The sequence below is a fragment of the Pistacia vera genome, unplaced genomic scaffold (assembly GCF_008641045.1).
Source record: "Pistacia vera cultivar Batoury unplaced genomic scaffold, PisVer_v2 Contig96, whole genome shotgun sequence".
In the NCBI taxonomy this organism is placed as follows: domain Eukaryota; kingdom Viridiplantae; phylum Streptophyta; class Magnoliopsida; order Sapindales; family Anacardiaceae; genus Pistacia; species Pistacia vera.
In genome coordinates, this window is record NW_022196845.1 from 7,363 (window position 1) to 79,451 (window position 72,089).

General features: G+C 37.0%; 2 protein-coding genes and 1 non-coding gene across 3 annotated transcripts; 1 reads left to right on the forward strand and 2 right to left on the reverse strand.

Moving 5' to 3' along the window:
* Positions 1–1,602: 1,602 nt before the first annotated feature.
* Positions 1,603–2,340, forward strand: LOC116121070 (transcription factor bHLH167-like). Its single transcript, XM_031407015.1, has 3 exons — positions 1,603–1,728; positions 1,825–2,175; positions 2,272–2,340. Exons 1-3 carry the CDS (start codon positions 1,603–1,605, stop codon positions 2,338–2,340), a joined length of 546 nt encoding a protein of 181 aa, XP_031262875.1.
* A 26,992-nt stretch (positions 2,341–29,332) lies between these two features.
* Positions 29,333–30,289, reverse strand: LOC116121072 (transcription factor bHLH168-like). The gene is made up of 3 exons (XM_031407017.1): positions 30,024–30,289; positions 29,595–29,930; positions 29,333–29,502 (listed from the first exon to the last, which is right to left on the reverse strand). Exons 1-3 carry the CDS (start codon positions 30,141–30,143, stop codon positions 29,434–29,436), a joined length of 525 nt encoding a protein of 174 aa, XP_031262877.1. The 5' UTR covers positions 30,144–30,289; the 3' UTR covers positions 29,333–29,433.
* Positions 30,290–39,090: 8,801 nt separating this feature from the next.
* On the reverse strand, positions 39,091–39,197 carry LOC116121073. Its single transcript, XR_004126654.1, has one exon. It is a non-coding gene; the product is annotated as a small nucleolar RNA R71 (small nucleolar RNA).
* Positions 39,198–72,089: the final 32,892 nt, after the last annotated feature.

Sequence of the window (72,089 nt, forward strand, 5' to 3'; positions counted from 1 at the left end):
TATTCGTACAAATCTTCCTTTACGTCCCATTGCCCACCTTCCAGAGTGATTTACGTGATTTGGTGCAGGAATTTGGACATGTGGAAGCTTTCCAGCTCCTGGCTGGTCTGGCGCGCACCCACTACACTGACAGGAGCATGCTGCTCCTTTCCTCACGAGACTCGGCTGCGGGTATAGCCATGCTCTGACTTTTGCACGTTGACTGGACCTTACGTCAACCCTGCATTCTTTAGGCATAACAGATACAACGGGCCAAATCAATGAATTGTTGAAATTATTGATTATTTACAACACTAGTACTCTTTTGTGACTTATGGGGAAAAAAAAAATCATTATAAATTCCCTATAATTCACAGTTAATTTCCCTTAAAATGGGTAAAGCAGCTTTTCCTTTTTTGGTAGATGTTACATATAAATACTGTGAAGTTTTAAGAAAAAGAAATTCAATTTTTAAAAGGCAGAATCGATGAGAAAACTTAATTGGTTTGGTTAACAAGGACTTGAATAATTATGACTTTTAAAGATCTTTCTATTTAGGATTTCCCTTCATGTAGTCTACAGTATCTTTAATTATTCATAACTTAGGTAAAAGAATTGATATTAATGCCATTTATGTTTTTTCTCACATGGTATAGAGCTCCAATTCAATATATATATTTGATAACCGGGGTGTCTAGGTTAGCTTACGCGTACCTCAACTAATCATCCGAGACCCTAGAATTACCGATTGGGTAAGAGCTCTAGTGACTACTCTTATTAGCAACTAAAAAATGATTCAAACTCAAAACCTCTTGAGTAATACATCCAAGAACTCTTATCGAATCACTCGACTACCCAAAGATAGTTGCTTCAATTCAAATTCTCACATGGAGTTAGAATTCTATATGCCTAATAATTTCAAGTTCGTGTTTTCAACTACCAAATCAATCAAAATTCTTAGATAAGATTTTTCATCGGTCAATTAGTCTTAAGTGAAGTTTTTTCTTTCGCCTGTCAAGTTTATTCTATCAACCTCATTAATATTCTCAAAAGTAAATAAAAAAAGGAAGAAAAAAGGAAACCTAGCTGCAGGATTACAAACATAACAACAAAAAAATAATAATTAAATTAGATAAATTGTTTCAAACATTATTTAAGCCGGACATTTTATAAACATCATTATAATTTTTTATACTGTAGAAAATAATTAAATTAAGTGGTTAAAACGATATTTATTTTCTCTTTCATTCTCTTATTTGTTTTTGTTTTTTTAAATTTTGAATTATAATTTATTTTGTTATACTTTTTTATACGATATTTATTTAATAATTACGATATTTATATGTGGTTGGAATTTATTTCCTTTCATATTAATCATCATCCGCAAAGTAATTACTTTAGATTTTCAATAGAAGTCATACTCCAGAGAGTCTTTCTCCACTCTCCACTCTCCAACTCTACAAATGTTTCTGACGAACTGCTTTTGATATCAACAAATAATTCTTAATTTACATCCATCGATCATTCTCTTTAGACCTGCAAAGGGTTCTTTATATCATTACCCTTCATTTCATTTTAAGTTCCTATACTTGTTTTCTGTTTCCGTGTGAATTTAAGAAAATTATGGCCAGCCGCAACAACTCATCATCAAGAATTCAGCGAAATATCAAGGAGAAAAGTCGAAGAATGTACATGAAAGATCAGCTTTCCCGGCTTGCTTTTCTCATTCCTCCTCAAACCACCTCTAAGGTTCTCTTTAGAAAGAATATGATTCAAATTCTCCATTCATATTCTTATGTATATTTCGATCTAATGTGAAACAATGCTGTCAATATATGCTTGTAGTTGTCAGTGCCTGGGATATTGAATCAAGCAACAAGTTATATAAAGCAGTTGCACGAGAATGTAGAACGTCTTAAAAAAAGGAAAGAACAATTGAAAGGAGAAGAGATCACAACATGTAATACTAGTACTGATGACAGGACACGAAGCTCATTACGTACTATAATGAGCATCAAACATTTTGATTCTACTATGGAAGTGAATATGATTTGTGGGTTGGATAAAAAAATCATGTTCTATGAAATTATAAGTGTACTTCAGGAAGAAGCAGCTGAAGTTATAGAAGCTTCACAGCTTCATGCTGATGATAAACTCATCTTCATAATTAAGTCCAAGTTCATAATTAAGTCCAAGGTATGTATTAATTCTTTATGTTAATTTATTTATTAAGTTTGATTTGTAACAAACTTCCGGGTTATGCTCAAACAGTCTTCAATATTATCACTGCAGCCCACCAGTCCTAGAATTGGCATTGAAGCATCAAAAATTGAAGAGAAACTCAAGGAACTAGTTCTCTGAATGAATCCACAATAACTGAACTTTTGTTTATGGGTGTAAAAAAATCTATCGATTTATATATATATATACACGCATTATCCACTACAATAATTTCATCATGTACTCTACTTCTCATATCATTGTATGTAAATTAATTAAGAATATAAAATACATTTTTCCGGTTCCAATGTTCAGTCTTTTCTCTCATTAGAATAGAGATGATGAAACCTCAATATTATAGACTTGGAGAAAGAAAAAAAGATTTATGTAATTTTTATAAATCTTTTTCTTCCGGACAATCCTCAAATTATCTTTCTACTTTTGTGTAAGTTGGGTTCAATATTTCGATCAAATGAACCTGACCTTGGACAAAAGTAACTTCTTGTATTATTAACTGTCCTACTTCTCTATAGGGATTGACTAAAAGATCCTATGCCATTAGAGGTAAACATGATGGAAACAAGGTGAAAATTGGTGTAACATGAAGTAAGGTTCATATGGCATGTATTTATACAAAATTAGGGTGGATTTGTTACTTTTTTGTTGATGCTTGGTTTCGACACCAACTATTCACACGTGAAAAATGCTAAGTGAGCTTAGAAGTCACACGTGGTTATGGAAGTATTTAGTTGAATAAAGGATGAAGAACAATGTTCAAAGTGGTTTGGATGCTCACAAGGCGAATCCTACGTCCACTGATATTGTATTAATGAGTAAAGTCAGGTCGCATTCAGCGAGCTGAGTTACAGCTTAGGGAATACAAGAGAGAGAGTGTGTATATGCTATTCCAGAGTGAAATTAGCCAATCCCATAAATGGGAGAGAAGACCTCTATTTGTAGTGGGATGAATCGAGGTAATGATTACTAAATCTGCGAGTGGGGTGGATGCGGTGCAAATCCTTCTCTACGTCCCATTGCTCACCTACCTAATTGATTTCCTCGAATTGTGCAGGGATTGGACACATGGACCATTTCCAACCATTTGCCAACCTTGTGTACACCCACTACATTGGCAGGAGCATGCCACTCACGTCATCAAGCGACGTGGCTGCATCTGAGTGGTCGTAGAAACTTCTTAAGTTCTGACCACCCATGCTAACAAGACCCTACGTCAGCCCTACTTTTCCAGGCATAACAAAAGTCCCCTAGTTTTTAAGGTTTGAGAATCGAGCCTTAAGAACTTCACAATTATGCCTTGATTTGATATGTTCCAAATGACACCCGATCGATTCAACCTAGCTACAAGGAGGTCACAAGACATTTCCATAAGGGTGACCTGAAGTGGTCTCCTTTGCAAGGCCTACGACCTGGACAATACCTTATTTAGTGCCGTATTGATGCGCCTCTTATTTTGATCGAGGTCTGCAACCTAGTTATACTTAGCGTATTTTTGCTGAAGGCAAAGAGTCACATTGTTTTGTAATTGACCGTCGCATCGTTTCACAACTTACATGCGATGAAGAGTATTTTATCTAATGACCTCTTCAGATGTTATCCATTGCGCTTTGACAGCTAATCCATTAATGAAATACCTTTTTCTTTCATAGACATATCCCATGCGCAATAAATGCCAGCCATGCACATTAAATGTAAGTCATACTGAAACGACATTCCTTTTCAGGGCATTAAATGTAGATGAGAGCGCATTTAATGTGGAGGAGGGAACGAGTCGTCGCTCAATTATTTCAACGGAGGGAAGCGACGATTTGATTTCTTGAAGCATGATGGTTACTCTGTAATGACTTCTTTCTACAAATATGCACATAAAATATACTTAATAACAATACATGTAGAATTAAGAGAAAGTAGATGGGCCCAAATTTTTCTTTACTTAATATATACATTCTTTACATAGTACAAAATAACGTGTACAAAAACTATCAAAATGGTGGATAGTGTAGCCATTTCTCTCTGCTTGTCAACGTCCATCCGACTGCATCCTCACCTATTTCCTGCAAAATCATAGAAAACAACGGGGTGAGCACAAAAATGCTCAGTAAGTAAATCCTCTACACCGCTATCCCCGTGTATCACTCTTTCGTTCTTTCCTTGCTCTACTCTTTTCTTCTTGTTCTTTCTCTCTTGTTCTTTCTATTTTCTTCTTTGCTTCTAATTCTCACGGTACTTCTCTACTAATTCTCTCTCTATTCTTTCTTTCTTTCCATTTCTTTCTTTCTCTCTTATTCTTACAAATCATGTTAGAAGTCATGATAACAATGCCTGAATGAAATGCACATGTAGTAATGCATAGGAATGCATTCTCTTTCTTCTCTTCTGTTTTTCTTATTTTGTTTTCTCATTTCTTTCTCAGTCTTATTCTTTCTTATGTTTTCTTATTCTATGCCGATCAGACTCAGTTGATGCATGGATTCGGAACCCTTGGCCATGTGAGTGTATTCTCTCTCTCGGGTATAGCCCTCATCTACATGCATTCTCACGGGCTATACCAATTCTTCTCTCATTCTCAGGCCGCTCACTGAAGGTGGCGTACATACGGGGATATTCTGCTCATCACTCACGGGTTCCCCATCGCACAACCTATTCTTTTCTCTTCTTTAGCACTTTTCTTTCTTTTATTCTCTAGTGCTTATTCTTTCTTTCTCTTTATTCTTAGAGTGCTTTATTCTCACAATTCATGATTCTTTCGTAAGTTATTACACACATATAAATATATGCATATGGATGGCTCATGCTTAGAATTCTTCCTTAAATGCACTCATGAATTGCAAATATGCAATGTTGCATAAAATTAAGGTTCTCTACTCATCCTCATGCTTCTCTTAGGCATTTCATCGAACAATAAACATGCATACATAAACACTACTTTAACTATAATTCTACTTCTTTCTTAAACCATCCAAAAGTGGAGTAAAACTCCCTTGAATCGTCACAAATCCTGCCAAGGAATCACACTCCAAATACTCTTCTCAACTTCTTTCTAAATCCATCCAAACTTCCATCAAATTCTATCAACACAACCAACCCTTTTCATGGTGGAAAATCCAACCATGAACCATCATAAAACTTAATAACAACTTCATCTACTCATCTCAAACATAGAGAATTCATGCAAGATTCATATAACAATCTCTACACAGCATTCCATCACTTAAATCTTAACTTAGATGGATTTAATTACCTTATGCTTGAGTAGTTTCCACTAAAGCCCTCTACTCTTGTTGGGCTCAAGCTTCCTCTTGAACCCTAAGCATAAACTTAATAGGGATTCAACTCTTACATAAATAAAACTCATATTTAGAGCAAAGATTCTTACCTCTTGTTGCTTAGGATCAACTCCTTACCAATTTCTAACCAAAAGCCCTCAAAATCCTTGGAAGATTGAGTGAAAAGTTGAGAGAAAATGAAGGATAGAAGTGGTGGTGGAAGAAGAGAAATGAGGGGGTTTACAAGACTAAACCCTTAATATCTCATATTATAAGCACTCTTTCCCATTTTACCCTTACACGTTCTTAGAAATTCCAACTTTGCCTTTTAATTCTTTGCAATCACAACCCCAACTCTAATGTATTCTCCATGAAATTCTCTTACATTTCACTCCCCACTTTTCCTGCTAATTAGGGGCAGAATGGTCACTTTGCCCCTAAGGAAAATTCTCTAGAACTTTCAAGAAGAATTTCAGCCGACTCTTCACTGCGGCGAAGAATTACAGAACCTACGTCGCCGCGACGAAGATTCTTCTTCACCCCAGCGAAGTCTGTAACTCCAATTTTCGCCAAGTCTTCACCAATTCCAGGACAACCACTCAACCAAACCAACATATCACTTCAATTAAGGGCCAAACAAGCAATATTAACAACATATAAGCTTAACTAAGGGCAACCAATGAACATTAAGGGCAAAATAAACATACATAAGCTATGTACCTTAAGTGGCCATTACATACTCCTTCCCGTTGATTGACGACACGTGGTCGCAATCAACGGCGAGAGATGATTTTTGTCCAAACGTCGCTTGGCTTCGGGAAAACCAATCACCATTTCCTTCACTATAAAATCCTAGGCTCACCTCAAGCAATGCCACAACACTCATTTTTTCAAAAAGAGCAAGAAGCTTCCGTGAGACCAGACTTTCCATCTTTCAGATTGGTGTGCATTTGACATTCACAACAGGTAGTTCAATCTTCACACTCAAGAGGTAAGGATGATTCTTTCATTAATTTCCTTTTTCTGTTTTGACAAAAACCATGTGATAACGATAGGCGTTTGCAAGTGGTTGATTGGAAAATAGGCTTTTCTCTAGGGTTTGAGTCTTTGGGGGTGTTCCCCAAGGTTTCTTAAGGTTTTTCTAGGATTAAGAAAGACAATGTTTATCTTTTCTTCCACATCATCGTACAAAACTTTGTACAACGACTGAGTAATTCCTATATGTCCCTCTTTTTCAGACCGCAGAAGAAATGGACCCTTTAGCGACCAGAACAGATGAGGGAATGAGCTCGTCGGTGCAAGATGCCCAGCAGGTCCCTCACAGGAAATCCTATCAATAGCCACAACAGAGGAAATTCAAAAAGCAATAGACTAATACGCAATTAGCGTAGATGTCTGCCAGCATAGGACTTATACAGCTTGGAGTCCGCCAGAGGGAATGACTGCGATCTCCGAGAACATATTCAAATGTGGAGCATTGATTCCCTTCCACCCTTTTATAATGTCGATCCTCGATCACTTCGAGGTCGCACCGTTACAACTGACACCAAATGCGTATATGATAGCAGTGGCTATGTATATCGCATGCGGGGAGAACGGTCTTGGCGAGTTGACCGCGCTAGAGCTCGGCTGCTCGTATTACTTAAAGAAGAGTAAAGACAAGGACTCTTTTTACCTCTCAAAGCGATCTACGATTGAAAGAGGGATACACAATTACCCCAGTAACGTCGGAGCGTATGAGACGAAATTTTTCTTTTTCCATTACAATGGCATTTGCCACTTTAGGGAGCTGAATAGGTATTCCTTTCTTTTACTTGGCGAATTTTATTTCTTTTAATCTTTGCTAATGAACTTTTTTGTTTCTTCACAGTAAACAAGGCGACCAGGTTTTTGGCTCTCGTTAACTTCAACAGAATAACCACTTTTGGTCTTCTGCCCAAACAGAGTCGCGACGCGAGGCAGCTCATGACAACTGTAAACTTGCAAAAATACAGCTTCTTCAACCCTGAAGCGACCTTGGAATCCTTATCAAGTAAGTATTTGTATTCTTAGCTAACTTTGCTATTTGCATGTAGCAAACTGTTTTGCTAATGATGTTCATATGCAGCGGCCATGCCACCCAAAGTGCCTAAGTCATTGAGAGCTAGAGAGTTCACCTTCCCTCAGGTTGGTGCCACAGGACCAACCGGGGCGGCCCCTAGCGGTCTCCCCGTTAGAGGGATGCCAACAGGGGCTCTAGCTCGACCAATGGATGCTCCCCAGCCTATGGCTGCTCATCTTAAGCAAAAGACAGTGGCCCAGAAATCCAAGAAAAGGAAGTAGCTTAGGGTCGAGGAGTCAGAGGCCGAGCCGAAGGGCTTGGGCATTCAATCCGAGAGGTAGCAGCCTTACCAGCCCTTTTGATCGAGAGGGCCCCCTAGGGGCACGACCGACATTAGCATTGCCCTTGAGGGTTCGCGCATGGGGTAAAGGGAGGTCGCGGATCTTGGGAAGAGAGTAGGCAAGGAACCAGCGAGCGAGGTGCCACCTGTCGTGGGAACGGGCACTCCCGTGTTGGACTCTATGGGGCAACTCCCGGAGCATTTGCAGTCGGTGATGTTTACCCTATTAGAGTGCCAGCTCGCAGAGGCATTTGAGCAATTCATGGCCTTTAACCCCATGGACCTGATAACCATAGCATTTCAGCTGCAGAGCCAGGTAAAAGGGTTTGTCCTTGTCGAGGACTTTCTTACATTTCCTTACTTTTTTAATGAAAAGGAATTTAACCACTGCTCTCTTCGCTATGTAGTCCTTGCTCGCTATGCACCTGGCCCAGCAGAAGACTCAATTGGGGGTCACTGAAGGCTTATTGAGTTGAGAGAAGAGAACGTGCGGTTGAAACGAGACTTAAAAGCCATACAGACAGAGAAGAACCTATCCACCATTCAGACGAACCAATATATGTCAGAGAGGAACGCTGCGCTTCACACGGTGGATTTTCAGATGGTCGAGCTAGAGAAGAGGGGAAAGGAAGTTAAGGAGCTCCAAAGGACAGTGGCCAGACTTACCAAGGAGGCTAGCGAGAAAGAACTGGAGCTACGAGAGAACTCCAAGTGGGCCTTGCGAGCAGAGCAGGATAGAGCGCAACTGTGGGAAACCCGATGTGTTGAAATTACAACATGCAATGTGTAGCAAGTGCACTAGTCGCAAAAAGTAATAAAGTGATAAGAAGAGTATCGTTCCCATAAGGATTAATTGTTAAGCATTGATTTTCCTAGTTGTTTATCAAGTTGGAGAAATCGAAAGATGTTTGGATTTGCGGGAGAATTTTAAGCTAAAGTGAAAACAAAAATTACTACGTACTTAAAAACTAATTAAAGACAGTAAAACTAATTTAGAGAAAATATCAATTAAAACAAATGGTTAGGGTTTTGACTTCACTAGGATTTTATGAATTAATCTACGAATTATGCTACTTCTACACTCACATGCACAGATTATAAATCGGATTCCCTAATGTGTAAAACATACCTTCTCAAGCTATGTTTTCCTACTTTTCCCTATTAAGCTTCCACACCCAACAAATTGAAGGTTAATAGTTCCAAATTCATTAAGCTAAATGGTATTCTAAATTGATTTCATTGATTCTCAAACCTATCTCTAGCATTCAATACAATAATGGCAATTACCCTAAGAAGCTAAAACATGACTCACTTCTCAGTCTCATCATGTTTAACAAATAATTTCAACAAAAACAAGAGTAATCGCACAACTCATGCAATAGAATTTATAAGCAACATTAATTTATTGATTAAACATAAAAACCCCAATTACATCAAAACCCTAACCCAAAACGAGTTACTTCATACTAAAATTAACACAAATAGAAATAAAAACAGTAAACAATGCATTCAACATGTTGGAATTAAGAAAAGAGAACAAAATCTTCCCTATTTGATGAATCCAAAGAGTTCAATCTTCAATCTTCTCTTCTTTTCCCCCAAAAATGTCGAACTCCCTAATGAAAAGACTAAGTTTTCTTTATATAGTCGGTCCAAAACAAATCTAAAACATTCGCCTAAATTAAAATGCATAGTTTTGAAAAACTAAATCTTGTAGACTTCGCCGTGGCAACGAGTTGGTTTAAAATTGTTAATATGTCCCGAGAGTTTATCGCTGTGGCGAAGTCTTCTGAACAATTCTGAAATTATGGGAGTGCCCTCCGCTTGCTTCCTTGCTTGAATCTTCAATCTTTAGTGCTCTCTAATAGGAACAAGCTTGATAGTGCTTCAAATCCGCTTTAGAACTTCCCCGAATCCTGAGATTCGCTTGGTTCTGGGTCCAGAAACTCAATTCTGCTTATTATTTTCTCTAACTGCACATTTTGGCCTGAAACATAAAATATATGCAATTAATTTGGAATTCAGGCACAAATGAAATAAGAAGTATCCAAAATCCGGCCAAAAAGCCTAGATAAATTAGTATAATCCTAGGATTATCAAAACCTCCGAGAAGTAGAGGTGGGCACTTGAGGTAGAACTCCAGTTGTCCCAGGGATGCGTCGCTTCGTTAACCGAAGAGATGAAGTGACAAGAGCTGGAAATTGAGAGGAGAGCTGCCAACTGGTCGATCCAATCCATTTATACCCTACGACCAAAGAATCTGAATATAGACCTCACCGACCTCCCGAACGACTACCAGAGGATCCTCGCTTCCATGGCGTAGGCCGATGACGAGGAGGAAGGTCAAAGGCCTGATTCGGAGGATGAGCATCCAGAGGAGTACATCCCGGGAGAATCGATGGTCAACTAGGTGATCGGCGACCAACATGGAGATACTGAGGTCGCGCCTTCGGGGCTTAGGAACGAAGGCTAGTGATGGCTTCTGCTTATGCTTTCTATAACTATTCTTCTGCTTATGCTTTCTATAACTATTCTTCTGCTCGCAAATTTGTACTTGCCTTTTTTAATTTTCCATAAATAAAGAGACTATTTCCTTAATCATTTGTGAGTACTTGTAATTTTTCGTACCTTACAAACGTTACACATATGGACACGAGGTCGCTTTCTAACTATTTGCAATAGTATTTGTACAAATGATATATATGCGAACAAAAAAGAACACATGTGAGAAACAATATTACATAAGAGCTTATCTTATTTACAAGGATTAAAAGAGTAAGGCTTTACAAGAAAATTAGGAAATGAGTTCAGAATTACTGATAGTAGGGGCAAAGATGTTCAGCATTCCAGGCTCACGATACTTTGAAACCGTTCAGCCTTTTAAGGTGATAAGTCCTTGGTCTTATCACTTTACCGATGCGGTATGGGTCTTCCCAATTTGGCCCAAATACTCCCGCACTTGGTTCTCTTGTATCGAGAGGACTTCTTTCAGAACAAGGTCGTTGACCTAGAAGTCTCTTCTTCTATCCTTAGAGTCGAAGAACCTTTTCATGTACTGTTGGTAGGCTACAATCCTCAGCTGAGCCTTGCTACGGTGTTCTTCAACTAAATCTAGACTTGCGCACATAAGCGCTTCATTATCTGTTTCATTGAACAGGTCTCTCCGAAGTGAACCAGTTCCTACCTCCACAAGGATCATCGCCTTGCAGCCATATGCTAGCGAGAAAAGTGTTTCTGAAGTAGAGGTTCTCAGAGTTGTCCTGTATGCCCATAAGACTTCAGGGAGGTCGTCGGCCCAATTACCCTTGGCAGTGCCAAGTTTGACTTTCAAAGTATACTTGATGGTCTTGATGATAGCTTCAACCTGGCCATTTGCTTGTGGTCTTGTGATTGAGGCGAACTTTTTATGGATTCCCAGCTCATCGCAAAACTGGTTGAATTCCTTGTTATCGAACTGCTTCCCATTATCAGAGATGAGGGTATGAGGAATTCCATAGCTGCACACTATGTTTTTGAAGACGAAGTCCTTGAGCTTTTTGGTAGTGATCGTAGCCAAGGGTTCGGCCTCTGCCCATTTGCTGAAGTAATCCCCTACGACCATCACATACTTAACTCATCCCCTACCAACTGGCATGGATCCAATAAGATCGATTCCTCACATGGAGAATGGCCAGGGGCTGGTCATGGTTATCAGTTGGTGGGAAGAAGCTCGCGGTATGTTCGCGAGCCATTGGCACTTGTCACACTTTTTCACAAAGTTGAAGGTATCCTCTTGGAGTAGGGTCTAGTAATACCCTTGACGAACAACTTTGTTGGCGAGGGATCGCGCAACAGTGTCATTACCGCAGATCCCTTCATGTATCTCCCTCATGATATAGTCTACTTCCTCATCGGTTACACATTAGAGAAAAAGGGTGCTAAACCCTCGCTTGTACAGTTGATCTCCTATAGTGTAACGGGCAGCTCTAGTTCACATGGTTCTTGCCTCAATCTTTTTCTTGGGCAAGGTCCCGTCTCAGAGACACTGAATAATTAGGGTTATCCAGGAAATTGACTCAGTCACATTCATGACCTGTTCAGGCAAGCTTATACTAGGGATCTCTATGAACCGAATAGGAATACTTTCTGATGCATCTGAGTCCAGCGACGAGGCTCTCTTTGCCAAGGCATCCGCGACATAATTACTATCTTTGGGGATCTGCGTGATAGTGAAGTACTTGAACAGCTCGAGCGTGACCTTAACTTTCTTTAGATAACTGATCATATTTTCTTCATTGGCCTAATATTCCCTCAAGATCTGGTTAACAACCAGCATGGAGTAGCTATGAATGCTGATCGCGATTGATCCCATTTCTCTTGCCAACCACAAACCAGTGAGTAGAGCTTCATACTTAGCCTCGTTGTTGGTTGCTTTAAACCTAAATCAAAGAATGCCATGGATGCGAATCCCTTTAGGACTAAGGAGGAGAAGGTCTGCCCCATCCCTTTTCCTGTTAAAGGATCCATCGACATAGAGGCTCCAGGTCGATAGATTCTGAATAGTTTCATGGGTGACTTCGCTGGCCAGTTGCTCAGATTCCTTAACCGGTTGATATGAGAATTTCAAAATGAAATCGGCAATAGCCTACCCTTTAATGGTTGCTTTTGGTCTGTATTGCAGATTAAACTGATTTAGTTCCATAGCCCATTTGAGCAATTTACCCAAAGCCTCTGGTTTCTGGAGGACTTGCTTAAGCGGATAGTTGGTTAATACATGGATTGTATGGGCGTGGAAATAAGGTCGCAACTTCCTAGAGGCGATCAACAAGGCATAAGCTAATCGCTCCATTTCTAGATATCGCATTTCGGTGTCCAACAGACGCTTGCTCGAGTAATATACTAGGCACTGGACCCTATCTTCTTCCCAAATTAGAGCTGTACTAACCACATACTGAGAGATGGATAGAGATACAGAAGAAGAATTTCCTGAGAGAGAGGCTTGGATAGAAGGGGTGGCTTTCCGAGGTGCTCTTTTATGCTCTGGAACACATGTTCGCACTTGGGAGTCCATTTGAACTTCTTGTTGGCCTTGAGTATATTAAAGAATGGCAAGCAATGATTTGCTGCCCTTGATATGAAGCGACTGAGAGCCGTTATTCGCCCATTGAGACTCTGAACCTATATTCGATTGATCGGGCTTTTCATATCAAGGAGAGCTTGGCTCTTTTCGGGGTTGATTTCTATTCCCCTTTGGTTAACCATATACCCCAAGCATTTTCTTGAGGATACTCCAAATGAACACTTGAGAGGATTGAGTTTCATTCTATACCTTTGGAGTATACCGAACATCTCAGCGAGATGCGCTATGTGATCTGAAGCGACATGCGATTTGACCAGCATGTCATCAACATAGACTTCCATTAATTTCCCGATCTGCTTGAAAAACATTTGGTTAACCAGTCATTGGTAAGTCGCCCCAGCGTTCTTTAGGTCGAAGGGCATAACCTTGTAACAATACAGCCCCTGATTTGTCACAAAAGAGGTATGCTCTTCGTCTGGCACGTACATCAAAATCTAATTGTATCTCGAGTAGGTGTCCATAAAACTTAGCAGCTCATGCCCGGAGGTGGCATCAACGAGCTGATCGATTCTTGGCAAAGGAAAGTTGTCCTTTGGACAAGCTTTGTTGAGGTTGGTGAAGTCGATGTAGGTCCGCCATTTGCCATTAGGCTTCTTTACCAAAACCAGGTTGGCAACCCAGCTTAGGTAGAATGCCTAGGAGGAGATTATCTACCTCAACTTTCAAGGTAGCATATCGCTCCGGATCCATTGCTCTTCTCTTCTGGCAGACCAGCCTGACCTCACTATCGATATTTAGAGCATGGCATATGATATTCAAACTAATCCCGACCATGTCAACATGAGTCCATGCAAACACGTTGATATTTTTCCTGAGGAAGCTGGTTATGTCGTTGGCGAGTTGGGGGTTGAGATTACTTCCAATTCTCAACACTCGACTCGTTTGCTCTGATCAACCAATACTTTAGATAGGTCTTCAACCAGCCCACTGCAAGGGCATTCCCGAATACGAGGGTCTATGTTATCCTCAAGTGGGCCAAGCTGTGGCCCGATCCTATTGATCGCCATTGCCTATTCAAGGATGCCTAATGGAGTGCCTCTTCCCTTGTATGCCATTTGCACTGCCTTTACATTGCAGTCGCGATATGAGCGTTGAGATCCGCTTACTTCCCCTATCCCCATCGGGGTGGGGAACTTCATCTTTAGATGGTAGATCGAGGTGACTTCTTTGAAGCTTCGTAGTAGAGGTTGTCCCAAGATGCCATTAAAAGCAGATGGACAGTCCACTACCAGGAACTCAGTCATTTTGGTCATTTTGTCGGTATCACCCAACGTAACCGGGAGCGAGATCATCCCCTTGGGAATTAGATGATCCCTAGTGAAACTGTACAGAGGGATGGAGGTAGGCTTCAGATCGACCTCATCTAGATTCATCCTTTCAAAAGCTCGCTGGAACAAGATGTTCACGGTGCTCCCATTGTCCACCAACATTCTATGGACCTGACACCGCCCTATTTCAGGCATGATGACGAGAGCATCATCGTGGGGATGATGCAATCGTACAGCGTCTTTCTTAGATAAGGTGATTTCCTCCTTTCTGCAAACCTTAGCTGGTCGCGGCATCGTGCTCATCATACTTATAGGGTCATGATGGGCTACACGGGCATATCTTTCATGGGCACCTCGCGAATTCCCTGTAAGATGTGGTCCCCCAAAAATGATCCCTACACTATAGAGATCTTTGCAACCATGACGCTTCTTTCCTGGTTCCTCTTGATTTTTCTCCCGAACGGGAACAGAGTCATCAACGTACTCTTTGAAATGCCCCTGCTTAATAAGGTCCTCAATTGCTTGCTTGAGGGTCTGACACTCATCGGTGTGGTGCCCATTATCCCAATGATAGCGACAGTACTTTTTATTGTTTCTAGCTGAAGAGAGATTTTTCATGGGCTCGAGCTCTCCGAGCAAGCCGGCCTCCTCTGACTTATCCAGAATAGCTAATACTGAGGCATTTAGAAGGGTGTATTGACTCTTGTCGCGATTGCTACGAGGAACTGGGGCGTAGGATTTCTTGGGCTCATATCGCTGCTTCTTTCCTTTTTATTGATCATCATTAGCCCTTCTGCGATCAACCTTCTTGTTCTCCCCTCGATCGAGAGCACTGCTCGAAGGACCGAGGTCATGGCGGTTGAGTGCAGCCACGGAGTTTTTAATACGGAGGTACTTTTTCGTAAGGTTGTAGAAGTGGGTGAGGGAAACATCGTCCATAAATTGCAACTCCTTCCACAAATCTGTCTGTGGGTGAACTCCTACGATAATGAGAGTCCGAACGGACTCTTTAGGAGTGTGAGCTACCTTGTGGAGCTCCATGTGGAACCTGTCAATATAAGATTGGAGGGGCTCACCCCTCTCATGCCTTATATTGCTTAGCGGCATCGAGAACTTCCTGGTCGTCTGGAAGTGTCTCAAAAATCTCGAGCTCATTTGAGGCCACGAGCTAACTGATCCCTCTAGGAGCCACCTGAACCATCGCTTGGCATGGGAGGTAAGGGTTACCCCCAAGTAGCGGCATTTTGCCAAGTTAGAGACTTGATGGAGTTCCATAAGGTCGTGAACTCATACAGATGATCCTACGGATCGAAATTCCCATCGAATGCTAGCATATTGGGCATGCTAAATCTTGACGGGAGGGGAGCAACTAACACTGTCGGAGAAAAGGGGGACGTCTCTACGACCTGCCCTTGCTCAGTTCGCTGAGCCTTAAGCTGATCTAGATTTCTCTGTAGCTCCTCAATCTGAGGCGGCTGAGCTATTTGGGAATCACTTTTTGCAACATGGGTTCGACCTTCATGGTTACGATTGAGGAAAGACCATAGGTCGGATTCCTCCTCACCTCGACTGGAAGTTTCGATCAATCTCGACACACACTGGCTAGAGTCGTGTGATGGCATTGAGTGATTCGGGGAATCTTTTTTACCTCTGCAGTGGTACGAACCGACCTACTGACGGTGGGAATCCCCTATACGATGACGATCAAAGTTGTCGTTTTGGGGATAATAGGGATCTCCCCGCCTTGCACTTTGGTGGGAGTGCTCGTGCAATGTGGCATGAACGGCTCTAGCCGCGACATGTACCGAGTCGTAATGCCATTAGTATTCTACCCTGGGCACTATTGGTGTTCGATGGTCCATCAGAGCCTTTGGGTCCACTACGCGCCACTTGCTTTCCCTTTCTTTGACGTGCTGTAGTGCGCGTAGTATGGGCTTTTGTCCTTTTTCACGCTTTCACGCGACCTGCAGGCGTTTTTGGTGGTGGTACTGTCTCATTTGATTCGGGTGGTACGACCCTAAATCGGTCTAGCCTTTGGCTGAACGTTTGAGGCTGAACGTTTGGAGAGTATTGTTAAACCTCTCTAGGTAACTCATGACTACTGGACCAAGCCGTGAGCTTGAAGGGATATCCTTCATGATATTTTGCTGAGCTGGGAGTGCTTCGGGAGAAGTGTCCTCCTGTACTTGGGGGATTTCTTCATTGCCATAATTGGTTCGCTTAGATTCAAAACTGCGAGCCGTTTGCTATAGTGGGACCGATTAGTCAGAGATTCTCCTGATGAAGAACAGGTACTAAATCAAGCCCCTCCTTCTAGCGCCACACTATTGATGCTTGATTTCCACACAAACTATTTGCACGTGAGAAATGCTAAGCAGGCTTAGAAATTACACGTGGTTATGGAAGTATTTAGTTGAATAAAGGGTGAAGAACAATGTTTAAAGTGGTTTGGATGCTCACAAGGCGAATCCTACATCCACTAATATTGTATTAATGAGTAAAGTTAGGTCGCATTTAGTGAGCTAAGTGATAGCTTAGGGAATACGAGAGAGAGAGAGAGAGAGAGAGAGAGAGAGAGAGAGAGAGTATACTATTCCAAAGTGAAATTAGCCAATCTCACAAATGAGAAAGAATACCTCTATTTATAGTGGGATGAATCGAGGTAATGATTACTAAATCTGCGAGTGAGGTGGATGCCGTGCAAATCCTTCTCTACATCCCATTGCTCACCTGCTTGAGTGATTTCCTCGACTTGTGCAGGGATTAGACACGTGGACCATTTCCAACCATTTGCCAACTTGGTGTATACCCACTACACTGGCAGGAGCATGCCACTCACATCATCACGCAACGTGGCCACATCTGAGCAGTCGTAGAATCTTCTTAAGTTCTGACCACCCATGCTGACAAGACTCTGCATCAGCCCTACTTTTTCAAGCATAACATTTTTAAAGCTTTACAACACTTGAAGCTTTGATTGGAGATGAAAGACCTTCAAAATCTATGAAGAATCCTGAAAGTGTATCCACCCCAAGTTGAAGAAGAGAGAGCCAACCTTGAGCTTGAGAGTGAGATATTTTTCAATTGAAAAATTAGGTTAAATTTGGGGATAAACATATAATTATATACAAGGACCATTTTGCAATAATTTGAAATTGTTCTCAAGTCCTTCGAACTAACTTGAAACCTGTATTAACCCTTAATATAAATTCAACATTATTTTCAAGCCCTTGAATCAATTTCAAATTTAATATTAACACCTTAATATTAAATCATTATTGTTCTATGTCCTTGAAGTAATTTTAATTTAATATTAAATCCTTGCTTTGAACAAATTTCTAATCAAGGAATATATTATCCCATTTAATATATTTAACCTATTATTGAATCCAATTCAATAATATATAAGTCTATTATTGAATCTAATCCAATAATGACTAAATTACCTTATTACCCTTGGCAAGTGCTAGCTTTCCATGAGCAATCCTGCAAAAAATCCTGACCCTAAGACCCATCCCTAGAATCCTTTCCTAGTTTCATAAAAGGCTAGACCCAATCAGTTTGCCCACCTTCTGCAAAAAACCCTAACCATAAGACCTAGAGGGCCATCAGCAACGGCGATGGCTAGAGATCGAAGACGGTGCAGCAAAATGGAGAAAACTACTTTCTCATTTGAAAGTTTTAAATCTTTATCAAGTTGGTAAAACTTAAGCGGAATGGGTTAACTTGTTCATTTGTGCTTTATGTTTTGGTTTAACCATCATCAAAATAAACAAAACATCCATGGCAACAAATAAAGAACACAACACATTTTTACATGGTTCGGCAGCTTGCTTACATCCATGGGACCAAGTCCAGAAGAAGCTAATTTACTATGAAAAACTCTTGTGTTCAGATACAAAGTTAAAGACAAGCACAAGTTGCAAAACACTCCCTATTTATGACAACACTTCAATCTTCACTCTTTAGTTGAATATCTAGCCATCACAGCAAGCTTCACACCTAAGACCACCTAATTGCACTTGAGCTCCTCTCAAGGTTCATCACCGAAGTCACACTTCATCTCCAGCCGCTTGAACCACTCCAAGCAAGCAAAAAATGGAACCATGTTCCACAACCAAACTCAAACAAGTAAGAGTAAAACAAGGTATTTCAAGCCGACCTATGCATAATGAAGCTTGAATGAAAACAAATGAAACCTCAAAGAATATGCAAAGGTTTATCAGAGGTACATTAAGGCTTAAGAGAAATCCATTGAATAAGACAAATAAATAGAAAACTTGCTCACTAATGCAAAGAGACAACCAGGCAACAAGATGCTTGTGTTTAGTTATTTCGGGAAAGTTTTCACCAAACTTTCATAGGACCACAAACAAAGCAAAATGAATTTTTCCAGTACCCATATGGGCTAATGACAAGTGTACATGGACCACTTTAACAAATCTAAGATAAGGATAATATCCTAGCAACTAATGGAGACACAACAAGTGTATATAAATATTTGGGTAGGATGAAGGATTTTAAGAGTAGACAATTATTTGTTGAAAATGACTTTATTAATGTTTTATTTTTTATATTAAAATTTTTCTTTTGATGTCATATTATCTACTTAATATAAAAATATTGCTATAAATTTGTAATTATTACTAAATTTATTAATTATAGCAATATTTGTTACAATTAATTTTAATCAAAGCAATAAATTATAAATTCTTGATATAAATTATTTGTTCCATTGCAAATAATTATGATATTTAGCTACAAATTAGAAGAATTCATAGCAAGTAATTTCAATATTTAGCGGTCCATAGCCATGGATTCACTATATATGTGGCAAATAATCTTTTTATTTAGTTACAAATTTAGTGGTCACATATCTAAATGTTAATATATTTGCTATGAAAATTATTTTTGTAGCAGGAATTTTCATGTTTTATTTATAAATTTATATTTATATAGCTAAAATGCAAACACAGCTATACAACCTATTCTCCATGGCTATAAAGGCAAAACTTTTGCTACAAATTTATTATTATTATGACAAAAACATTTAAGTTTTTAGGTACATATTAATCTCATCCATAATAAAAAATATAAATTGTTAGCTACGTAAGCAAAAAGTTACATGACTAACTTTTAGCTGCGCTACTTCTAACTACGATAAGCTACAAAAAAAAAAAAAAAAAAAGTATTTGTAGCTAAACTATTTAGTTACGCAAATTCAAATTTTTAGATACAATGAACACCATAACTAGAAATGCATAATATTGTAGTGTGTGCCCACACGACATGCATAAAAACATACTTAACTGAGTGTGGTTATATCAACAAGAGAGTCATGACATTGGAATAAAAATATAAATGATTGTGCATATAACAATATGAAATCCCCACATCAAAACTAATGTTACCACACTAAACTCATAAGTTGACAAAATACTTACATCTTTCTATCACTTAGTTAAGGACTTTTTTGTGACATGCCGAGCTTTTTTAATCTCAATCTTAATCTAAAGTATTTGTATTCTACTAAAATCAAATCCTTTTAGTTCACTAATTCCTGTTTTTAGTTTCTTTACTTATTGCAAACTATCTTTTCATGGTTATTTTTGAAAGAAAAAAATGTTAGACTTTGGATTTTCTGATAGTGAAAAATATATGTAAATTAATCTAGTATTCCAAAAAGTAAAAATGTCTATTATGATAATTTTTAATTATATGTAGACTTATAATTTTAAAAAATTAAAAAATTCAGGCTTACAAAGCTTGGATAGGACTTAAATAAGAGCACTTTAAATTTTATCTAAAAAAATGAAATTTAAATTAGATCTTAATATATTTTAAAAAGTTTATTCTGACTCATTTGAGTGCAACAGACCATGTTGAATGGCTTCAAATCCTTTGACTTAAAGCTTCTTGATCATATAATTCTTTGATCAGACTTATTTAGTCTTATTGGACTTCCTTTATAAAAATGGATATCACCAATGACTAAGGCTTAGTTTGGGATTGTCGTAGTTTCTCCCTTAATCACTTCTGATCCAACTTCATGAATAATTAGATTTTGAAATAGGTTTTCATGTCTGTTTTGTTTAATTTTTAAATTGCTTTTACTTTTAAAAAATGCTATGTGAGAGATGCAAAATTACTAAAATAGATTTCTAACTTTTACGTAAGGTTTTTTTATCTTTAAAATATATTAAATATAGATATAACAAATCAAAAAACTGAAAATTGGTGGTTTGGGGTCGTCAAACGACAACTGTCAACGGTGGCAAAAGGCACGCCCGAAGCACCGCCAACTTCATTGGGTAGGTCGTCGGCCGATCTACCCAATAAAGTCATCAGATTAGCCAGAAGCTAAGGCATTTTGCCATACTTTACGGCTGCCATCCGACAACCCCTACTTAACCAATTTTAAGTTTTCCAAAAATTAATATTATATTTCTTAAATTTTAATTCAATTTAATTATAATATTATAAAAAATAAATTTATAATTTATACGAATACTGAGGGTGTTTGTGTAACTACCGTTTCCTAAACAACTTTTGATTTTCAAAAGCAACTCAAACCTGCTTTTGGAGTCCTTTAATAAAATAGATTATTTAATAATTAGATTTTTGTATAATCACTTTTCAAATTAATTTACCAAACATTTTTTAGATGATAGATTAAGAAATAAGTTATATTAGGAGAAGTTACAACAACTCTAAACTCATCCTTCGATCATATGCAAAATATGTTGAATGAGATAAGCACTTTTTTTTAACCAAAATACTAGTACTCCAGTAATCTATACATGATAGAATAGTCATTTATATACTTTCTTAAGTACAAATAGTTGATTTTAGTACAGTTAAACCTCGATAAACTAATATCTTTGGGACCATAAAAATTTATTAATTAATCGATATATTATTTAATCGTATAAATTAATAAATTATTATTAATTTATCGAGACATTTTTTATTTTATTTTTCCAAAATATTAAACTTATTACAGATGTATTGTGTATAGTTAATGTAGTATATGGAATAGCTGTTGAAAATAATAACATCATCAGCTGAGCTTATAGCTATGAGTTAATGTGGAATAGAGAATGACGATTAGTTAATGTGACATAAGAATTAGTCTATAGGAAATTGTTTTCTCCTTATAAATATATGACTGTATTTATTCTTGTTGTATATAAATACATGAGTGCTTTTTTTCTTGGCACTCAAGCAATTCACAAATCCCTTTGAAAATCTTCTCTCAAAGTTTCTCAAGTTCAAGTCGGTATCAGAGCCATCTTTTCTGACAATCTTCTTTCAAAACTAAACACAATGGCTTCTCATCTCAAAAGTGTAAAGAGATCAACAACGACGGATGAAATGCGTAAAGCATTGTGTGAGGACCACATAGAAAATCCAATTTGCACCCAAAAGCAATTGCAACAGTGGGTGTCAGAAAAGTTTAACCTGCGAGTGAGGTAAGCAACAATATCAAATACGATCAAGAGGTCATCAGAGTATCTATCAGCCAATATTGAAAAAGGTGATGCCAAATTGATTAGGAAAATTGATTAGGAAAATTTGACATGCGAGACCAAATTGAATTTGGTTTTCCCAAACCAGGTTGCATCTTGGTCCTTATCCTTTGTCCAATATCATTCATTGCCTCACTTTGACGCCAAAAATACAGAAAGTTCAACAATTCGGCAGACATTCTTTTTGTCAAACAGAATTTTTAATAACATGAAAATTATCTTTAATTTAAGAAAGAGAATTATTTTACAGACAATTCTTAGCATTTTCTATTATAATTTAGTTTCTTGACTATATATTATTTTTGTATCATATATCTGTGATTCTATCTCATTATTGAGATATGAAAATGTTTATAACAGAAAACAGAGAAAAAGAGAAAATTCTGGAAATTGTTATTTCATTTCTTACTTGCTGCAATAGCAGCTTTACAATTCATACACAAGAATAAGTGTTGATCCTTGTCAAACTTCATCTACACCATTCATAATGAATTAAACAAACACAAGACTACATGTTTTTTACCATTCGATCTCATTAGAAAAACCAACTTCTCTGCTACAAGTTGCTCTCCAGAAATCATGAAAAACACATGAGTAAGCTGGTGCTCTCTTGAAACACTTCCTTCTTGACTGCTCTAATACGACTTCGTATTAGGAACATAATAGGAAGACAAATACGATAATAGGGATTGTCATTCTTGTGAGCTTTGCTTGAGTTGAAGCTTGGACTTTTTTATTCAACATCGTCCCTCAAGCTAAACTCAAGCAAAAAAAAAAAATTGAAAAATCAGAATTCAAGATCAGAAATCAAATTCAGGATACTATCAACATCGTCCCTTAAGCTCAAGCTTAGCTTAGCTCATTCAGTTTATTTACTTCCTTCTACTTCAGATGACTTTGACTCTGAACTAGAATTTGAAGCTTGCCCTTGATTTACTAATCATCCCTTAAGCGCAAATTCCAGAGATAAAGAGGCAAAGAGATGAAGTTGGTTGCAAAGAGTTTGAAAACGAGAGTTGGAGAGAGGTTTAGTTAGAATATCCACAATCTGAAATGTGGAGGCAACATACTGCACAACCAGGCGCTTGGATTGAACCATTTCATGCACAAAATGCACATCAATTTCGATGTGTTTAGTACGAGCATGAAAAACTGGATTAGAGGCGAGAAACCTTGTACTAATGTTGTCACACCAGAGGACAGGAATGCCGATAATAGAGACATGGAGTTCCTAAAATAAATTTTGAAGCCATGCTATTTTAGTGGATGCTTGGGCTAAGGCACGATACTCAACCTCAGTTGAGGATAAAGCTACCACCTGTTGTTTCTTGGAACTCCATTGGATTAGGTTGGAGCCAAGGAAGATGTAATAACCACTAGTAGGTTTACAATCAGAGATGCTACTGACCCAGTCAGCGTCTGCATATCCTTCAAGATGTAATGTGGAGCCTTTACTGAAGGTTCCATGACTTAAAGTCCCTTGAATATAGTGAAGAACATGTTTACAAGCTTGCCAGTGATTAAGGGTAGGAGCTTTGAGGAATTGACTCAATTTGTTGACCACAAATGAGAGATCAGGTCTGGTCATGGTAAGATACTGTAATGCACTAATAAGAATTTTGTAGATAGTAGGTTGTTCAAAGCTAGGGCCATCATCAAAGCTCATTTTGGACCTAAGAACCATCGAAGTGGCGTACGGGTTGCAATTAGTCATGCTATACTTGAGTAGAATTTCTTGAGCATACTTGCTCTGATGAAGTTGTAGGCCTTGACTAGTGTGAACCATGGAAATGCCCAAAAAATAGTTAATGGAACCAAGAATTTTGAGACCAAAAGTATTATCCAAGTCAGTCACCACCTGTTGAATCAATAAGGGGTCATTCCTAGTTAACAAAATCTCATCCACGTAGACAAGAATATAAACAACTTTATTGCCTTGATGATTGTAGAAGAGACTAGAATCAGAGGTAGAAATCTTGAAATCTTGTTGGAACAGAGTAGTATTAAGTTTGTTAAACCAGGCCCGTGGTTCCTATTTCAAACCGTACAATGCCTTGTGTAGTTTACAAACATGTTGAGGTTTGGAAGGATCAATGAACCCTTCAGGTTGAGGCATGTAGACTTACTCAGTAAGATCGCCATTAAGAAAAACGTTATTGACGTTAACCTATTGAACATCCCAACTGTGACTGACTGCAAGAGATAGGATGACACGAATTGTGGAAGCCTTGATTACCGAGGAAAAAGTTTTGAAATAATCAACACCCAGAGTTTGATGGAATCCCTTGGTGACAAGTCTTGCCTTGTAGCACTGGACACTGCCATCAACATTCAATTTCACCTTAAAGACCCACTTATTGCCAACTAAGGTCATATCATCTGTATATGGAACTAAGGACCAGGTTTGGTTATGCTGTAAAGCCTCATCTTTAGCAGCCATAGCTTGCACCTAGAGAGGATGATTTAAGGTTGATGTTGTGCAGGAAGGCTTTGTGTGTGAGTCAGGGGTGAGAGAACTAACAAGAGCTGCTGTTTTTCTCTTGGTAATCATAGGATGTATATTCTTGACAGACAGGTTAGTTGACTGTAATGTTGGAGAGGAATCTTGAGTATTGTAAGGTTGAAGGTCAACTTCCAATGTGAGAGAAGGTGGATCCAGCAACGAAGATGAAGACGTGACAGGGTGATTAGCAAGAGAACTAGTAGGTGGAAGTGCTACAGATGAGGTGCCCTGGTTCTAATGGATGGAAACAGATTCAGAGGGAAGAGATGTACCTTGCCTGTGATGGATTGAAGGAATCTGCCAAGGTTGAGATGAAGGCAGTATAGTAGGTGCATTTCAGTCCCCAAAACATTTTCAATAGAGAAGTTTTTAGCAAATGGAAAAATCAGCTCATTGCACTTAACACTTTGCACTGTATAGACTCTCTCGAGAGTGTTAAGACAAATATCCCTTGTGATTGGAACTATATCCTAGAAGCACACACTATTCAGAATGATAAGCAAACTTGTATTTCTAATATGGTCTAATAAAGGGGAAGCATTGGTAGCCAAAGGTTCGAAAAACCTTATAGTCTGGTGTTTCGTTGAAGAGGAGTTGAAAAGGGGGTTGATTGAGTAAAACTAGTGAAGGTAGCCTATTAATCAGGTACATGGCTGTGTGAAATGCAAACCATCAATACTATAGTGGCATGGATGCTTGTGCTAGTAAAGTTAGCCCCACTTCTATCACATGTCGATGCTTGCACTCAATTCGACCATTTTGTTGATGTGTATGAAGACATGGGTGTCTAAAACGGATGCCTTGTTGGGCAAAGAAAAGAGCTAGAGGTCTGAATTCTCCTCCCCAATTAGACTGAAAAACTTCAATTTTATTGTCAAATTGTTATGTTACCAGCTGTGTGAATTGTTGGACAATTGAATCTACCTCTGATTTGAGCTTGAGAGGGTAAATCCAGGAGTATCTAGTACGATCATCAACAAGGATCAAATAATACCTGAATCCGGTGGCTAAAGTGATGGGGTAGGTCCCCAAACATAAACACTAGTTCAGAAGGTTTATTTGCTTGAGAAGTGGAGGAAATGAAAGATTTTTTATTAAGTTTTCCATATTGACAGGCTTCACAAAATCGAATTTTATTGATAATAGTGTCTTTTACATTCATCTTAGGTACAAGAGACTTAAGAACAGATAAATGTGGGTGGCCTAATCTCCTATGCCATAGATATCCTTCACTATCAGATTATGGAGTTTGACTTTTATTTCCTATTACAACAGATACACTACTAGAAAGTTGATAACCAAAAGAATTATTTGAGCATGAGAAACCAGAATGCAGCCAATGAAAAGAATTCACAAAAGTGGTTGTAGCTTGCGACAGTTGTGACTGAGGATATTCTGAAGAGAGAGACATTCCTTGTTGACAAACACCATTTCCATTTGGGATGTCAAGTTGGTATAGACCATTGTTCATTGAGCCTCTAAGAAGAACAACCTGAGAAGTCTTGTCCTTAATAACACAACCATCATCAGAGAATTCAACTAGATGAATTGTTATCTCTTGTAATTTTAGAAATGCTAAGTAGATTCTTAGTCACTTGTGGGACACAAAGTATGTTTTTAAGCTGAATTGAGTAGTTTACACAAGATGAAGGTAAAATAGCCAAACCTGTATGGGAGATGTCAAGACACTGCTCATTTCCAACTTGTAGTGATTCAGATCCAATATATTGACTCTTGAGTGAGAGATTCTGGAGATCATGTGTTATGTGATGAGTGGAACCTGAGTCAATGAACCAATTTGGATATGAAACTATTAGAGGTGTTGTTATCTGGTTAGGTTGTGTTGTTCCAGAGTGCTTTTTCAACAAATTTTCCCCTGAATTTCCATAATGTTGTTGTGACAGATTGGGATGAGAAGATGAGGAATTCACAAGTACATTGTTCTGAAAAGGTTGTTGATGATGTATTATTAGAGAAGAGGTCTGGAAGGACTGAGTTGGACAGTAGCTAGAGTAGTCGAGCTGAGTGTTTGCAAAGAAGACTTGTGCATGAACCATGGATTGTGTATTTTGCTGTGAATTGTTATAATCCAGTCCAAACTAAGGTCTGTGATTTTGATTACCTTGGAAAGAAGTGTCAAAGCGATGATAGCATTGAAGAGCCATGTGTCTACTCTTTCCACATAACTAACAGTAAAGTCTTGGTTTGTAGAAGTTTTTACGTCTACCTCTAACTCTCCCAAAGTTTGGATTGTAAGGCTGGAAGTTTTGAATAAACTAGTAGGGATTTTTAGGTTCATTTTGGTTTGGAGAATAAGAATGTGAAGGTTATTTGTCTGTTGATATGAGGTATTCATTATTGACATGACCGGTTGTGAGTTGGAAGGTTGTTTATCTGCTATGAAAGCAGCAACCTCATGAAAACCTATGTGGGTAGATTGTTGTTTTTCCAGCCTCATTTCGTGCTTGTGCAAAAAATAATTGTGCTTCCTGCAACGACACTTCACTACTCTTGGAAGTTAATGTAGCTACCATTGCATCATATTCAGATCCAAGTCTATCAAGAATGTATAGTAGCAATTCTTCATCAGTCATAACCACACCAGTGGTGGTTAAAGAGTCAGTAATCTCAGTCATTTTCAACACATAATCGTTTATATTGGAGTTGTCTTTCCTAGTGGTCTGTAATTGATTTCTTAGGAGTAGAATCCTAGCCTTAGAATCTGTTAGGAAGTGCATTTCTAATGTATGTCATATATCATAGGCTGTTTCACAATTAGCAACATGTCTGAACAATGTTTCTGAAATGGAGGATATTAACTAACTAAACAACAATTGATCAAACTTTTTCCACATTACATGTTCTGGATTGACTATGCGTTTTGGTTCATCAATTTCACAGACAATAAAAGTACGAGGACAAGGTTTTTCACCTGTAACAAAACCTTCCAATTCGTACGCCTTTAACACCAGAAAGACTTGAGACTTCCAGTAAGCGTAATTCTTCTCTCCTAATTTCACTGTGATAGTAGGAAGTGTGTTTTTCAGTGTTGAAAATGAAGCCGAATTTGTCATTTTCCCTTCTGTGTTAAAAGCTGAGGTAATGTAGCTACATCTTTTTTATCATTCGATCTCATTAGAAAAACCAGCTTCTCTGCTGCAAGTTGCGCTGCAAGTTGCTCTCCAGAATCATGAAGAACACGTGAGTAAGCTGGTGCTTTCTTGAAACATTTCCTTCTTGACTGCTCTAATATGACTTCGTATTAGGAACATAGTAGGAAGACAAATACGACAATAGGGATTGTCGTTCTTGTGAGCTTTGCTTGAGTTGAAGCTTAGACTTTTTTATTCAACAAGGTACGACACAAAAAAAATAAACTTTTTTAGTTTTAGCCACTCATCTGTAGACGTGGTGGTGCCTCTTGAATTAAAGATTCAAGTTTAATTTTCATTCAAAGTTGTTTAGCGTTGTATCTGTTAACTATACCCTTTTTGTGAATTATAACCATTATTTTATTAGTTAAACATACAAAGTTTATATAAAACTATTATATACAAAATGTTATAGTTATTGTCATGTTATTTATTTTTATGTCGATTTTCTAAATTTATATTCATTATTTTATGTTTTATTACTTTATATTATTGATCATTACTATATGACTTATTTTTTTGTATAAAATAACTCTAATCCAACCAAATAGTACAAAGAAATATCAGTTAATAAAAGTAAATACTATATCTTTCTTTTTCTCTTTTATTTATTTTTCAATGCATTTTTAAATTTTAAATTGAAAGAAAGATTTAAAAAAAAAAACAATCTTATATAACTATATCTTAGCATTGACTACTAATTATCCCTTTTTTTTTTTTTTTTTTTTTTTTTTTTTGATGAATTTGAAATTTGTTCATTTTTCTATCATTTCATGAATATTGTACCTTATTGATAATCTCCCTAAATTTATTTATACATTTGATAGGGTTGGTGATCAAGTTAATGACTTACCTTTTTTTATATATAGAGTCCAAGAACTATAAAGTCAAGAAGGCCATCCAAATGTTTCTAATGTTTATATTACATGAGATGGTATAATTGTTGGGATACTTGAATCTCATATGGTTTGGGAACAGGAGTTGTAAGGGAACTATCCTCTCTAAATAGACTAGTAGATTAGGTTTTTAAAATATCTCAAAAAGTATAAAATAGGTACCAAAAGAATAGTAATTGTGAACTATTATTAAGGGTGTAATTGAGATTTTTAGGATAGTGTAAGGAGTTTGTACGTTTTCTCTTCTAAAAATTGTTCAATTGTAAGCTTTTGTTTAATGGATTATTTGAGTGGATAGTAGATATAGGCTAAATTGATTGGACTGAACCACTTTGAAATTCTAGTGTTTGATTTTCTTTCTTTTTAGTTGCTTGCATTAATTTTATGTTTGAGCTGTGAGAATCTTTTTCAATAATATTAGTCAAGAATTATTTGTCGACAAAAAAGAAATCTTGATTCATACAGTAAAAAGTTATTTTGAAGAATGCCGAGAAGATAAAAGATATATGGTGTCATCTTCTCTCTAGCAAGAGAAATTGCTAGGCGGAGCCAGGATTTGAAGTGGGGTAGAGGCTGAGCCGCATGCAGGCCCCCCCAAGCCAGCATGTGGCGTCCCATAAAATAATTGTAAAAGTATAATTACCCCATTATAAAACATGATTTTCTCTTGTATGGCCACCCAAAATAAGAGTTTTCATATGATGATCATTCTTTATATAGGATTATCATTGGCGAAAAAGTTTGTGATTATCTGCCCTTTTTTTTAACTCTTATTATCCTATATTTCAAAAGATAAAAAGTATTTCCTATTTTAAAAGTTTTCATATGACGAGCATTATTTATATAGATTGTTCTTGCATGACAATTAAACCCATTTATTTTGTCTCTCCATATACTTGCTTTCTCAATATTATCAATTAAACAATATTAATAAAATGAACTTTAATTGCAACTAGAATTGAACTTTATAATCTTAGTTTGTATAAGATATGACAAATACATGACGAATGATGCTAGGTACTATTTTATTTGTTGATATATAAATCTAATTAATTTCTTCATGACTATGATCTAGCCGAAGTAAAACCATGTTCTGAAATATTCAGAGAACCAGTTCCCTCAGTTTCTCATCAATCCTTGAAGTTTCAAAACCAACTCTGGTACTTATGGCCTGCAATCAATAATATTGAAAAGTTTTTAGCATAACCAACTAGTTTTATATAAAGCAAATAGTTGATAAATGCAACAAACACAATTCAATACCTTGGACCTAATTATGAAGATGAATTTATCATCGGCACGAATCTGTGAAGCATGAATAACTTCGGCTGCTTCTTCCTGAAGCACACTTATTATTTCATATAACATGAAGTTTTTATCCAACCCACTAATCAAATTCACTTCCAAAGTCGAATCATCAAAATGTTTGATGTTCATTATCGTACGTAACTCTGGGATTACAGTCATGTTATAAGTACTAGTATTACATGTTGTTTCCTCTCCTTTCAACTGCGCTTTCCTTCTTTTAAGACGTTCTTTATTCTCTTGCAACTGCTTTATATAATTTGTGGCTTTATTCAATATTTCAAGTACTGATAACTACAAAAATATACAAACAGCATTATTTCACGCTAGATAGAAGAATATGAATGTAGAATAAGAATAATATTTTGTTAAAGAGAATTAATTAACCTTGGAGGTTTGAGGAGGAATGACACAAGCAAGCCGGCGAAGGTGATCTTTCATGTGCATTCTTCGATTTCTCTCCTTCATATTTCGCTCAATTCTTGATGAGTTGCTGCGGCGCCCCATAATTTTCTTAAGATTCACACAAATAAAAAACAAGAATAGCAACTTGAAAGGAAATGAAGCTCTAGTGATCTGAAGAATATCAAAGCATGTAGTTTGTAAGGATATTTATAGTGTAGGAGAGTGGAGGCTGGAGACAGAATATTGGAAAATCAATGGCAATATTGGAAAGACGTGGATCAAGCAAACCTAAAAGAAGCAGCTCTGGCCCATGATCTTCTTGAGGATAAGAATCAATTAAAACAAATAAAACAATGACAAGTGTAAATTTGGCCCCTGAAGATATATAATTTATTAAATAAATAAAAATAAAATAGATATATTATTATTGTATATTTATAAACGTCAATCTCAACTGGCCCATTTTGTCAACTTCTTTGTCACCAAACCATTTGAAATTGAAGAAGAAATTTTGTTTTTTTCTTTCTTTTCATGGTTCAAAAGTTTTATTTTAATTTTGTTTTTCCACCTCGACACCTTTTTTTTTTTTAATTCAGGGTTTATTTTCGTTTTGCTTGTTTGTTCGGATTCTATATTTTTGATAATTTGTACATTATGAAGATGAAGAAGCAGTGATATGAATTTACAATATATTTTCAGATGAAAAATACTATGCTTACTCACGAGTTATACTAACCGCCTTACTATCTTTGTTAAAATTGTACATGATATCCGTACTATGCGTTATATTTACAAAGGATAGTAAGATTGTTAGTAAGATGGTGAGTAAGCATAGTATTACTCATTTAATTTTTAGTTGCACTTAAATAGTGCACACTAAAAACCTAATCTAATATGGAATAGCAATCTACTTATTCCATACTAAGATTAGCAATATTCCAATACCAAACAAAGCATTTCAATTCAAATTTAAAAATTAAATTTGAATTCCATGTTATCAAAATTAATATTAATAAATATTAATATAAAATAATATGTATTATATTTAAATATTTAAATATAAAATATATATACATTGATATATATTTAAATATAAAATCTCACTAATTTAATTTCTATATGAAATTAAATAGAGGCAGCAACCTCAGCAAATTTAATTGCACTATGAGATTATGTAAATGCCCTTATTAGAAGATTCAACATTTACAAAATGGATTGGCTCTAAGCATCTACTCTAGCAATCTCCCACTTGCACTATAGGCAATCACTCAAATATTTAATATCGAATGACCTTAAGTGATTTTCATGCTTCTGCTACGACAAAGGCTTAGTTAGTGGATCTGCAAGATTGTCATCAGTATGTACTTTGCAAATCTACACATTTTTCCTCTCAACCATTTCTTTGATGAGATGAAATCGCCTAAGTATGGGTCTGGACTTCTGGTGAGACCATGGTTCCTTTACTTGAGCTATTGCTCCATTATTGTTGCAATATACATCTATTGGATCAACAATCGTGGAAACCATACCAAGTTCGGTGACGAACTTCTTAATCTAGACCCCTCATTGGCCACATAGGATAATGCGATATACTCAGCCTCCATTGTAAAGTTTGCTACAGTGCTTTGCTTGGAGCTCTTCTAGCTCATTGTAGCTCTATTGAGACAAAATACAAACCCAGACTGCGAGCGATAATCATCTTTATCCGTTTGGAAACTAGCATCACTATATCATCTTACAATGAGCTCATCTTCTCCTCCATAAACCAAAAATATATCCTTAGTCCTTTTTAGGTACTTAAGGATGTTCTTGACAGCTATTCAGTATCGCTCACCTGGATCCGATTGATATCTACTACAAGTGCTTAATGCATATGAGACATCAACCCAAGTACATAACATGGCATACATGATGGATTAGATTGCTAACGCATATGATATCCTCTTCATTCTATCTCTCTCATCATGTGTTTTAGGACACATATCCTTAGAGAGATAGACACCATGTGACATAAGAAGAAATCCCTTCTTGGATTCTTCCATACTAAATCTCTTAAGTACCTTGTCTATATATGTACTCTGACTTAGGCCAAGCAACCTACGCGATCTATCATGATAGATCTTTATTCCGAGGATGTAGGATGTTTCTTCTGAGTCTTTCATGGAGATTCACTTGGATAACCAAGTTTTTACCGACTGCAAGTTTAGTATATCATTCCCGATTAGAAGTATGTCATCGACATACAACACCAAGAATACCACTACGCTCCCATTTACTTTCTTGTAAACACAGGGCTCACCTTCGTTCTTGATGAAACCAAATTCTTTTACGACTTCGTCAAAATGAATGTTCCAACTCCTTGAAGCTTGCTTGAGTCCATAAATGGACCTTTGCAACTTGCATATCTTATCAGCTTGTCCATCAAGAACGAAACCATTGGATTGTGTCATATACACATCTTCTTCAAGATTTCCATTCAGGAAGCTGTTTTGACATCCATCTACCAAATCTCATAGTCGTGATACACAGCAATTGTAAGCATAATCCGAATAGACTTAATCAAGGCAACAGGTAAAAAGGTTTCTTATAGTCAATGCCATGAATTTGTTTGAAAACTTTGGCAACCAGCCGTGCCTTATAAGTAGACACATTGCCATCCATGTCAATCTTCTTCTTGAAGACCAATTTACACCCTATGGTTTTACCCCTTTAGGTGGATCCACTAGAGACCACACTTGGTTCTGGTACATGGAGTCCATCTCGAATTTCATGGCTTCAAACCATTTAACAAAATCTGGATCCAATATAGCATCATCGTAGGTTCTAGGTTCATTGTCCTTGTAAACCAATACGTTGCTATCTTAGTCACGAGAAGACCATATCTATTGGGTTCATGACGTACTCTTCTAGACCTACGTAGCTCCTATGTTACTTGAGGTGGTTCACTTTGATCCACAGATTGTGGAGTAACCTCCTCACGATGTTTAACAACTTCTTGTGGCACACCATCCCGTCTTTCATCTAATGTATCATGTGGTTCTAGAATTTCATCGAGTTATACTTTTCTCCCATTAGTACCTCTTAGAAGAAATTCCTTCTCTAAGAAGACACCAATACGAGCGACAAAAACTTTGCACTCTTCTAGGTCATAAAAATAATATTCTTTGGTCTCCTTAAGATAGCCTACAAATATACATTTATTAGACTTTTGGGCTCAACTTGTTCGAAGTCAATTTCTTGACATAAGCTTTGCAACCTCAAATCTTTAGATAAGACAAGTTGGCCTTTTGCCCATTCCATAGTTCATATAGAATCTTATCTACAAACTTTGATGGCACACAGTTAATTATGCGAGTCACAGTCTCTAAGGCATAACCCCAGAATGATGCGAGTAAATCACCAAAACTCATTATGGACCTAATCATATCAAGTAAAGCCCTATTTCTCCTTTCAAACACACCATTATGTTGGGGTGTATACGGAGGGGTGAGTTGTGAAACTATCCCACACTCCTTCTGATATTCAGAAAACCTGGAGCTCAAGTGTTCACCTCCTCGATCCAACCAAAGAGCTTTAATACTCTTGCCCAACATATTATGTACTTCACTCCTGAATTCTTTGAATTTATCAAAGGCTTCAGATTTATGTCTTATACACTATAAGAAATATATTACATTGTGACAAAATTAATTTTATCAAATGTTATTTTGTCATGAGTAATATAGTTATTATGAAAAAAATAAAGAAACATCACATTAAGCATGACAAAGAGAATATACAGTGACTAAAAAATATATTGTCATAATATTTTATCACAATAAAGAGACTCATAATAAATGTAGTGAAGAAAAACATTTTAATCATAATATTTCATCACAAAATTTTGGCACCTAGGTAAATTGTTTATTGTGGCAAACATATTTTTTCATAAAATATTTTAGTCACTATATTTAGTTATACATGCTGTAGCTACAAATTATTTTGTCACAAAAGAATTTATTTATTATTACAAAAAAAAAAAAAAATTGTCATAATATATGCTGAAATAGAGGTATTAATGACAAAATGTTTGAGTCAAAATTTATGCACCGAGATAAATTGTCTATCGTGGCAAATATATTTGTCATCAAAAACTTTAGTCACTATATTTAATAATACATGCTATAATTACAAACTAATTTGTCACAAAAGAATTATTTATCATTACCAACAAAAAAATAAAAAAAATATCATTTATAAATGTTATAATGGAGGTATTGTGACAAATTATTTGAGTCAAATTAAATGTGATATTTTGTGACAAAAATATGCTAAAAAAAATATAATATGGTCTCCGTTAATTTTTATTTTTAAAAACTCGAAAAGGCCCAAAAATTGTAAAAAATACAAAATCATTAATAATTTTATAAATGTAAATATTATGTACCATTTTCGGCTTTAATGATGAAAGAATACAAATGAAATTCAATCTAAATACAAATATTGACATTTTCGGCTTCAATGTTATAGATTTAATATTTGGATCACATGTTAAATATTAATGTATGTATTGCACGTTCACATCAAAGATGAAATTACAAAAACAAATTGATTCAACCATGGTTACAAGAAGGGAAAAAGAGAAAAATTGAATTGGGCGAAAAAGGGAATATCCTTATAAACTCTCCTTTGATTCTCCTAATTTTCTTCGGTGTTACAACGAAAAAAGGGAAAATTTGAATTGGGTGAAGTGAGCCGCCTTTGATCTCTTCTTTTCTTTGTAAAATTGAATTGGGAAAACCAAATCTTGAAAGAAGAAAAATAAAACTCAAGAAGGAGAAGAAGCAGGGAGAGGGGACAAATACACTCTAAAACGCAATTGTTTCCTTCACACTTTAAGCTGTGAGTTTGTATTTTTAGATAGATATATCAAACAAAATAAATATATATAATTAGTAAGGAAGAAAAAATAAATAAGCTAGTTTGCTTGAGTTTTTTGCGGGTAGAGTTGAAAGAAGAGTGCATGGGTTCGAATCCCATAGAACCCAATTTTTTTTAAAATGGGTTTTTCTTTGGTCTTTTTTTTTTTATTAAAAAAAAAATTATTTCATCAATGTTTAGCAGCTCCACCAATGATCTTTGCACCCAATTTACTCTTAATTTTGAAAAAGAAAAGAAAAAAAGAACCCATTTTAGCATATTAGGATATATCTTAATCCAATAAAAATATAATGATAATCCATGGTTTAGGTTTCTTATATAGACTTACAAGTTATCATAATTCCTAATCTTAAAAGGATTCTAATGGTATAGTATCCTAATTTCGTAATGAGTAATATTCCTAATCATACCTAGCAATACTTAATCTTAATACTGCTCCAACTTCTAATAATAACTCTAGACTAATTAAACTTGATTAAATTAATTAATATCAAAAAAAGACCCTACAACCAGTATTTGATTACTGAATAACATAATCTTTAGACCATACATGCAGTTGTCTTGTCCTCTTTGGAACACTTTTATTCTTTTGGGTTGTCACGTACTAAAGTATATACAGTATATGATCATATGAAATTAAAAGATTGAGGTAAATTATGCAATTCAAGCTACTATTGAGGTGGGTGTTTGATATGTGGTTTAGTTGATACTCTAATTAATTTAATGTGCCATTTATAATTTATTGCAGCAAGGACTCGATTGAGTGATTGATTTAAACTTCTAATTTTATGGGGTGAATGTGAATATATATGCATGAAAATGATGGATATGTATTAACTTGAAATTATAACAAAAAATCAATTATAATATTTATAGTTATGAAAAATAATAATATATATTAAAGATAGACATTTTTTTTTTTTTTTATAAGCATAAGTAATTGATTAATTAAACAGATATAAAAACATGAAATAAGATTAATTGAAAAGTTTGGGTTGTTAAATGTATAAAAATTATGAAGGGTAGAATAATATATTTTTTGTTGGATATGATGACTAATAATATATATTTTATATATTAAAGATAAACATTTTTATTTTTATTGAAAAATAATCTATTAAATAAAAGAAAAAAGTTAAGTTTTTAAAGAAAATAAAAAATATAAATTAATAAATAACCAATTTCTAATAATTAAGAAAAAAATCAAATTTCAAATAAATAGAAAAAATTGCCCAACCCCTTTTTATCTTTTTTCCCCACCCCACTGCCCCAAAAACTCCACACCCAATTTTCTTGGGGCATTTTATTAAAATGCCAAATCAAGTTCAAATTTAATTAAAAGGCCATTTAATTTGAAAGTGTTAAGTAAATAGCCTTATTATTGAGTAAGGTTAATTAAACATGATTAGTGGTTAATTAAGATTAATGAAGTATTGTGTAATCTTTTAAAAATTACAATATGTCCCCAAAGAGCCGAAATTCTTGCAAACAAACCCAAACAACTTCTTCTTCTTCCTCCCGCCATTAACGCATCCCTCCCCTGGTTGTTGTTTCTTCTAAGCTTCGTCTACATCTTCTTCTTCGTCTACATCTTCTTCTTCCCGCCATTAACACTATCTTCTTCCTCCGCCATTAACATCTTCTTCGCCATAGATCCTCCTCCTCCTCCTCCTCCTAACACTTCATCCAGGTATGTGTATCTCCCCTTTCCATTTTATATTTTGATATACAAAGATTTAATGATGGATTGGGTTTGGGTTATGATTTTGATTTAGTTGATTAGGTTGTTGGGTTGTGTTTGATGTAATGCAAGTTGAAATGAGTGAAATTTGTTGAATATTTCTTACATTGTGGGTAGCTAGGGGTGGTAGTACCGATTGTAGGTGGAGATGACTAAAAATGTGTTCTAGATATGATGGATCACTTAAGCGATCTAGTACATCGCTCTTAAACGATCTGTTATAAGTCTGGTATATGGCAGTAGATCGCTTAAGCAATTAGGTAAATGGTAGAAGATCGCTTAAGCAATCTGCTATAAGTCTGGTGTTAATAATCCGAGGATTATACTGTTTTATTTAGGCTTTTAGGCCTAATTTTAGATACTTCTTAGTTCATTTATGCCTGAATTGCTACTTAATTCTTTACATTTTGTGTTTCAGGCCAAAATAGACATTTTGAGCAAATAATGAGCGAATTGGAGTTTCTGGACTCAGAAGTAAGCGGATCTCAGAAGTTGGGAAAGATCTAAAACTGAGTAAAGCACTATGAAGCTTGTTCCAATGGGAGAGCATCGAAGATTGAAGATTCGAGCAAAGAAGCAAGCGGAGGGCAATTCTATAATTTCATAATTCTTCATGAAGATTCACCGTGGCGAAGTTTGTTCTTCGCCGTGGTGAAATGAGCCACGCACAAGAGTTACTTTTACTTTGTCGCCGCGGTGAGATTTCTTCTTCGTCGCGGCGAAGTCTGCAATTTTCAGTTTCGTTAAAATGCACAATTTCATTTTTAAGCAAAGTCTTAGGTTTTTGGGTGAGGTATAAAAGCAAAAATTTGCCATTTTAGAGGGGAGTCGTGTTTTCCTTAGCCTAGAGCAGCTTTTTCATCTTCTTAGTTTTAGATTTGACGAATTTGTGTTAAAAAGTGAGAAGATTTGGGATTGAATCTGGTGGATTCTTCAACTAGGGGAGATCTCTTGTCTTTTCTCTCATTTTATTATGTTGAACTTTGTGTTTATTGTTTTTCTTGCTTATTGTATTGATTTAGCTATGAACTAACCCATTTTGGGTTAGGGTTTTGATGTAGTTCAAACTCTCATGGATTGAGCAATTGATTTTTATTATTTTCATATGCTATTGCATGGATTGTGTGGTTATTATGAATTTATTGCTTTTAATTGATTAACATGATGAGATTAAGAAATGAGTCATGTTAAGCTTCTTGGGTAATCACCATTGTAGTATTAAATGCTAGAGATAGATTTTAGAATCAATGAAATCAATCTAGGATTCTATGTGCTTAATGAGCTTAGATCTATTAATCTTTAATTTGTTGGGTGCGGAAGTTTAATAGGGAAAAGTAGGAAAACATAGCCTGAGAAGGTATGTTTTACAATTTAGAGAATTCGATTTACAATAAATGCATGTGAATATGGAAATAGCATAATCTATAGGTTTAAACCATAAAGTCCGAATGAAGTCAAAACCTTACCCATTGTTTAAATTGATATTACCTTGTTTTTAATCTTGCTTTCATAATTTAGCTTGAATATTTAGAAATTTTTGTTTTAGTTTTAAGTTTAATTTTCTCCCATTAATCCAAACAAATTCGATTGCTCTAACTTGAAAACAGTAGAAAACTTAGTGCTTAGCAACCAATCCTTGTGGGAACGATACTCACTCATCACTTTATTACTTTGTACGACTAGTGCACTTGCTATTTATGCATGTTGTAGTTTCAACGCATCAAGTTTTTGGCGCCATTGCTGGGGATTGAGTTTTGTGTTAACATTAAAATTTTCTTGTGTTAGCTAGATTGGAGTGTTATTTTTACTTAATTGTTGTTTGTTTAATTTTCGTTAGTCTTTTAGGCTGGTGTGATCTCAGTCTTTCTATTTGTCTGTGTAGTTTATGCGAAAAGCAAGACGTCAACCAGTGGTTCCTGTTGATCCTGAGATTGAAAGAACCACTAGAAGACTAGACAAAGAGAGAAGAGAACGAGAAGCCAGAGTTGAACCAGAAGTCATAGTTGTAGAGATGGCAGAGAATAGAACACTGAGGGAATTCTCAATTCCCACAGTTGAAGGTAGTGGGTCAAGTATTACTAGACCAGCGGTACAAGCCAACAACTTTGAGATAAAGCCGACAACATCCAGATGATCTAGCAGTCGGTTCAGTTCAGGGGTGATTTGAAGGAAGATCCAAATCTACACATTGCAAATTTTTTGGAGATTTGTCATACGTTCAAGTCAAACGAAGTGTCAGATGATGCAATCAGATTGAGACTATTCCCATTTTCATTGAAGGATAAAGCTAAGGGATGGTTACTGGCACTACCATCAGGAACAATCACCACATGGAATGATTTAGCACAAAAGTTCCTAACCAAATTCTTTCCTCCAACAAAGTCGGCAAAGTTGAGAAATGATATCACGTCATTTATTCAGGAGGAGTCAAAATCATTGTATAAGGCTTGGGAGAGATACAAAGAATTATTGAGAAGCTGTCCACATCATGGGTTGCCAGTTTGGATGCAAGTCCAAACATTTTATAATGGATTAACGGTGAATGTGCAAACTATGGTGGATGCAGCATTGGGAGGAGCACTGCAAAATAAGACACCGGAAGAAGCTCACGAGTTGCTTGAAGTTCTGGCAAGCAACAATTATCAAAGACCTAATGAGAGGGTGCAACCAAAGAAATCCATGGGTCTTCATGAAGTTGATGCATATACAGCCATCTCAACCCAACTGACATCACTTCAGAAACAGTTGGGAAGTATGTAGGTAAATTCCCTTCAGGCACCTCAACTAACTTGTGAATTTTGTGCAGGTAATCACGTAAGCAGTGAATGTCAAGTAGGGAACACGTTTGCTTGAACATCTTCATCATCGGAGTAGGTTAACTACTTGGCTGGAAATCAAAGGCAACCGAACAATCCGTACTCCAACACATATAATCCTGGTTGGAGGAATCACCTGAACCTATCTTGGGGCAATCAAAACCAACAGAATCAGCATAGCAATCAATGGAATCAAAGGGTATTGCCAAACAGCCAAACAACCAAACAGGGGTGAACAACCAATAAGGAGAGCAAAGGGTGACAAAATTGGAGGACATGTTTGGAAAGTTTATGCAAGAGACCACGGGTTTTATTAATGAGATGAGAACGAATTTCAGAAATCAAGGGGCATCCATTCAGAACTTAGAGGTACAAGTGGGTCAGTTGGCTGACAAGTTGAATGAGAGACCACAGGGCTCAATGCCGAGCAACACAGTGACTAACCCACGTGAGCAAGCAAATGCAATAACTCTGAGAAGTGGGACAGTTTTGAAAAAGGTGGAGCAAGTAAGGAACGAAGAAAAGCCACCAAATGAAAAGGAAGAATCTGATGAGGAAGTAGATGAAGAGATCATTGCCGAAGAGAAACCATCTATTTATAGGGAAGAAGAACAGAAACAGTAAGTGAGGCAAAGACAAAGGAAAGAGAAATTGCTATTTCTTGAGATACCACCAAAATTGGCACATCACACTCCACCTGTGCCGTTTCCTCAAAGACTGAAGAAAAAGAATTAGGATAAGCAGTTTTCCAAATTCATTGAAATATTTAGAAAATTGCATATTAACATTCATTTTGCAGATGCATTGCAACAGACACCGAGCTATGCGAAATTTCTTAAGGAGGTTTTATCAAACAAAAGGACGTTAGAGGATGAGGAAATAGTGATGCTCACGGAGGAGTGCAGCGCCATTCTCCAAAAGAAGCTACCCCCGAAACTCAAAGATCCAGGGAGTTTTACTATTCCTTGCATTATAGGAGATATTACTTTTGATCGAGTTTTATATGATTAGGTGCTAGCATCAATTTAATGCATTTTTCTATTTTCAGGAGATTGGGAATTGGTGAAATGAAGCCAACGACCATGTCGTTGCAACTTGCAGATAGGTCCATAAAACATCTACGAGGTATAGTTGAAGATGTGTTGGTGAAGGTGGACAAGATTATCTTTTCGGTAGATTTTGTTGTATTGGACATGGAGGAGGATAAGGAAATGCCTCTTATTTTGGGCCGACCATTTCTAGCCACAGGAAGAGCACTCATAGATGTGCAAGAAGGAAAGTTAATGTTGAGGGTTCAAGATGAAACAATAACGTTCAATGTGTTTGAGGCTATGAAGTTTCCATCCGAGACGGATTCATGCTTTAGTGTTGATGTGGTGGATAAACTAGTAGCGGAGACCATTGAAGAGAACACTCTATAACTACTGTTAGAAGCATGTATTGCACAATCAAGAACAGTAGAGGTAAAGGAATTGACAAAGAATGAATGTGCTAGATTGTTGGAAGCACTTCAGCCGATTGATGAGAACCAAGATCTTGAATTTGAGGAATTTGGTTCTGAGAAAGAGAAGGCAAAGGAAAGAAATGAGGAACCTTCAAAGCTTGAATTGAAACCCTTACCTTCCCACCTCAAATACGTGTATCTTGGGGAATCGGAAACATTCCCAGTAATCATCAGTTCAAAGTTGAGCAATTTGGAAGAAGAGCGATTGATTCAGGTTTTGAGAGAACATTGATCAACAATTGGATGGACTATTTTGGATATTAGAGGCATCTTTCCATCTTTTTGCATGCATAAGATACTCATGGAGGATGATATCAAGCCTAGAGTTCAACCACAACGAAGATTGAACCCTTCGATGAAGGAAGCGGTGAGAAAAGAGGTGGTGAAACTTCTAGATGCGGGAATAATTTATCCCATTTCTAATAGTCCATGGGTGAGCCCGGTGCAAGTAGTTCCGAAGAAGGGAGGTATCATAGTGATTAAGAATGAGAGCAATGAATTGATACCAACTAGGATGGTCACGGGCTGGAGAGTGTGCATTGATTACCGAAAATTAAATGAAGCGACAAAGAAGGATCATTTTCCACTTCCTTTCATCGATCAGATGTTGGAAAGGTTGGCAGGGCATGCTTACTACTGTTTCCTGGATGGTTATTCAGGGTACAATCAGATTGCCATCGCTCTTGAGGATCAAGAGAAAACGACATTCACTTGCCCATACAGCACCTTTGCTTACCGAAGGATGCCCTTTGGGTTGTGTAATACACCAGCCACATTTCGGAGATGCATGATGTCGATCTTTGGTGATATGGTGGAGAGGTTTATAGAAGTCTTAATGGATGACTCCTCTGTTTTTGGTTCGTCCTTTAATCATTGTTTATCTAATCTTTCATTTGTTTTGCACTGATGTCAGGTGACGAACTTGGTGCTCAATTGGGAAAAGTGCCACTTCATGGTCGAGGAAAGGATAGTGCTTGGTCATAGAATCTCTAAAGATGGAATAAAAGTGGATCGAGCAAAGACGAACGTGATTGAGAAGCTACCACCACCCTCAAATGTTAAAGCAGTTCGAAGTTTCTTGGGGCATGCGGGGTTTTACAGATGGTTTATCAAGGATTTTTCTAAGATCTCTAAACCCCTTTGCAATTTATTGATTAAAGATGTTGTTTTTGATTTTAACGATGAATGCATGCATGCTTTTCAAAATCTAAAGAAATTACTTGTATCTGCACCTATTATTGCAGTCCCCGATTAGGGACTACTATTTGAATTAATGTGTGATGCTAGTGATTTTGCTTTAGGAGTAGTGTTAGGACAGAGGAAAAACAAAGTGCTTCATGTAATTCAGTATGCTAGCAAAACACTCACTGATGCACAATTGAATTACACCACCACTGAAATAGAATTGTTGGCTGTGGTTTTTGCTTTTGATAAATTTCGTTCATATTTGCTAGGTGCCAAGGTGATAGTCTACACGGGCCATTCAGCAATTAAGCACCTGTTGGCAAAGCAAGAAGCGAAACCTCGGCTGATAAGATGGATCCTATTGCTACAAGAGTTTGAGTTGGAGATACGAGATACGAGATAAGAAAGGGTCGAAAAATGTGGTAGCGGACCATTTGTCAAGGATTGAATGATCAATTCAGGGAAATGAAGAAGAAACCCAAATCAGAGAAACTTTCCCGGATAAGAAATTGATAAGAGTGGAGGAAGCACCGTGGTATGCAGATTTTGCAAATTACTTGTCAACGAGAGTGCTCCCCATTGGCATGACCTTCCAACAAAAGTGGAAGTTTTTCTCAAATTTGAAGTACTATTTTTGGGAAGAGTCATTCCGTTATAGACATTGTGCTGATCAGATGATACGTAGGTGTGTTCCGGAAGAAGAAATGGAAAGTATTCTAAGGCATTGTCATGAGAGGGAAGTAGGTGGCCATTTTGGAGGAGCTAGGACAGCAGCCAAGGTTCTTCAATCTGGGTTTTATTGGCCAACCTTTTTTAAGGATTCTTTCTGGATGGTTCAGGAATGTGACCAATGTCAACGGAGTGGTAATATTTCAAAGAGAGATGAGATGTCATTGAACAACATCCTTGTAGTTGAGCTGTTTGATGTGTGGGGAGTTGACTTCATGGGTCATTTTCCAAATTCTTTTGGGAACACATACATTTTGGTAGCAGTGGATTATGTATCAAAGTGGGTGGAAGCAGTTGCATTGCTATCTAACGATGCCAGGGTAACGATAATTTTGTGAGAAAGAATATTTTCTCAAGATTTGGAGTACCACGGGCAATCATTAGTGATGGAGGATCGCACTTTTGCAATAGGCAATTTGATGCCCTGTTGGGAAAGTATGGGGTAAAATATAGAGTTGCAACACCTTACCATCCATAGACCAGCGGGCAAGTGGAATTGTCGAACAGAGAACTAAAGGGAATTTTAGAAAAGACAGTTAATGCATCTAGGAAAGATTGGTCACGGAAATTGGATGATACATTATGGGCCTACCTCACTACATTTAAGACTCTGATTGGTATGTCTCCATTTAGGATGGTCTATGGGAAGGCATGTCACCTGCCGGTAGAGCTCGAGCATAAGGCATACTGGGCAGTCAAATAGTTAAACATGGGCTTAAGAGCTGCTAGGGAGGAACGGATGCTGACTTTGAACGAACTTGATGAGTTCCGTCATGAAGCTTATGAGAATGCTAGGATGTACAAGAAAAAAAACCAAGAAGTGGCATGATAATCATATTAGGAAGAAAAACTTTGAGTGGGGCAAAAAGTGTTATTGTTTAATTCTAGACTTATGCTTTCCCTGGAAAACTTAAGTCTAGATGGTCCGGACCCTTCATAGTTACAAAGGTTTACCCATACGGATCGGTGGAGGTGTCTCATGAAGAGAAGGGCACATTTAAGGTCAACGGACAGAGATTGAAGCCGTACATTGATGGCGTGATGAGTTCCAAGTTAGTCGCCATCCGCCTTGACATCTCGACATGAGAACTTGAGAGAGTCGAGCTTTCTGACTATAAACAAGCGCTCCTTGGGAGGCAACCCAAGTGTTTTCAATTGATTATATTGTTTATTGTTTTGCATTTGTTTTGTTATCTTTTGATTTTTGATGAAGTTTAATTTATGTACTTTTGGGTGTTTCAAGTGAAGTTTCGAACTAAGGCGAAAAAAGAAAAATGTTCTAGACTTCGCCGGGGCGAAGGAGTTTCTTCGCAGTGGCGAAGAACATTTACCACAAAATGGAAGTGGAAAAGTCCCAGACTTCGCCGCGGTGACGAAAGTTCTTCGCCGTGGAGAAGTATCTCCTGTATTTTTCCGCCGCAGTGAAGCAAGTGGCGTGAATTTTTGCTAAGGAAATTTAGGTCTTGTATTTTTTTGCCGCGGCATCGACTGGGTTTTAAAAAAACCCTAGATTCGACTTGATGAACTTCGCCGCGGCGAAGTTTGCTTTATATAAATACCCATTTTATTTTCTTCATTTTTCACGCAACCTTTCAAACACATTCGAGAGAAAATTTTTCCACCTTCAATCTTGATCCTTTCCAGTGAATTTCCATCACTTCTTCTAACTCCTAAACCATCCCAAACACAAAATCAACTCATTTCAGTGGGGATTTTTGCGAAAAATTGCAAAAAAATTTGGAAACCCTTGGTTTGCAAAAATTGGGGATTTGGCGATTTGGATCGAAATTTGTGAAATTGGTGGTGAAAGCTTCTTAAGATTGGTAAGATTTCAAGCCTTCCTAACTTTGAATTACACAATTGCAAGTTTTGAGTATGGATTTGAAAATTTTGATTATTGAAGTTGAGTTTTGGGATTTTTGTGGAGATTTTGTTTTGCTTGTGATTAAGGAAGTGTGGATCTTGAATTGTGTGACATTGAGGAGTTTGGGTTTTGATTTTTGGAGTATTTGGTTGATTGCGAAAAAATCCTAGTTTGGGGGTTATTTTGTAGTTTTTGGAAGTTGTGGTGCTTGTGCAGGATTGAGTGTGGTTGTTCGTAGGGTGTTTAGAATTGAATTTGTGAGTTTGATTTGTTGTGGGAAAAATGCCGGTCAAAGTACCATCCAAAGGTAAAGGAAAGGGGAAGAAAATGGACAATCGGTTTATAAGTGACAACGCTCGGCAACAGTACGAAGGAGCTGCCCAAAGAAGGGATAGAGGATTCATTGCTGAGCGTGGATTGACCACTGTCCATGCTGAAGAATAGAGTCAAGGGAGACTTTGGGGGTTGTTTATGAGTCAACCCGAGGATGCGACTGTAGAACCGATAGTGAGAGAGTTCTATGCCAACCTCCCTAAGTGTAATGAGGGGTTTGTCTATGTGAGGGAGATTGATGTACCCTTTGATGTTAAGGAGATCAATAAATTCTTTGAATTACCTAAAATCTCCCGTGATGAGCATACGGAGTGGAAGTCAAAACAATTTGATGATGATGTAATACTTCCGGTCTTAACAAAACTGGGTACCACTTGGGAGGTTTCGAAGAAAGGAAAGAAGACTATCAAGGGAACAAATCTGACTCCGATGGCTTGGTTGTGGCAATATTTTGTGAGTGCGTGGATGATGTCGGAGACGTATTATAGCATAGTAACTTATGAAAAGGCATTTCTTCTCTATTCCATTGCCACAGGGAAAAAAATTGATGTGGGGAACATTATTCTAAATAGTATCAAGAATGCAGCTCAACCAGGGTGAGGCAGTTTCCCATTCCCACAGCTCATTACAACATTGTGCCTTAAAGCAGAAGTCAAGAAGACTGATGATGAACCACTGATCCATGCTGCCCCAGTCCTCGGCACCGCCTATTATGACAAGCATCTTACACAGCAACCCAGTGAGCAGCCTAAAGCCGGGACAAAACGACAACGAACCACACAAGGTGCTGCCACATCATCCAGTTCCACAGCCACTATGAGGGAAATGATGCAGCAGATGATGGGTCAGATGAGACATATGGCAAAACGTCAGGATTGGCTGGCAGAGTAGACCCAGATGATGTATGACATGCGGAAGAGTAGCTTCGATAAGCTCAATGTTGATATTGCAGAATTCCAATGGGCTGACTGGGATTCAGATGAGTGGATGGGCTCCGAATCAGAAGAGGATGACGTCGAGGGAGACGAGGAGGCCGAAGAATGAGCACCTGAGCACCTGTTTTTGGTTTTTTTTTTTTTTTATTTTTTTCTTTATTTTAGTTTTGTGTTTTTCATTTCGAAATTGAACTCAGTAGATACTTTGTGTTTTGGATTGTTTTAGTGTTTAATTTTTGTTTTAATTTCGTAGTTGATGAAAGACGAGATTAGGGTTGTAATATTTTCATATAGTCGTGATTTTCTAACCAGGGGACACCACAGTTTTCATTGTTTTTACAGATTTTGGTGATGAAAGTCAGGACCGGTGTGCACACTATGAGCAAAACTTCAACTTCACAATTAATCAGGGAACTATCTCGTACCTTTACAGATTTAGTTTTTCTATTCCTATTTGTGCATAATGTGACATTGGGGACAATGCCACCTTTAGTTTGGGGGTGGGAAAAATTTGAGAAATTTTTTTTTTTTTTTGTTTAGTTAATTTATTTTTTTTTGTGTTCCAGATGAATGGTAATAATCAATGATGAGATTAGGTTGTTGGGATTTTATTATTGAAAAATGTTAAGCATTGCTTTAAGTTTTTGTTTATTGACTGAATTTGATTGAGGTTTGTTGAGTGGTTCAGCCCCCATTTTCATTTATTTCGGCATGCTTAGATTCATTTTATGTGTTTAGGTTAAGGTTTGATAATGTTGGTGCGCTCAGAACCTAGTAGAAAAGTGCTTGAGGCGAAATTCTAGGAAACATTGTTGAGGAAGATTTGGCATTTTTCGGAACGTTGAGCCTTTTTAAGTCAACCCACGAATGAATTTCCCTATCAGCCACTTGAGCCTTATGAGATTATCATTGCTTTTATTTTCTTGCAAACCGAATTTTTCCAATCCAACTACCCTAAACACTTTATCATACCCTTAGGAGAATTTTGTACCTAATGCAACACAAGGAACTTGAAGAATTTATAACCCACCTTCATTTTCTCCATTTTTGTGATTTCAAGCTCGAGCCTCCAAAGAATTATTTTTCTCTTCTTCAATTTCTTACCATTTTCCCTCAAAATTCTTCCCATTCCACCCCCCTTACCTCTTTCTAAATCATGCACCTTTCAATTGCCCAGTTAAACCATTTTGAAGAAATTTTTAGCAACCCTTAGGTTTTGAAAATTTAGAGCTTTCTTAATGGAATTGGAGCAAGAAGGTTGGAAAGCTTGGGCTTGGTAGGTTAAGAGTTTTTGTGCAATTTATTTGTTCACTTTCAATTGTGGATTTGTTTTTGTTAAAAATTGCTTGAATTTGTTGATTGTGGAGGTTGGTTGAGAATTTGAGATTGACTTGATTGTGGAGTGTATAAATTTTTGATTTTGATTTATTGGTGTTGAGAAAGTTGGGTTTGTTGTGTTAGTGCTTTTAGCAATTTGGGAGTTGTGTGAGAGAGAAGTAAAGGATTGAGGCCTGAGCACTTTTCTTTTAGTTTTGTTTTTATTTCTTTATGTTTTGAAGTAGGAACTGATGTGATTTCCTAGTTTTAAGCTCTTATTGTTTTGTTTAGATTTTAGGTTAGTTCAAAGGTTGAGATCAGTAGTAATTCTTTCATATTAATCGGTGAGGTATCTAACACATTTGGCACCTAGACTTCAATTGGGACAGATGAGGATGATGAGGAAGCCAAGGAATGGATGCCAGGATTTTGCACAAAAATCGACCTTTATGGATTAAGCGGGGATACCCGTAACCTACTTTTTCCCGGGATGGCATGATGTGACATGTGAGGACAATGTCTTCAGGTGGTGGGGAAAATTCAAAATTTTTTGTTTGTTGTTTGTGTGTGTTTTAGCTTAAAATGGTTGCTGTTTTAAGTTCTTTGATAGTTACGGTTTAGTGTGTGTGTTGGTGTTGTGGGTTGTTCCTAGATGAAGGCATAAGTCTATGATGAAACTAGAATTGTGGGATATTTTTGGAAAATGTTAAGCATGCTTCAAGTTAGTGGGAGACTGGAGTTGAGGGTTTGTGAGGGGGTCAACCACCATTCACTATTCAGCATCGTAGAAACAATGGGGTTAGGTGAAGTCTTGAAATGGGGGACCAGAACCATGAAGAAGTGCGGAACGAAAGCGGAGTAGACAGGGTGAGGAAATGGCATTTGCCAGAACGTTTGAGCCCCCCGACCCATGAAGGAATCTCCCCAGTCACCCATGGAGCCGAGGATTATCATTGCCTATTTCCTGAACCAAAAATGTCCAATCCCTACCCTAACACTACATACCCAGTAGGAAATGGACCAATGTATGACACAAAGAGCTTGAGAGGTGGTGAATAAGTGATAGCCAAAATCTTGAGTTTGGGTTGCAAAAAGGGCAGGAAAAGGGCAATAGACCTTGTTTTGTAAATATTGTGTATTGCAAACAAAACAAAACAAAACAAACAAACAAAACAAAATTCTTTAATTCAATTTAAGTAAGAAATGATAAGTTTGAGGGTTGTAAAATGGTTGACACTTTGATGGTGTTGAGAAGAGAGTGGAGATTGATGTAGCTCTTAATGTTGCATGAGGAAAACCGAGTTTCTCTCTGGTTTATCCTATCATTTTCCTGAAGCCCACTACCCGGTCTAACGTTACGAGCTTGCAAAGACCTTTTGATCCTTAGTGCTGTCTCATCCCATTATAGAGAGTAGTTGATACTTAGGCTTAGGGAGTCACCACAATTTGATAACTTTACATTCTGCATAAAATAATCCGGGAAGTTGGAAGGTGGACTGAAGTGGGATTACCTACTCAGGGACCGATAAAGAAAGAGGTCAATTCATTTAGACTTCTTGGAGTGTTGAACATTTTTTTTGCAATAATTACCAACATTTTTTAGACTTGCATTGCGATTCAATCAGGTTATCTTCTTTTTGTTTTGATTTTTATTCCTTTTTGCTCGAGGACAAGCAATCTTAAGTTTGGGGATTTGATTATCATATTTCACTATGATTTTCATTGAATTTTAATAGGATTTAGGATACGTTTCATACAATTTGGGCCATAATTGCTACCTAATTCTAAATTTTGTCTTTGCAGCCTAACGACGATTTTGAGCTAAATCACAGTTTGAGCGTAAATTGTGTAACTTGAGTTTAAAACTTGGAATGACCTGATTTTGAAGCTTTGGAAAGCTAAGAAGAAACTACCACTTTTATGTTTTGGGTTTTTCCTAATTCTGACTGGACAAGGGTAAAAACTTGGCTTGAGTCGTGAAAGTACGCTAACTAAGAAAAACGTCTTTGGACGTGCTTCAGTATTTCTGGCATATTTGAGCTTATACCTCGAATTTGCTGATTCTTGAACGGTAGAAATATAATTGAAAGGCTACAATTTATATGTTAATAATTTTCAGCTTCAGAATCTATCATGCTCAATTTGGCCCGAAGCTTTCGCCGCGGCAAAACTTGCATCAGCTGTAAAAATAAACAAACGCGTTTTGGGCTTGCTAGGGCTTCATCCTAAGTGAGATGGCTATAAATTCGACAAAGGAGCTTGGTTCGTCATTTGGAAGGCAGCTCTTGAAAGGAGAAGAGTATGAAGATTGGGCTTCAATAGAGAAGATTTCCTCCTTTTGCGTGCATGAATGACTCTGGATTCAGCTTGTTTTAGTTATTTTATTTCGTTTTGAGTATGGAACTGAGTTGTTTAGCTAGGGTTTGATGTAACCTTGATACATATTCAAATTTATATGAATTGATTTACTTTGAGTTTTAATTTCATGATTGAGTGTTTATCTCTTGCTTAATGACTTTTGGGATGCTTGATCACCTCAAATTGTTGTTGTTCACAATAGACTGAGAGTGATTTTGATTGTGCCTCTTGGGATAACTACCATAGATTAAGCAACGCTAGAGATGTTTAGCGATCTATGAAATCTAGATAGAATTCCATAAACTAAAGACTTTGAACTTACTTCATTTGTTTGGGTTGCGGAAGTTAATGGAGAAGTAGGGAAATGATGCCTGAGAAGGTATTTTTACAACTTAGGGAACATCGATTTTCAATCAAGGAATTAGAACTGGGTAATAGATTTATGATTGGTTTAGCATACTAGGGAAATCAACACCCGAGCATTTTCTAGCATTGTTAATTAGTTAAGTTGTTGGGTTTTGCTTTAATTCATTACATCATTTATATTTTGTTTAATGTGATTTAGTTTGTTATCCCAATCCATTTATTGTTGCTCAATGAGGACTTAACGATAGAAATCGGTACTTAGTAACACTATCCTTGTGGGAACGACTCACTCCTCACTTTATTACTTTGTGCGACTAGTGCACTTATATATGCCGCGACGAAGTCTGCTTTATCAAAACTGGATGCGTTGAAACTACAACATACATTTAGCAGTGCACTAGTCCACAAAGTAATAAAGTGATGAGTGAGTATCGTTCCTCACAAGGATTGGTTGCTAAGCACTAAGTTTTCTACTGTTTTCAAGTTGGAGCTTCGAATTTGTTTAATTAATGGGAGAAATTAAACTTAAATAAAACAAAAACAAAAAAATTTCTAAATATTTAAAGCTAAATATGAAGCAGATTAAAACAAGGTAATATCAATTTAATACAAAACGGTAGGTTTATGACTTCTTCGAACTCTATGGTTTAAACCTACAGATTATGCTAGTTCCCATATTCACAATGCATTTCTGTAAATCGAATAAATCTCTAATTGAAAAAACATACCTTCTCCGGCAGTGTTTTCCTACTTGTCCTATAAACATTAAACTTCCGCACCTAACACATTGAAGATTAATATATCTAAGCTCATTAAAGCACATAGAATCGAGATTGATTTCATTGATTCTTATCTATCTCTACATTTAATACTACAATGGTGATTACCCAAGAATCGTTAACATGACTCATTTCCCATCTCATAATGTTCTTCAATTAAAGCAAAAATTCAGAATAACCACACAATCCCCTGCAATAGCATATGAATAATAAAAATCAATTGCTCATCCATGGAGTTCGAACTACATCAAAACCCTAACCCAAAATGGTGTGTTGTTTCATAGCTAAATCAATACAATAGCAGAAAACAATAAACACAAAGTTCAACATAATAAAATGAGAGAAAAAGAGACATCTCCCTAGTTGACGAATCACCAAGTCAATCAAATCTCTCACTTTTTAACACAACATCGTCAAATCTAAAACTAAGACGATGAAACGGTTTGTCTATAGGCTAAGGAAAACATATACTCCCCTCTAAAATGGCAAAGTGGTTGCTGTTATACCTCGCCCAAAACCTATAGACTGCCTAAAAATAAGAAACGTGCGTTTTAAGAATGAAAATTGGCAGACTCGCGCGGACAAGAGTAAATTCGTCCCGCATCCCCAGCACGAAGTAAAAAGTAAGTCTTTGCGTGACTATGTCGCCGCGGCGAAGAACAAACTCTCGCCGTGGTGAAGATTCATGAAGATTCTAAAATACAGAATTGATGCTCCGCTAGCTTCTTTGCTTGACTCTTCAATCTTGATTGCGCTCCCATGGAACAGCATTCATAGTTGCTTATTTGCTTCAGAACGTCCCACTTCTGAGTCCGCTTAAGTCTGAGTCTAGAAACTCCAATTCGCTCATTATTCTCAAATAGTCCATTTGGCCCTGAAACACAAATGTAGAAGAACTAAGTAGACAACTCAGGCATAAATGACACTAAAAGCTATCTAAAGATCCGGCCTAAAAGCCTAATAAAACAAGTTAATAATCTCGGATTATCAAATACCCCCAAACTAGAGACATTCTCGTCCCAAGCACAGGACAAAACAATGAAAGAAGAACAACAAAAGCCCAACAACGCAAACAGCAAAATGTACAAAATATTAAAAAGAAAACATAAACTCAACTCAACACAACGACTGCCTAGAATTAACAGTCTCAAAAATGTTGAAAATTTTATACTAGAATGTTCACATTCCAAGAGTTATAAGTTGCACCGACTACTTTCTCTATGGTCCCCCAAGTAGGTTATCCTACTCAATCCACCTCTCCGCCTTCCCGGATTATGTTTAGGCCAGAAAGTAAGTTGTATCAATGGCGCAGACTCCTAAGCCTAAATATCGAACTACTCTCCACTAAGGATTAGACATCGTTAAGATCAAAAAGGTGCTTTGCAAGCTGTAACTTTAGCATCGGGTATGGGCTCAAGAAGAAAAGAAAATAACAACAAAAGACTTGGTTCCTTAAAGCAACACATAGACTTAATCCACTTACCACCTCTTTCTCAACCATCACCAAAATGTCAACCATTTAACAACCTTCAACCATGACCCAATTCTTTTGTTGCTAGGAAGTGCTTTCCTCAACTCAATTTGCATTGTTACTACAACATGCAATATAGCAAGGCCACTAGTCGCACAAGTCTAAGTGATGAGTGAGTATCGTTCCCACGAGATAGTGTATCGCTAATATCAATGTCTCTAGTTTACTCCTAATTGAAGCAACAATACATTGGATGATGAAAATTAACAAACTAATACAAATTACAAAATATAAATGAATGATAAGATAATTAAAGCAAACCACACAACTTAACTAATTAAACAATGCTAGAAAATGCTAGGGGTTGATTTCACCTAGATACGCTAACCCAATCATGAAATCTATTACCCAAGTTCTAATTCCTTGATTGAAAACTCAAATTCCCTAAGTTGTAAACCTACCTTCTCAGCTACATGTCCCTACTTTCCTATTCGCTTCTGTACCCACCCAAGGAAGATTCAATAGTCAACATTGCTTCTTTATTTTTTTAGCTTTATATGAATCTATCTATATTTTCTAGATCGCTAAAAACGAGCTTCTAGCGTTTGCTTTACTCGACGGTATTTATCCCAAGAGGCACAATCACAAATCACTTCTCAGTCTCATTGTGAACAACACACATTTGAATGGTGATCAAGCATCCAAAAGTCATTAAGCAAAGAGATAAACACTCAATCATGAAATTAAAACTCAAAGTAAATCAATTCATATAAATTTGAATCATTGTATCAAGGTTACATCAAACCCTAGCTAAACAACTCAGTTCATACTCAAAAACGAAATAAAATAACTAAAACGAACTGAATCAAGATTCATCATTGAAAAACAAGCAAAAGATGGAGAAATCTTCTCTAATTTGAAGCCCAAATCTTCAATACTCTTCTCCTTCCAAGAGCTGCCTTCCAAATGACGAACCAAGCTCCTTTTCTCTCTAATTTATACCTCTGTCACTTAAGGATGAAGCCCTAGCAAGCTAAAAAGCGTCGTTTTATTTTTACAGCTGATGCAGGTTTCGCCGCGGTGAAGCTTTTTCCTTGCCGCGGTGAGGAATTTCGCGCCAAATTTGAGCATGATAGAGTCTGAATCTGGAAAAGTGTTAAACATATGAATTGTAACCTTTTCAATTATCTTTCTACTCGTTCATGAATCAGCACAATACGAGGTCTACCGATCACGTTATGGCAGAAATACTGAAGCATATCTAAAGACGTTTTTTCTTCAATTCCCAGCGTACTTTTCACGACTTCAAGCCAAATTTTCACCCTTGTCCATTCAGAATTAGGAAAAACCTAAAACATGAAAGTTGTAGCTCTTCTTCTTAGCTTTCCAAAGCTTCTAAATTCAGGTCATTCTGAGTTTTCAAGCTCAAGTTACACAATTTACGCTCAAAACTGTGATTTATGCTCAAAATCATCGTTTAGGCTTGCGAAGACAAATTAATAGAATTAGGTAGCAATTATAGCCCAAATTATATGAAAAGTATCCTAAATCCTATCAAAATTCAACGCAAAATCATAGTATAAAATATGATTATCAGGTGTATGGCAGCAGATCGCTTAAGCGATCAGGTAAATGGTAGAAGATCGCTTAAGTGATCAGGCTTATTTGTACTAGATCGTTTAAGCGATCCATTATATCGCTTAAGTGATCCAGTAAGTGATATACCAGATCGTTTAAGCAATACACCAGATCGCTCAAGCGACTCTATAGATGCTCTTTAAAATCTTTCAATCCTTAATACATCAGTTAATAATATTTTTTTTCTTGCATTATAGGTACTTGGCTATTATTAGACATGGGACAAATTGTTTTGGTTGTTGAATATTTTGATGAGTGGGTGGAGGAAGAAAGTTGTTGGAAGTAGACTGGGAAGAGCAAAGAAGTTATACCAATTGTTGTGAGGACAGGGGTTAGTTTTGATGAGTTGATTGATGAAATAATTAGAAGAGGTGATTTGAGTTGCTCACGTAGTGATATAGTTGTGAGGTATGTTTTAAGCAGAGTTCCTGAACATTATAAGGTACCTCCTGCTATATTAAAGTCAGATGAAGGTGTGAAGTTATATATGATTGATTGGGCGATAATGGTTCGAGGCCGATTTAAGGGTTTCTTTTGTAGATAAACCATTGGAAGTTGGTTCAAAGGAAGGGGATAACGAGGAAGTTGGCGGAGAGAATGCTGGTTTTAATTTAAACTACAAGGGCATTGATTTCCTAGCTGAAAAATCAAGAGTTGGCGGTGAGGAGGACACTGTAGAAGAGGTTGGTCATGTGCGGCAGAATGAAAATGTTGAGGAGGAGGACCCCTTACATGTTCCCACAGATGTAGAGATTCCTTTAAATACAGATTATGCAGAAGGTGTACTTTGTGAGGAAGAGAACACTATGTTTCTTTATATAGGTTCAAAGGGGGCGGTTGCAAGTAGTAGTGAATCAACTCATGTTTTTATGGATGGATCAGAGTTGCACATAGGGTATTTATTTGACAACAAAGAGGAATTGATGAGAAAGCTAAAACTTGTTGCTGTGAGAGGTAATTTTGAGTTCATCACCAAAAAGTCTAATTCATCGGTTGTGACGGTTGCATGTCGTGACCGAAAGTGCAAGTGGCGAGTTTATTGTAGAAGGTTGGTGGAGTTTGGAAAATTTATTGTTAGCACATATACCCGTGAGCACACATGTGGTTTGGGACATATTTCAGGTAAGCATCGACAAGCCTTCGCTGATGTTATTCGACAATTTGTTAAAAGTCAGTTCGTTAAAGGGAAAGGTCCATCTCCTAAAGACATTCAGAGACTTTTGCCCACATAGTTGGGATGTGTTGTTAGATACTGGAAATACTGGAAACAGAGACAACTTGCACAAGATTTTGTGAGGGGGCACGCTGGGCGCAAGTACGCAATATTAGAAGCGTACCGTTATATGCTTGAGTTGACAAACCAAGATAGCAAGATGACTTTGAAGTGGGACAAGAATATGAGGTTTAAATATTTTTTTTGTTGCTTACGGTTCTGCTATAAGGGTTTTGTAAACATGAGAAAGGCGTTGGCTATTGATAGTTACCTTTTGACGGGAAAGTATGGAGGTACATTGTTGGTGGTCACTGTACAGAACAACGAGAATCACACATATCCCGTTGCATGGTGTGTAGTTGACTCTGAGAATGACAAGTCTTGGACTTTGTTTTTTCAGCAATTATGTACAATAGTGCCTAACAGTGACGAGTTGTGCATAATATCCAATAGGCATAAGTCTATAAAGAAGGGGATTGCCACTATTTACCCTCAAGCACATCACAGATTCTGTATCGGACACCTTGGTGAGAACATAAAACAAAAGCTTAAGTGTGCTGGCCTCCTTCAGACATACTACATGGCAGCAAAAGCTTATCGAGTTGATGAGTTCGAGGAACACTTCTAACATATCCGAACAAGGATGATAGAATTGCCAAGTATCTTGAGCATGATGTTAGTTTCAAGCAATGGAGTAGAGCTTACTTTCCTAGAAGAAGGTTTGATGTCATGGCCACGAACAAAGCCGAGTCCATAAATTTGAAGTTGTTAATAGAAAGAGAGTTTCCAATAGTTGCCCTTTTTTATGCAATCCAGAGGACATTGTCACGATGGTTCCATGAGCATCGTACGAAGTCAGATAATTTTTACCACAACCCTTGTTCCGCTAGCTAAAAAATTATTGCAAGAATGTATGGAACTGTCAATTGTATTGTTTGCCTATCCTTTTAATGCTCAAGAGTTCACCGTGCACAGCTATGGTCCAGATGCCCTAGTTAACCTTCTTAGTAAAACTTGCAGCTGTAAAGGACTTGACATTCAATGTTTGCCTTGTCCTCATGCACTAGCAGCACTGAAACACCAACGGAAGCCGAATTTTGATTCAAGAATTTACGTGGAACTTTGCTCCCCTCTGAAAAATGGCAAATCATTACATGCTGGCTTATTCAAAAATGATATATCTAGTTCCTCTAGAAGAGAAGTGGGTGGTGCCGCCAGAGTTGGTTCACATTATCATCCATCTGCCATTCAAGAAGACAAAAAATGGGAGAAAAAGAGTTAAGCATATTCCATCAGCCTTTGAGGTTCCCTGGAGGATGAATAAGCGCTCAATTTGCAAGCAAGCTGGCCGCAAGAGAAGCAGTTGCTAGAATCGATCACATGCAGATCCAGAAAATTAAGTTCGAATTGATCAGTTGCAAGAAAGCAAGCAATCTGTAGATAAGATCGGATCACTTAAGCGACATAAGATCGCTATCTGCAGATCTTAATAGCACATCGTTTAAGCGATTTGCTGCTCAGATCGCTTCAGCGATGTAAGGTCGCCTAAGCGATCAAGTCCGAGAGAGAATCAAGATCTACCCAGATGCACGATCGCTTAAGTGATTTACGGTCTCGCTTAAATGATTCTTCACTTTTACTCTCGGTCGCTTAAGCGATTTGGTGTCGCTTAAGCGATCAACTCTGAGGCAGAATCAAGATCTACCTAGATGAATAATTTCTTAAGCTATTTATGGTCTTGCTAAAGCGATTCTTCGCTTTTACCTTTGGTCGCTTAAGCGATCAAGTCTGAGGTAGAATCAAGATCTACCCAGATGCACAATCGTTTAAGTGATTTATGGTCTCGCTTAAGCAATTCTTCGCTTTTACCCTTGGTTTCTTAAGCGATTTGGTATTGCCTAAGTGACCAAGTTCAAAGCAGAATCAAGATTTGCCTAGATGCACAATCGGTTAAGCGATTTATGGTCTCACTTAAGCGATTCTTTGCTTTTACCCTTGGTTGCTTAAGCAATTTTGAATCGCTTAAGCAATCAAGTCCATGACAGTATAAACATCTGCCCAGATGCACAATCGCTTAAGCGACTCGCTTAAGCGATCATGGGCAATACATATTTTTTCCAGCTTTTCTCCTGAATTTTGACAAACTAAAATCACTAACACATATTAATTCCATATTTTCTCTTGAATTTGACAACCTAATTGCATCAACACATCAATGCCATGTAACTAGAATACTAAATAAACTCAAACTCAAAAAAGGGAGAGAAATACTGAATTGCTTTTGTATTAATATGAAATGTGTCAATTACATTAAATCACAACATTATATACAACAAATAATTCTCCTATACACACCCTAAACAAAAGCAGGGCCAGCAGCCTCCATCCCCCCTCTTCATCATTCTCTTCAGCCACTTCCCCATCCTCCAAAATTATCAAGCACACCTTCAGCATCAGCATCAATAATAGCACCACAACCCAAGTATCAACAGCCTGACGCCTAACAACACCAGCTGATCGAATTCAAGACAATCCAATTATTCAAGACAACCCAATAAGACAGCATCACATAAACTGTAAAATCCTAAGTCCAACTTCTATACCTTTTGATGACAACATCAACAATGACTTGGATTAGGTTCTGGTCAATCAAAAGGGATCCATATGCCCATGGAAGCACTCAACAGCCTAGCGCTCCTGACAGTTGCTCATTGTTTCGTCATTCAAGTCGTCCATCAGGGTGTTGGTCATATCGAACTCAATAAATTTCAGTGCATATGCCTCGCAATCAGCACTACAATATGAGGAAGACATTAGCATTAGAATCACCTCATCGATGTGCTGCATCAAATAAAAACCACTGTTTTAAAACCCAGATTGGAGGGCAACCCACTCTACTGCCCAGGTCACGGTTCAACCGGTCCAACCGGTTGGATCGGTGACATCATCACACATCATGATGACATTAGCACATTAAAAAAAAAAACCTGTTTTATTATTTTTTTTTCTAAGATTTCCATTTTTTTAAAAAGACAATAACAACTTAATTACTGTCTAACATGATTCAAAGTTCAAATTCAATAACAATCCCAACATAATTTAAGTATTTAACAACAATCCAAAGTCCAAATCCAAACATGATGTTGTATTTCGACATGAGGTTCATTGGCTCAAGGGCAAATGACAAAATACATAATAATTAATAACAAAACATTTGGTGCAAGTGTTTTTTTCTTTGATTCGTCTCCATGTTGATTGAGCTTCACACACTAGCATCACAATTCATCACCATCATCATCATCATAACCATCACCATCATCTACATAAATTTCAGTAAAAAATAGAAATCATAAGTTAAAAGTTGTAATTTAATTTAAATAGATACTAAGTTGCTTAAATATTTGAAACCACTTTCTGAACTATCGGTTGAATCATAAAAACAAGGGTGATTAGCAACTCCAGCAGGAATAGATCCTTCTCCATATAACATTTGTTCTAACTCCTCATAATTAAGTTCACTGACCTCCTCTTCATTGTCAACTATCCAACCTTCAGTTTTGTCGATATTTTCATAATCAATAGGATCGAAACTTATTCTAAACCCCACAAATCACAAACTCAACTAACCCCACAAATTGCTAAACCCTAGGAACAACAAACATCATTCAACCCAAAAGAATAAATAAAACCCATACGGAAACCAGGAATTTAACCACTTCAATACAAATTCAAACGCAATAAAACCCAAATAGCAACCCCAAAAGTAAAATAAAAAATCTAACCAAACCGAACATAAACGGATCCCAAAAACCAGTTTTTCAAAGTAATCGGTTTGGTTTCAATTTTCAAAATTGACCAAACCGGATAACTAGTTTGGGTAATGGTTCAAAGGTAATTTTAAACCAGTTAACCAAACCGGTTTTGTAAACAAGTTTTCCTAAAAGTAAAAACCTTAATATATCTAAAAATCCTAAACATAAAATCTATCAACATTTCAAATCCCGTTTGCTTTGAATCCTCTCCGTCTCCAACTCCCAAAGGCTGAACCACCATCGTGACACCGTTTGATCTGTCTCGGCATCTCCATAACTCCATTTTCTAGCCTAATCACCACAATGACATTTCAAATTCCGTTTAGATCCTCTATCTCTACTCTCCAATTCCCTATTCATTTTCGATTCAATATTATGCAGTAACTAAGCACGACTCCACTTCAGTCAAGTCGATCACCGATTCAACTACCCTAGGTTAGAGAAATCTTAAAATCGTTTGTGTATTGTGTTGATCGATTTCTGGCAAGGGAGGAAGGCATCGTCGTGATTTCAGAGGCTTGAGTTACGATCGATTTCAGCAACGATTTCAGACTTAGAGAGTGGATTTTGTTAAGATTGAGTGGCGATTTGGGATTTCAGATTTTCATATTTGTGTAAACATTTTTTCAGAGGATTTTGTGTAGAGAAAGGAGAAATTAGGGATTTTTTCCCCTTTTCAAACGCTGGATCTCTTTTTCAATCAGTCTAGTCCGATCGACGGTTTACACTGTTCACGCAGTTTATTGACGGTTTATAATGGTTCATTTATTAATGCTAGGTTTTATGTTGGCTCGAACCGAACACGTGATCAGGTCCCGGTCCAACCGGTTGGACTAGCTGGTCCGGTCCAGCTTTTAAAACAATGATAAAAAGAACATGATAAGTATACAATACCTCATGGAAAACATAAGCAAAAATAAGGGAAAATAACTCACCAAGTCGTCGAGCCACCTGCCCATCGTTAACATCTTTTCAAACCACTCTCGAAGATAATCCCTAGTCTTGCACTTCACATGCCCATCACTTCTAGAATCATTATAATAGACATAGAAGAGTTTTTTCTTTTCCTCATCTATTGGCCTATACAAATCCACCTTTAACTCCTCCATTTTCACTTGCCCATTTCCTCCACCTTCCTCTTCCATTTTCACTTCCCCATTTCCTCCGCCTTCCTCCTTACCCTCCTCCTCCATTTTTGCTTCTCCACTTTCACGGGCTTCCTCATTTTTTTCTTCGTTTGTGGTGTAAGGAGAAATTACATGCTTACTCTTTTAGCTCTCTTTTTTATGCTCAGGTTGCACTTCAACCACTTTCAATACCCCACCAACTTCCTCCTCCACCCTACCAACTTTCTCCACCACCTATCAACTTTCTCCTCCACCTTTTTCATCCGCTCTTCCATCTTCTCAAACCTCTCATAAACGGCAAAACTCTCAAATAGATTGCTTATGAGGTCAACCACCTCATTCTCCCGACCCCAACGCCTCAACAAAGTGGTACTTGTTTTACCGATTTGCTAATTGGGTGGAGGCGTACGAATCTCTTTATCCTCCTCCTCTTCCCTCTCGCCGATTGGAGCTTTATCATCCTTGGCGTCAACAACATTCTTAAGCAGTGTCCTTGCAACTGCACTCACATGTGTGACCCCTTCTAGGTCCCGCATTAGGCGGTCTATCCCTTTATTTGCTTCATCCTCCATGCTTTGAACGATGTAACATACTCCTCTCCCGCTTCACCCCTAGTAGCGGTAAGGAAGGGACGGACGACTCCCTGCAATAAGAAAAAAAAATCAATCAAATTTAAGCCACATTTAAAAGCAAGTGCATGTTCAAAAGATTAATCCTTTAATCTTATCCAAGCCGCTTGAATTTTGATTTCTATTTTGTCGTAATCCCAATGGGTACACTTCTCGATGTGCCACCCATAATATCCTAGGAAATTGCGATCACTCATCTCCCCCCCCCCCCCCCCCCCCCCCCCCCCCCCCCTTGGCGTTAGCCAGGATAGGGACGACCTCATACATCCAAGCCTACTTTGTAAAAAAAATCCATATCATATTAAAACACATATAATACAAAAAAAAAAAAAAATATAACAAAAAGCTATTAATATTACCTGCATTGCCCATGGGAACCCAACAAATTGTACATGCTCTTTCTATTCTTCTCAACAGATTGGCGTTGCTTTAAAACCCATGTCTTTTCCTTGCAAGAGTCCATGGTTAGCTGAAACTAGACTCGTCCCCATGAATAAGCCTTAAAGAAGTCCATGTTGCTTGCAAACTTCACCCCAATCCATATTAACGGCTTTTGTTGGGTCAGAAGCCATTAGGATCGAATGCACGAACCATACCAGGCACATCTTGAACCTCTCTGAGAGGTATACCCACCTTCTTCTAACCTCTCCTCTAAACCGCGTCCCGTAACAGACCCCTTCCACCCCCCCCCCCCCCCCCAAAAAAAAAAAAACCTTTTAGCCAAGTTATTGGCTACCCTACTCTTCTTTATTCTCTCTTGCTCTGCCACATCGGAAATCCCCCCACAACTTAAGCCTGTCATTAGCGCATATTCCATCATCCCTAAACATATGCTTTCCATCCACACTACAACCACATTTCAATTTTTTTTTTTTTTTTTTTTGGCTTTTAACATGAGAGCAACAACATATAATGCACTCACTGTCCCTAGAATGCCTTTTTCAAATTTTCTCCAGTGTTCACAAAATGACCGAACAACTCATTTGAATCGGTCTATACCCTTCTTCTGTTCTCGTAAAATCTCCATTATTCTCGTAAAAACTTGCTAACTCTACCTAACTATCACCCTTACAGGGAAGTAAGGTACCTTATCACTTACAACCTCCAACCCATGGTCTTTATAATTTACGCTTCAAAAAATCTGCACAATCGTATAAACTAAATATCAGGAAAAAAAAGAAACGAAAACAACCATATGCTGCCAATTTGGGGATATGGGCTTCGAAGGCATCGATTAGTTGGTGTTTTTGGCCTCGAGATGACCGGGGAAGCAAATGCAGCCTTACAAAGGTTTGTTGTGGTAGGTTCCATGAGGTTGGAGGGCTGAGGATGGTAGGATGGAGGAATAGGGGGAATGAAGGGCACCTTGCATATTGCAAGGCTATTCTGCCACCTCCTACTATCCCCAGCTCACCAACCTCCCACAAACAACGTCCTTATGGCCTCCCTTCCTTCCTCATCCTCTGGAACCCAAACAAAGTTACTCCCCCAATGCCCGCCAACTACTTGACAAAACGCTACAACCATCATAACAATAAAACCAACTACATCTCCCTCAAATTCGCACAAATCAATCAAATTTCTCATCCAATTAAAAAAAAAGAGTAAAAAATGTAACGCTCACATAGAGGTACGTAATTTAATTTTGTTCTTATGCCTTTAGTTGATTTTTTTGCTAAGGTTATTTTAAGGAAAATGTGAGAAAATGCCTTAACTTGCATTAAGGGTAAAATGGTCTTTTCACTCAAAATTAGTTGAAATTGTGGTGAGAAAAGAGATAGAATTTCATGGAGAATGTAAATAATGAGGGCATTATGGTAATGGACTAAGGGATGTAGATGAAATTTTAAAGAAAGTGCAAGGGCAAAATGGGAAACTAATATATATTTTATGTTATATCAAATTGAAGAGTGAAACCCTAGCCACTCTTACCCATATGCACTCCACTTTCACCTCCATATTCTCTCAAATTCTTCAATTCTTCTTCAAAGGAAATTCAAAGGTTTTGGGTGTTTTTTTTTAGTGGATTTTCAATCTTAAGCTTCTATAGGTAGATTCTTGCACTAAAAAGTGATTTTAGTTTTTAAAGTGTTGATTTTGATGATTTTTGCTCATAGGATTTAAGAGGAAGAGAGTTTGATTGAAGGAGATTCTTAAGGGTTGAATTTGCTCATATCAAGGTAAGTAAATCCTACCCTAAGTGTGATTTAAGTTATGTTGTGTAGAGAATTTTCTTTGCGCATATATATATGTTATATGTGGAATTGTTGTGGATTGTGTTGATAATAATTAGAATCTATCCATGAGAAGTTGGTTGGTGTATGTGATACTTGATGAATGTTTGGTTGAGATTTGGAAGTTGAAGTGAAAATTTTGAAGTGTGTATTTGGGCAATTTGGAGTTGTTTGGAAGAGTTTATTCCAAGTTTTTGGTGGCCTAAAATAGAGATAGAAGTGTACCAAATTAGTGTTGATTTGTGCACATGAATTGTTTGATGAATGCCAAGGAGAAGTGCATTTATGAGTATGATTATGTGTTACCTTGGGATGTGTTTGTAGATGGTAGAGAATGACATGTTGCATTCCATAATGCATAATTGCATTTAAATATGTAAATTAATTATAAGCATGAAACCATCTACATGTATATATATTCATAAAAGCATGAAAAAGCCCTAAAATATGTTAAAGAAAAATAGAATAAATAAGAATATTAAAGGTATTTAAATCTGAAATTTTACCTAAAGAAGGTAAAAAAAAAAAAAAAAAAAAAGAGAAGGTTGTTGCGATGGGGAGCCCGTGAGTGACATAGTCCCACATGCACGCCGCCTTTAGTAAGCGGCCTCAGAATTCAGAAAGAAGAAATGTATAGTCCGTTAGAAGTGTGTGTGGATGAGGACTGTAACTAGAATTAGAGAATTCACTCACACGGCCAAGGCTCCAAATCCATGCCTCAACCGAGTCCAATCGGCAAGAAAAGAAAGAAAGAATAGAAAGAATAGAAAAGAAAGAAAGAATAGAAAGAATAGAAAGAAAGAATAGAAAAGAAATAAAGAAATAAAGAAATAGAAATAGAATAACAGAAGAAGAAAAATAGAAAAGAAAATGCATAATTTATGCATTTGTGCATTTGCATCATGAATATGCATAATACCATGCTCATTATCATGGGTAGTGAAAAATTTAGAAAACAGAGAGAAAAACAGAGAGCAAAATAGAGAAAGAATAAAGAAAGAACAGAGAAAGAACAGAGAGAAGAACATGGAAAGAATAAAGAATAATCGGGAAATGTTGATGTAAGGAAAGAAAATTCAGAATTTTAAGCAGTGGAGAGAGAAGGGTAGCATAGCGGGTTTACTTACTGAGCAATTAGTGCTTACTCCGTTGTTTTTAATGTTTTTGCAGGTAATAGGTGAGTTGCGGTCGCATGGAACATCACGCAGTGGATGGGTTGGGCTACACTGTCACGTTGCTATTTTGAGTATATTTTGTAAATATTTGTATATAAAGAAAAATTCAATATGGGCCCATAATTTGTTACTCGTATATATGTGTATTTTCTTATATATATTGTTAATGAGATTTATTATTTATTAATTATTTTACGAGTATACTAGCTAGAAAGAAAGCATTACAAAAAACATACCCTTTCTTCACCGGCGTCCTCCTCCTCCCCTGAATTCTCGCCGGCATCCTCCTCTTTAGAATCATTTTTCGATTCTTCTCTCCATTCTTGTGCCGCTGTCATCTCCTCTGCCTCTAGACCACCTTCACTCATTGGATGATCCACCAGAGCATCTTCTTCGACAACCTTTGAACTGCCACCGCCGCCGGAATCTAGGATTTGGAGTAGGGTTGGGTTTTCCTCATATTTCTAAATATCAGCCATGATTTTGTGTAAGGAAGCTTTAGGATCGAATATTTGCCGGAATAAGGCACTTTAGTCGGAAATGGCAGAGAAATCAAAGGTGTTCATCGGTTGTTTTTTGGGTATTTGGCTTGATTAAGCGATTTGGAAGGGAGGGGGTCGTTTTTAATTTTCAAAATTTAAACAAACTTCCATTAATTATAATATTACCCACATATGTTTAAATCCTTTCACTTTAACCCATTTTACATGTTTAATGAATCCTAAGTGTGCCACGTCAGTTTTTCTAAATTAAAAAAAAAAAAAATTGAAAAATATTTTCAAGGTCTTTTTTTTTAAATGCAAACTTGGGATGTCCGGGGAGTTAAATTTCCTCAATTTTCTTTCATGCCTGCTGCTCACCTTCACTCACCCCCACCGACTTCCCTCCAACAACCCCAAAATCTAACAACCTCCAATCAAAATCACTACGAACTCTAGGAGGTGGCCACCTTCTCTAATTTATTTTCTTCTTTCTCTTCATTATTGTTTTCCCTCTCTTGCTATTTGTTTAATGTTTTCATGGATTTGTTCATTTTCAAGGTGAATTTGATGGTTGTTTGGGGCGAACTGGTTGCTTGTGTTGGGTTAATATAATGTGTAGTTTGGAGGTTTTTGTTTGTTGCGATAATGGTTTAAGGGTGCATTGGTTGCCGGAATCACATTGTGCTATTCTAGGCCTGGTGCGAATTGGGCAATGGTGAAGGCTATGGTGATGGCGGTGGGTAGGGAGGCAGAAGAGGAAGGGGACGGCAGCGAAGGGGCTTGTTACAACTGTGAACAAAATAGTCTTCTGGCTAGGGATTGTCACCAGGGAGGCGGCGGCGGCAAATTTCGTTTGAAGGTTTGATTTTTAAGGCTTATATACTGAATCTCTAGCATTTTTAGCTTAAAATTTTTTCATTTGAGTTGGCATATTGCATTTAAATTGATTATATGGTGCTTTGTGTTGGTTGTGTGGGAGAAATTAATGGAAAATGGAGTTTATTGACAATAGTATATAATTTTGGAAATATTGAGACAAAATTTTAGCATGTTTGTTGGTGCTTTTATTATGTGTTAGGAAACGATCAAATTATGGCAGCGGAAACAAAAAATCATAAACATCATGGATCGTTCCTTAGAACCAAGATCAGGGTACAAATTTAACAATCTATGCATTAAATTCAAATCTGCAGAAAAACAGTATAGGGTTAAGAAACCATACCCACGTTTGGAGGCTCCTCCAACTTTATCACCGAATGGGTTTCGCTATCGATCCAGGGGTAGGATCGAACCACCGTTAGTCCACACGAAGATAACCCCAAGGAACTAAAAAGGGATTTGCTAGATCCTCTTTAGCCTTAAGAACCAAGAACAAAATCAAAATGAAACTTTGATTCAAGCAAAAGAAATATGGCGTGGGAGAGAAAAAGGGGGCTAGAGTTTTGCTTTGTGAATGAATTGACTTGAATTAATTAATAATTTCACAAAGTGTTGCACTTATAAAGTGCACACTATGCCCTATTCCATCATGGAATGGGCTTGGGCACCAACCCAAACAACCCTTATGTCCAAACAGCCCTATTTAGATATTTTAATAATTATTATTTTTATTTCAATTAAATTAAATTAATATATATATATATTTCATATATTAACATTTAACAATAACAATAATTCATTTAAATATATGCGAACACATATTTAAATATAATTTCACTTATTTAATTTTATTAACAAATTAAATAAAGGCTACGACCTCAGCAAATTTAATTGCACCGTGAAATTACCAAAATACCCTTTTCGCCTAAAAAGACGAAAATGCCCTTCTTATAAAATGGTTTCTAAATTATCTTTTATGTGTGTGACCCGTAGGCTCCTCATCATACCGGTGGTGTGTAGTATTGCGATTAACGCCAATCAATCGTCTCACTACACACAAACTAAGATTGGCCCCTCGCAAGGCATCATGGCCACTCGATAGATTCGGATTCAGCGAAGCAGCTACCTGTCAACGATATGGTTACTATACAATCCAATCCTTTCATTATTCATTATCTCGACGAGACCGAGGCATAGAAATAGTGTCAACCTCGGTTACTCTCGATATTATGTATTCAGTTACTAGACCAATGACCTAAATTATAAACTGGATAGAGCAACAACTCAATCCCACTATGGCCACAGTTTTAGTGTCATTGTCATTTACTGAATTGCGCCGTGAGATAACTTCCCCCGTACCCGGGAGTGATGAATCCTCTGTCTATCCACCATAGTGTTGATACACTCCTTGATGCAACCAATCACTACCATATTGATAGCTCTAAATAGAACTGCGTTGGGCTAATGTCAAACTATACTAATCGGTGCACAAGGCGCTCCGATGATCTCAAGTCTAAGGATCACGTGCACTAGCATTCGTTAGAGGATTTGTTCCATAGACACTGGGGTTGCCATCCATATGGAATCCTCTGGTGGGTCGGTCTAGTGAACTTGCCTACAGCAAGCACCCATGCGTTGCACCGGGTTGTCACCAAACAACCTTGACAAGTGAGATCAATCATTGCCTTTCGACAGGGTCGTTCAACACTATGATAGCCTTACCGTATTATCTGTGCCCTTACTTCATAATAATACTAGGGCTACGGACGTTTTTAGAATGGCCACCATATGTGCTCATAAGGTTCTCACTATCAAGATTTGAAACATTGATACCCTCATCACGGTTCTACCATTCTAAGGACATATATCAATACATATAATGATGATTTACGCGATATAGAATAAAATGTCTTTTATTGATCAATGAACATTATTATAAAGAGTCAATTCTACAATAATTGATTGGCTCTAGGGTACCTGCTCTAACATTATGATTTACTGTAATCAAAATCATATTACTTATTGAATCCATTGTTCTTGGATTTAGCTTTGATTCTATATCATTAATTTGATGATAATTTGTTTGTGATACACATTAATTTTTTGTGTTTGCCCATTATCCTTAATGTTTACAGTTTAGTGTAATCATGGTCTGATATTAGCAATTACTAACTTGTGTCTCTACAAAGGAGTTGGTCTTATCTTAATCAAACAGAGAGGGAAAAGGGCGAAATCAGGTTTGGTGAAACCAAAATCTAAGCTGCTTTTTATCATATGCATACAAGGGTAGGTTACAATCTTTAATGATTTGCCTAAAGTTTTTTTCCTTGTATTGTTTTGGGTTCTGATATCTCACTATCATTTTATTCAGGAAAAATGACATGCACCCAAAAACTAGGAAAATCATGTACAAACTAAGATTAACGAAAATCTTTAGCAGTGTCTTTGTCATGGCTAGTGAAGGCATATTAGAATAGCTACAAAAGGTGGAGCCATATGTCACTTATGGGTAAGAGACAAACATTACTTTCCATTATTTTGTGATATGATCTGTTAGATGTTTAGCGTGAGGATCAAACTACAAGCATTTGGTGCATCTCATGAAACGACATGACTTTTGTATGATATGCACTTGGCTAGATGATGAATGCTGAAATCTAGAATAATCTAGAATTGTAACTTCTTCGAGGATGCATCATTTTATCACTTCATATATTCTATTATCCCTTTGAAAATTTTAAATTTACCAAGTAAATTAAAACTTAAGCAGAAAAGGTTGCTATGTTGATTTTAAGAGTCCATTAAACATAAACATAAAGCAACAAACATAAACCAAAGTAAAACACATAAGATTTTCACATGGTTCGGCAAAATGCATACATCCATGGGACCAAGTCTAGAATGAAGCTAATCCACTAGGTTTATTTTATAGTTTAATTACAAAGTCAAAGATTAAGCCTCAGTTGCCAAAACACCCTTGTTTTGCAACACTTCAATCTCTACCCTTTGGTTAAACAACATACAACCGTAGCTAGCTACAGAATCACCCAACCAACTGGTTAGCCTTGAGCTCCTCTCAAGGTACAGAAATGAAGATGCAATTTGGTTGAAAAAGCTCAACAAGCTTCACTCATCAACAATGAATAAACCATAGAGAGCAAGGACTCATTTTAGGTACTTGAAAGAAGGTATTTTTAAGCTTTACCTAAGCATAGAAACCTGACAAAAACAAAGGAAAAATTCAGAGAAATTTTAGTCTACTATTCAGAGAAATATCAGGCTTAAGAAAAAGTGCAATGGAGAAATACTGGAAGTTTAAACAAAATTGATTGTGCTATGACAAGGTAAGGTGATCATACCAGGATTAAGAGTTACCACTCTAAGTTTCATAAGTTGACAAATAACTTACACCCTTAATTAAGTAATAAGAAGATAAGTGTGTTCTATTAAAGGATACAACTATGATCAAGTTCTATAGATATAATTAATTCTTGAGCATCTTCATTTATGTTTTTGATGTGGGAGTGCTACTGGTGTTGATGAATCAGTAGCTTTTATTCCTTCAACCAAACTGCTTATTCAAGAAATCATTATGTTAGTTTATAATATTTAGTTTACCAATGCAAATAATTTGTAAGATGTTGCCCTGGTGTGGAGTAATGATTAACCCTTATGTGCCAAATACTCCTAGCTTTAAGTCAATGGAGATAGTTATAATGTTGGTTTTTCTTAGGTATTTTACTTAGTATTGACTAGTTCCAACCTCCATGGGCTCACCTTTAACACCCAATAGTAGCTACTTTGTATTACCTTACATTTCCATTCTCTCTTAAGCATGTCAACCACTTTATGCTTTTCCAAATTTTTTTAATGCTATAAACATTGTTCATATTGTATTGACGATATTTTTCCCTTTTTTTGTAGCTCACCTTTAACACCCAATAGTAGCTACTTTGTATTACCTTACATTTCCATTCTCTCTTAAGCATGTCAACCACTTTATGCTTTTCCAAATTTTTTTAATGCTATAAACATTGTTCATATTGTATTGACGATATTTTTCCCTTTTTTTGTTTTTGTTTTTTTTAATTCTTCAAGTTTTGGATGCCGCCAAGTCTCTTCCTCCAAGGGAGCTTCTGCATTCTTGCTTACTTATTTGTGTGTGCCGGGCGATTATTATTGTTTGGTCTGTAGATATTTCCATGTTGAAACATTGGCGGCTTGGAAGAAGACTTTTCTTGCTGCTGACTAGAACCTTTTCTGGAGCTGTTTTCACTGGGGAATTATATACATATTGTAGGCTGCTACTCCCTCCTTTTCTTCTTGTTTTGGTTGCGTATATAAGCAGGATTTTAGTAGTTGTTGTGCATAATTTTTGGGTTCTTTGGGTGGATAGTTCTTTTGTTTATAGCATGTCCAGTTGGCTTGTATACCAAGGTCCGGCATCGTTTTTGTGTTGCTGGTAATTTTGTATGGTCCTCTTTAAGGCTTGCTTGGTGGATTTTTTGGAATGTAAATCCATGCCACCTTTTTTGTTTTCTTTGCCTTGGTTGCTTGGGCTTGTCCAAGGAACTTGAATTTGTAGGGGTCCTCTTTTTTGGACTCATTCTTTTATTCGGACTCATTCTTTTATTCTTTATATAATTGCCTTTTACCTAAAAAATATACAAGAAAGGTTATGAAAAAATAGAGAAACAAAGTATATTGAGACGACAAAAATGATTTGTCATGCCTATATTATTTTGACAATAAAAAATTTGTCATGTAAAAATGTTTGTATTAAAAATTATTTGGTAACAAAATAAATGTTGTCACAATAAAGTCAATGACAAATAAATTTCGGTCACTATTAAATTTATGAGAAAATAATTTAGTCATTATTCACAATTTTGACAAAATCAATTTCGTCATCATGTATTATTTTCTCACCATAAAACTTATCATTTGGTCTTTGAATGTAAATCAATTGTGACAAAATATTACTTATAGTGATAAAAATTGTCTTCTATTGTTTTAAATAATTTATCACCATAAACTAGTTTACAATGACAAATTATTATTGTCACAATAAATAATTAGGCTACGGTGACCAAACGCTCTTTCGTCACCATATACTTAAGAATACGAGCTTAATGTGACCAACTTGGTGACCAATACAATTCCTCACATTAGCAAAATGGTCACAATTTTGATATTTATAGTGACAAATTATTTTATTGCGAGAAGCCTAAATTCTTGTAGGTAGACATAACCATATCTACTAAGGTCATCAATAAATGTGATGAAATACGAATATCCACCTTTATCTTCAATTGTTAGTGGACCACATACATCACTATAGATAATGCCTAACCATTCAGTAGCCCTTTCACTTTGTCCTGTGAAAGATGACTTGGTCATCTTGCCTAAAAGGCATGACTTGCACACTTCAAATGACTGAAAGTCAAAAGGGTCCAAAACTCCATCTCTTTAAAGTTTTGCGATGCGGGTCTGATTAACATGACCCAATCTACAATGCCAGAGGTATGTTTGGGTTTGATCGCTATGTTTAGCTTTCTTTGTTTCCACATTGAGAATATCCTTATTGTTTAAATCTAGAACATATATTCCATATATAACCTTGCATTTCCGTATAGAATATCATTCAAACTAAAGGACAACAATCCATTAGAAATTTCAAAATGATATCCCATATCATCCAAAGCGGGTAATAATATAATGTTTATTGAAATGGAAGGTACAAAATAACAATTATTAAGTTCTAACAATAAGCCCATAGGCGAAGACAAAAAATAAGATCCTACAGCCAATGCAACCACGTGTGCTTCATTTCTAACTCGTAGGTCCACTTCTCCCTTGGCGAGCAATCTACTCTACCTTAGTCCCTACACATCAGTACAAATGTAAGTATCACATCTTGTGTCAATGACCCAAGATGTTTAAGGGGAGAAGTTAACCTCAATCATATACATACCTGAAGTTGAAGCATCTAATTTCTTCTTACTTGCGAGGAAAGCCTTGCAGTGTTTCTTCTAATGGCTAGGCTTGCCACAATAGAAGTACATTATCTTCCCACCTTTACCAATGCCATCCTCCGACTTGAGAGCATCATGTCCTTTAGGTTTGGACTTAGGATAGACCTTGGCCTTTCCCTTACCCTTACCCTTGCCTTTATTCGTAGCAATTAGTAAAACAGGTTTGGAGTTTTTCAAGTCCTGCTCCCAGTCCTCAGCATGTTTAGGAGCTCTGACAAGGACTTCACCATCATGTTCATATTGAAGTTCATTATGAACGGTGAATAAGAATTTGGTAGTGACTGCAGAATTAAATCCACTTGTAAGTCTATATCCACACCAAAACCAAAAGTCTCAAGCCTTTCTATGTACCCAATCATCTTGAGCACATGAGGACCAACTTGGGCTCCTTTGGCCATTCGGCTCCGAAATAGTGCCTTTGACACCTCATACCTCTCATGTTGAGCATTCTTTTGATATAGCTCCTTGAGGTACAGAATTATGGCATGTGCATCCATATTCTCATG

Coding starts and splice junctions, on each gene's coding strand:
- LOC116121070 (XM_031407015.1), top strand. CDS start 1,603: ATGGCCAGCCGCAACAACTCATCATCAAGAATTCAGCGAAATATCAAG. Junction 1,729..1,824: donor CTCCTCAAACCACCTCTAAG/GTTCTCTTTAGA, acceptor ATATGCTTGTAG/TTGTCAGTGCCTGGGATATT. Junction 2,176..2,271: donor AGTTCATAATTAAGTCCAAG/GTATGTATTAAT, acceptor TTATCACTGCAG/CCCACCAGTCCTAGAATTGG.
- LOC116121072 (XM_031407017.1), bottom strand. CDS start 30,143: ATGGGGCGCCGCAGCAACTCATCAAGAATTGAGCGAAATATGAAGGAG. Junction 29,931..30,023: donor TTCCTCCTCAAACCTCCAAG/GTTAATTAATTC, acceptor ATATTTTTGTAG/TTATCAGTACTTGAAATATT. Junction 29,503..29,594: donor TCTTCATAATTAGGTCCAAG/GTATTGAATTGT, acceptor TATTGATTGCAG/GCCATAAGTACCAGAGTTGG.